We start from the raw sequence: 72,089 nt of genomic DNA, 5'->3' as shown, positions 1-72,089 counted from the left end.
TCGTTGGTTCCCTTTAAACTAGACCATAGGTTTTCTTGAGAGAGAGAAAAATAAAAAGTTACCTATTAAGGAAGGGGTCAATTTTAAAGAGTAATCTATTTTAATACTTTCTTTGATATGTTATAGCTCCTGTTCAGTTGTGTTTAATGGGTCCAAATCCCCAGTGTAGTAAATTTGATTGCTAAAACCAAGGAGTGTAAAGGCCCAGTCACACTAAACAACTTACCAGCGATCCCAACAACGATACAACCTGATAGGGATCGCTGGTAAGTTGCTAGGAGGTCGCTGGTGAGATGTCACACTAAGCGACGCTCCAGCGATCCCACCAGCAACCTGACCTGGCAGGGATCGCTGGAGCGTCGCTACACGGGTTGCTGGTGAGCTGTCACACAGGCAGATCTCACCAGCAACCAGCGCCGCGTGGAAGCGATGTTGCGCTTGGTAACTAAGGTAAATATCGGGTAACCAACCCGATATTTACCTTGGTTACCAGCGCACACCGCTTAGCGCTGGCTCCCTGCACACCTAGCCACAGTACACATCGGGTTAATTACCCGATGTGTACTCTACTACGTGTGTAGGCAGCAGGAGCCGGCTTCTGCGGACGCTGGTAACCACGGTAATCATCGGGTAACCAAGAAGCCCTTACCTTGGTTACCCGATATTTACCTTCGTTACCAGCGTCCGCCGCTCTCACCCGATGTGTACTGTGGCTACGTGTGCAGGGAGCAGGGAGCTGGCACTGACAGCTGAGAGCGGCGGACGCTGGTAAATATCGGGTAACCAAGGTAAGGGCTTCTTGGTTACCCGATGTTTACTGTGGTTACCAGCGTCCGCAGAAGCCGGCTCCTGCTGCCTGCACATTTAGTTGTTGCTCTGTCGCTGTCACACACAGCGATGTGTGCTTCACAGCGGGAGAGCAACAACTAAAAAAATGGCCCAGGACATTCAGCAACAACCAGCGACCTCACAGCAGGGGCCAGGTTGTTGTTGGATGTCACACACAGCAACATCGCTAGCAACATCGCTGCTACGTCACAAAAGTTGTTCCTTAGCAGCGATGTTGCTTAGTGTGACGTGGCCTCAAGTAGTCAGCTTATCATTGAGCGCAGAGGGAGCTGTGTACAGAATCAAATACTTTATAATGAGCCAAGTACAGCACTCTGATCACACTCACTCATAAGCAGACCACAGCTTATTTGAGCAATCAAGTTGGATGAAGGTCTCTGGGGCACATTGGCTAACAAATATTGCTATAAAAGCTTTGTTATTCTTTAAAAAAGGGCTGGAAACTACTAGGTCAACCCCTTCTCATTTCCTGATTGGCACCATAAAAAAAAAAAAAAAAAAAAATTTCAGTGCCCTCCCATGCCACCATTCCAACGGTGTCGGAGCTCACATGAGGTTGTGATGTTATGATGCGAGCCCCGAACCCAATCACTGCCAGTTTCTGTCTTCCTGCCTTTGGAAGCATGTTATTAACAGGAAGTGAGTGTTAGGCGCAGATCTTACTTCCTGTTGATTACCCATATGTCAGAAAGCAGGGAGAGAAGCCAGGGGATAAAATGGGAATGGGGCTTGCGTAGCATCACAACCTCATGTGAGTGCCGCAACCCCTGAAATAGTGCAGACATGGGAGGGAAATATAAGCTTATTGATTTTAATGTGCCCAAACAGACGCAAAGGGGGGGCTGTACAGCAATTTGACAGCTTCAATATTGTGAATTGTGTCAATTTACCAAAATTCCCCCCCAAAGAAGAAGTTATGCTCTTAATTTAGCAGATCTGTTATAAATGCATATATGTTTATACCCACAATCATTTCATGCAGCGACAATATGGAAATGACGTTCATGTAACTGCAGAGAAATGTTTTATTAACAAGTTATTGAATTGGAACATAATACTGGACAAGATGTACAAACAGTGTGATGTAGATACCTCATGTTAACAAACTGAAAGAAAAAAAGTGATCTAGTATCAAGGTTGTGAAACCGCACAAACAAAACATTTCCTGCATTAAAAGGCCGAGTAACAGCGTAACATAGTATGTTCCTGGACATCAAAGAAAACATGGTCATGAGTTTTTGGCAAATTAAGACCATTCTAGACAGAAGCAATTGTCTACCCAAATATGTCTCCCTGATTGGATAAACCTAATAAAGGTGTGAAAAACTACATTGTTTTACAGACAGACTTGTTTCAGATGCCTACAACCGTGTTACTGGCCTTTTAAAAAAGACCACTAAACCCCAATCACATGCTGCCTTATAAATGTGTAAAGCCCCACTTACTGCTGAAATGTAGCATTTTTATTTCCTTCCACAGAGATGCAATGTCTGAACTTGAACACCCCTTGAGGGCTTGTATATGGTTAAAGGTGAAAATTTGACAGTACGTAATGGGTATTTTACAAAGTCATGCAAATAGATGTCATACTATATCGTAATTGTCGAGCACTTAATCTGATAGAGCTCCAAATCTTTAGGACATAAATACAAAGTTAAATGGAAATAGTCAGCAGGTTTTTGCTACCTCATCTGAGATCAACATAATGTAGGCAAAAAGACTCTGAATCCAATGATGTATCACTTAAATTACTGGGTGCAGCTGTTCTGATACTATGAGAATATTTAGATATGTAGCACAGCTGAGAGAGCTGTCTCTTCCACACCCTTCTCTCTATAGAGACTGTACATTGATAGGTGTCAATCACAGAAGGAGGACTGCCCTGCGAGTGACACTGTAGTCCAGCAATGATAATCACTAGTTGGTAAAGCATCTAGTTTTAGTAAACAGCACAGACTGATGAGAGGTAGAACCCCTACATCATGCGGTTTTCAGAATACATAACAAAAGCCTGCTGACAGATTCCCTTTAAATGATAACAGCATATACCTAGTTAACTGATAAATTCTGTTTGCCTGTAATTTTCAACAGGGGGCACTAAAGGGCTTACAACATACTGACATGATCGAGCTGAATGCATTATCTCTTTGCATTCTCTTACCAGTGGTGTCTAAGGGAAACTACGCAGGATTTCACCCCCAAAACGGTTTACATGTAGATATAGCTCTTGTAAAGACAAGCCCAGCCATACATTTAGATGGCCAGTGTGTTCTTCCATTAATCAAGAAATTGCTATTTGGATCAATATGCCAATGAGGCTGAAGTGGAAGTTCTACCCAAACCTGTTTCCAGTGCCGGAAATCAGATAGTGAAACGCAAGGCAGCTCGGGCCGGGGATTAAATGTTGGCGGGAGCAGAGGTTTGGGAAGCACTTCCACAGGCACAAAGCACTTCACACTCATTTGCATATTGATATAAATGGCAGTTTCTCGCGAATGAAAGAAAGAACTAGCTAGCTAAAAGAGTGGATGAACTTGTCTTTGTAAGAGCTACATGCGCATATAAACAGCCCAGGTGGTGAAATACTGCTGAAAAGGGAATATCACTTAACTCGTACATATAAAACCGTAACTAAATTTTGTTTTATGATTTTGTCCATCATGAACTTTGCAAGTCACTTAGTTTGGTCATGAACTCTAGTTCCGCCTTTTGCAAGGAGAAAAGATTTCCCAATTTATTTTTTCCCCCCAGGAATGAAAAGAAAAGAAAAACAAAACCTTGTGTTCTCCATCCCCCATTTTCTTGCAGTCTATCTGCATTGATACAAGAACATTCTAATTTGCAGTACACAGTGAAAGGGTCAGCACTAGGGATGAGCGAACCCGAAAGGTACTATTCAGTGTTCGTACCAGACACCGGGTGCCCAGGGCTCAATCTTAAGCTTTGTGTCCAAGTTTAGGTGCTGTTTTTATGCTAAAAAAGTTTGAACGGATGGGGAACTCACTTTTCTTTATTCCCTTTCCACAATTGTTTGCAGGCAAGTGTCCTGCTCTTACCCCTATTTTGCATCTTTTTGCAGCCACCTAGTCCTTACAATGACCATTTTATAGCACCAAAATTCAGGTCCCAATTGATTCATATGCGGCTCAGAGTCAAGTCCTGATCCTGAACTAAACTTTGGTGACAGGTTCCCTTTTAGTTTTTTGCCCTATAAGCTGCGGCCACCACCAATGAGCTCTTATATACACAATGTTAGAATGCTGTATATAAGAGCCAAGACCGCTGTGTAGAACATAAACACTTTATAATACTCCCCTAAACCAGTCGCTGCGGTGGATGTGGGTCAAATGGGCGTCTTCGTCCTCCGGTGCCGGCGCCTCCTCTTTTGGCCATCTTTGTCCTCCATCTTCTGAAGCCGCAGTGCATGACGCGTCCGACGTCATACACACTCGCCAGTAATCAGGTCCTGAATAGGCGCACTTTGACCTAACCCTGAGCAGGGGGCAGATCAAAGTATTATAGTGTGTATGCGCGGGACCGGCGAATGTGTATGACGTAGACGAGTCATGCACACAGGCTTCAGAAGGAAAACAAAGATGGCCGAAAGAGAAGGCGCCGGCACCGGAGGACGAAGACGCCCATTTGAGCCACATCCACTGCAGCGACTGGTTTAGGTGAGTATTATAAAATGTTTTTTTAATGTTCTACACAGGGGCCTGGGCTTTTATATACAACATGTTAGAATGCTGTATACAAGAGCCCGGTGGTGGTGGCCACAGATTATAGGCCGAAAAAGTGGTGACAGGTTCCTATTAAACTAAAAAGTCTGGCAGAACCCAGCAAACGCAAACAACCACAGGTCCACTCATCCCTAGTCAGCACCTGCGTCTCATGAATGTTGGGGAGAAGCTGATGCCAGAGATCAGCACAATACTCAGAGAAGAAAACAGGCACTGACCATCATCTGATATGATGGTCAGCTGATGGCAGATAAAGAGTGGGCAAAAGTAGGGGTTAGGATAAAAATACAAACTGCAGGTAAGTGATTATCCCCTATTAAACAGATAAGATCTGCAAAGTTTCTTAATGTTTCATTCTGGACAAAATGATAAAACATACAAACAAGTCTGTGCGCACTGGGCGGTTTTGCACATTTTTCGGGTGCGTTTGTGGGCTCCAAACTGCATGACTTTTCAATTTTGCTGTCCGCACACAACTTTTTTTTTTTTGCAGTTTTTGAGCTGGAAAAGAAAAATAATGGACATGTCAATTCTTTCCTGCATTTTACTGCGTTTTGCACCCATCCAATGTATTGGAAAAACACAGCGATCAAAAACGCAGCAAAAACTGCACCAAAATGCGGTAAAAAGCATGTTTTTGCCATTGCGTTTTTTACAGCCAAAAAGCAGCGTTTGAGAGGTGCAAAAAACGTCCTAGTGCGCACATAGCCTAAGAGTTTAGCTTCTCTTTAAACACTATGCAGATATATTAAGCGGATGCTAAGAACTTAATTCACGTCAGACATTCACAGTCAGTATGAATTGAATAGTACACCTGACCAATTGTCCAAGGCTCCCTTACACAGGCTGTTAGCAGAGCCCATTAATATCAGTGGGTCCAGCCAACATTTTAAGTACCTCTCCCCCTGTCTAAGGGGGGGGGGGGAGGGGGACATAAAAGTGCTCAGCTCACAGGAGTGCGCACAGACTCAAGACACCAATCTACAGGTAATTAAGGTGGCTGAAAAATATTAACCATGTTAAACATTTACATACTCTATTAGGGAATAAAACCTGGTCTATGACCCAGCTCATCTCTACTAGAAACAAAGAGGTAATGAACATGGCTGTTATTATATAGCAAGAGGCATGTATGAGACTTGAATTCAGCTCAGGAGATCCCTGCCAGTCCAAAAATTATGGTTACTACATGGAACATAAGAGACAGGTGAAGCCGGCCTTAGGCCAAATGCAGATTTCTGTGAAAGTTGGTGTGTAGACAGCGATGAACGGATTTGCTGCAAGTCTCCCAAGCCAAACTTCATGCTTAAGCGGCTGTTGAGCTCTGGTCGGGAAACCCACGGTCAACCCGTATATCACGGTGCGCTCATGGACATCAGAATTTGTTGGGGGACTTTTTTTTGTATGGTGCTGCAAATTTTGCAATCAAAGAGTTTGAGAAATTACATAAAGCTAAGGGTATGATCACATGGAAGATTTCACATGGGTTACAATGCATATTATAGATCATGAGAATTAATTTTACTAGATTCAGGACACGCACATAAAAAAAAAAAAAAAATATTGCAAAAGATCCAGGAGCTAATCAATTCAATTGAGTAGAGCTAAACCTTGTGCAGAAGTTCCAAAGACTCATTACATGGCAGAAATTCCACTATCTAGGTTACTGCTGTAGTATCTTGTAGTAAAATACTTACTGTAGATTTGCAATATGCAAACTTGATGCGTCAGGGAGATCTAACCTCTTAGTTGAGCTTCTCTGGAAAAGCCAAAATCCTAACTACGTCTATACAGACAATAAGGCCAGCGTCACACTTGCGCGAGTCTCGTATTGCATCACCCGCTCCTCACAGGAACGGGTCGGTTATATGCATCCCTATGCAGCTGAGACGCTCCTGTCCGGAGAGTGTGTGGCTGTGATGGGTGATGCAATGCGAGACTCGGACGAGATCCATGCAAGGCACTCGCAAGTGTGACACCAGCCTAAGGCAGATCTATAGACTACAGCTCTGGACTTGACATCGCAACTTGTTGCAAGATGAGGTCGTTTCTTATTAACCTAGGACCACTTCCTAGAATTGTTTCTTTACATAGAATGCCTCCCAACTACAGCAAAAATTTCCAGGTTTGTTTTTTTTAATAAAATTCTGCTTTTGCTGTGTAAGTCTGCAGATATGAAAACAATCTGATCACTTCTGCTGGATAGCATGTGAAATGTCCCAAATGGATCGTTCATGTTTTGGGACTTATTACCTACCACTGTCTGGATAAATGTCCCGGTATGGCAGTGTTCCACAACTCCAGTCCTCAAGAGCCACCAACAGAACATGTTTTTTAGGATTTCCTTGCTATTGCCCAGGAGAAAACATGACCCGTTGATAGCTCCAGAGGACTGGAGGTGGGGAACCGTGCCCTACGGGAAGGCAAAGGGCTATGCAAAGCAACCTCTTAAAAATGTAAGCATACGTATAAATCAGAAATGCTGACTGGGGATCTTGCACGGAGCTGAATACATTTAACAAACACTTTTCTTTTTACTCATATATACCAGTTACCAAAATCTGAAACATCTTCCAATGTGTTCTTGTATAGATGAGCCAGTTCACCGACTAATACATGTTCCATTAGGGAACAGGATTTCTGATTTTATATAAAATGCAAATCTGCATTTAGCTTTACCTTATAGTTTCCAATGTGTTAGACGACAAATACAGTTATGTTAAGGAAAAAAACATTTTATTTTAAACTAAAAAAGTCCCGAGCAAAAATCAGAAGTGACTCCTAAACCTGCAAACACTGCATATAAATTCACTGATTAAAATGTCTTTACAGGAATTCTCCACAGGATGGAACATGGGTTTTTAAGTTTAATAACTCCGTCAAATAAGTGACCCAAATTTAATCTCTACTGTCCACCCATTGAAAGGGTCACCATACACAGATTGGCGTCAGCTAAACCAGTCAATACCAGCAGGATTGGCTGGCAATCTTTGGGGCTCTACTGTTCCGACATTATGTAGCCAAAGAAGACAAGGAATGTCGGAATTCCGACCGACAATCCTTATGTTCTCTGGGAGATAAGAGTCCCAGGAGATCAGAGGACAACGGCACAATCCATTCGATATCCAAAACGTGCTTTATTTAATCCAAGAAGTGCATTAAAAAGAGGGGAGAGAGCCAGGTGCAGGCCCCCAGGGGACGATGGCTGTTTTGCACCTCCTCGTGCTTCCACAGAGCTACTGTAGCACTAGGAAGCATTGGGAGGTGCGAAACTGCCATCTTCCCCTAGGGGCCTGCACCCAACTTTCTCCCCGCTTTTTAATGCACTTCTTGTCTTAAATAAAGCAAGTTTTGGATATCGAATGGATTGTGCCGTTGTATTCTGATCTCCTGGGACTCATATTGGAATTCTTTTCCCTCTTCAACGTGCACCCATGACCACTGTGCTATTGGATAAAGCCCCGAGCATTAGCTACTCCTTCGCTACACCATTTCAAGGTATAACACGGTGGTGCAGAACCGCATCGGTTTTTGTATTCTCTGGGAGATAAGCTGTCGCTAGATGAGTCCGTCAGTAGCTCTCATGGAGAACACAAGCTCAGTTGAACTGAGGTCTTCGGTATATATAGGAGTCGTCTGATGATAGCGGTTGGCTGAAAAATTCTTCAGCCTACTGCTACATAATGTAGATTGGGAACGTAGGGCTGCGTGCCCACGATAAGGGTTCATAGCGTTTTGGATGCGTGTTTTCACTGCGTTGTACTGTACAAGCACAGTGGATTGGATTTCGAGAAATCGCATGACCACTGTGCTTGTTTTTCACGCAACGAAAATTGACCTGCCATGTGGCTTCCCAAGCCACAGCATGTCAATCCTTTGCTGTGGAGACGCAAGTATTCTCCGCAGGGAGAACAGAATCCGGAACTGCCTGAGCCCAGATCATGGGCATGAGCAGCTGCAGTCTCCTGTGGAGACTCGCGGCCCCGCAGGTCAGGACCCACCACATCCAAAACTTAGCAGGTCCTGATCATGTGCATATTCCCCAAGAAGCAGGTAAGATGACTGAAGGGGAGTGGTGTGCACTCCATAAAGGTCAATTCACACATTTTGAGTAAAAGCACTACCCGTGTTTTTTTACTGCTTGCACTCGTACCTATAATAGCGATTGAGGCCGCTCACACGTCTGAGTTTTCGTAGACCATGAGGGCTGCACTAAATCACAAAGACATCTGATATTCACGAGTTTGGATATTGATCCGGATGCCATCCAAGTGATGGCTGTTTTTCACAGAACGCTACATAAAAAGAAAAGCTAGAGAATAATTGATGAAATGTGGACCAAACTCTGATGTAAGAGCTGACACATGGACCAAACTGAAGGATTTTCTCATGAGAAAACCACAGACGTCTGAATGAGCCCTTAGAGTTAAAACCAGTTGCTTCTCGAGTTGTGTACTAGAGCTCTCCAAAAAGTAAAAAGACATTTCCCTAAGCCACAAACCAATGGGTGACACCACGGAGATACGAAACCAAGAACAATTCCATCAGAGATTTTACTAAGATTTGGGTAGAATTTCCCCTTTGGGACTACTTAAAGGGATTGTTCAGGCATACTTTCAGGCTGGCTTAAAGAGTGGGCACAGAGACCCAGGTGCAAAGTGGAAAAAGCAGCAATAGGCTAGGGCTACAAGGTGATTTGTCACGTCACTGAAGTCACTGACACCCATTGCAACACTGGATGTAATGATTTCCTATGGAGTGATGTTCTGGTCTGCAACTGCAAGTCGCAAAAGTTTCTGAATGTGTTAAATTTTCTGACAGACTGTATAAATTATTTTTTTCTTTTCGCATCACATGTCACTGTGCAGATCTAAGCTAAATCTGAACATGGTCCCTGTGCGATACACATTGTGATTGTTGATTTGGTGACTGTACGACACCAGTATTCTTCCAGGATGAAAGAGTATGCCTGCACAACCCCTTTAAATGGCATGTGTCATCAGAAAATGAACTATTTTTAAAATCAGATTACGCAAGGTTTGTTTTTTTTAATTTTCCACATCACAATTTAAATTACAGTTTTCACACTGACCACTAAACCCAATATTAAAGTAATCTTTCCCATTCTTCTAAGGTGGCTTTTCAACAGTCTCATTATCCTCACAGACAGAATTACAGTGAAAAGTGACCCCCTCTATATACAGCATGTCACACAAAATCCACCATTCACAATAGGTGATGGCACAGTACACCTCTTCCCCTCCATTCAGAATCCCCATTACCTGGATCAGAGCATGATCGGTAAATACTTGTATACAGATCCATAGGGTCACGGCTAGTCTATTGCTGTTTATATGCATGCGACTGCTGAAAAGAACTAAAATTAAAAAAAAATACTAAAAATAGGAGTAATAAAAAAAATCGGCCTAAGTTGCCAGTGTGAGAATTGCAAGATTTCATTTAATATAGACCAATAAAATATATATATTCTAAATATAGTTCTAAAATAAAATATAAAAATTCTATTAAGAAATAAAAAAAAAAAAAAAAAAAAAAAAAATAGGTCATTTTCCAAGGAAACATTCCCTTTAAAATGTTGCTGGCTTCATGGTCAAATTGTTGATGCAGTGCTTCACAGTACAATAATAGGTCCATTGTTACGGATTTCAACAGAAAACCAATGGGGTAGGTTCACACAAAGCATTGATGTTACAAGACCAAAAATACTAAAGCAGTTTTTACAACCTTGTGTGATATTTCACATCTGACAGCACGACTTAGGTTTCCATATAGGCAATACTTAAAACAAAAAAAAAACAAAAAAGGACAAAATGTCTATAAAGTCACATGTATAGAAAGCTTCCATGTGACTTTACTGCGGTTTTGTGCTATTTTGAACATGTTCTGCCATTATGGTAATGGTCGGGCTTCTGTGTGAATACACCCCAACCTGTGACAAAAGGCCTAAATACCCAACATCAACAAGCCGCACATCAAGACCGACAACCATTAGGCCAGGATTACACATTGCATTTCTGAATTTGGTTTTTTTTTTTGTTTTGTTTTTTTAAATATTGGTAATGCATGATTCCAAAGAGAAGGCCAAAGCTTCGGATAAAAGGAAAACTCCCCTCAATTTAATAAAAATGAAAAAATAAAATAAAAATTGTAAAAATGAAAAAAAAAAAAAAAAAAAAAAAGTGATTATATGCAATGTGGGAACCCAGTCTTCATGTAATATTTAACATCATATCACAGTTTCAGACAATAAATTATACAGACCACTTGGCAGACCAAGAAAAAAAAAAATTATATGACAACTATTTTCTGTATGTTGCCCATTATAGACATTAGTAACTATATGCAGTTGTTTACAGATCTTGCCACAAGGATAACGTCTCACTTCAAAAAGAAAATCTAACTAAAGATATGGACACCTTCAAGAACAATTGTAATTATTTTTGCATAACAAGTATTCTAAAGCTAAAATATTTTTCCAAGTAAATTTTATTAAAAATTTTGCACTATTTAGCTTTTTAGTGCTCTTTGTTTCCAGGCATATTGCTAGCTGCAAACTGAGTATCTGTAAGGCTAAGAACACACAACCGGCTTTTCTGCAGTTTGTCGGATCCGGCGCGCTCCCGTACAGTCTATTCCTAAAGTGGCTGCGCGACAAGCTCCGGTCACGTGCTGTCATGTGACCGGAGCATGTGACCAGGAAAATGCCGCGCAGCCACTTTACTGTAGACTGTATGGGAGTGCGCCGTATCCGACAAACGACAGAAAAGCCGGATGTGTGTTCTTAGCCTAAGAGAGACCGCTCTGATAAGGAGTTTGTCAGGGTAAGGCCAGACATGGCATTCATGTCTCAGCCTAAAAAAACTGACCCATGACCGTGCTGTTGTGGTTATCAAAATGGCCTATTAAAGTATGTGCGCACGCAGCGTTCTTGAGAATTTTTCAGGTGTGTTTTTGGTCTAAAAACTCATGACTTTGCTTCCCCAGCAAAGTCTATGACTTTTCATTTTTGCTATCCACACAGTGCAGTTTTGTGTTAGGAGCGTTTTTGTAGTGACCACAAAGATGCAACATGTCAGTTATTTCTGCGTTTTTGCCAGCGTTTTTCACCCATGCAATGCAAAAAACGTAACAAAAACACAGGAAAAAAAAACGCAAAAACAAATGTGTTTTTGTGTTTTTTTGCAGCCAAAAACGTACAAAAACACTGCATCTTTGTGGTCACAAAAAAAAAGGCAATGTGCGCACATAGCCTTAAATTGTTTGATATTCTAGGTTGAAATAACTCTTAGGCCGTAGTCACACGCGCGGGTATCGCATCACCTGCCATAGTCGCACACTCTCTGGACAGGAGCGGAGAGTGTCAGGCCGCGCGGAGTGATGTGATGCGAGACTCACGCGAGGCACTAACAAGTGTGACTCTGGCCTTACTATCAAAACGGTGCTGTCACAACAATTAGACAAGTGGTTTTGGGAGTGGAAAAAAAGCTGCTCCCACTGAAAAATGAAATAATTGTTTAGGAATACAGAAGAAAAGCAGCACACTTAAATCGTGAAAGTTTTCTTATTTTATTAATCCAGGTATATGAAAAAACAGCAGCCACAATGTTCGTGTAAACAAGTGGAGAGGGTACAGCCAGGAGCACTGAGCCGGACGACAGCAGTTTTGCGCCGATCAGGACCTGTAGAAGCACCAATTGTCGCGAAACGGCCATGGTCCAGCTCAGTGCTCCTGTCTGTACCCTCTTCCCCCGTTTCCATGAACACTGTGGCTGCTGTTTATTCATATACCTGGATTAAAGGGAACCTGTCATCAGAAATTTAGCTTGAAACCTAAGTTTCCCCCTCTGCAGCTCGTGGGCTGCATTCTAGGAAGGTTCCTGTACTTCTTGTGCCCCCTTTTAAACCAAAATTAAATACTTTATAAACTTGTACCTTTTGCTATATAAATTTTGTAAATCGTCCATGGGGGCGGGCTCTCTGGTGACCGTTGCTGTTCCTCCAGCACATCGACGCCGTCCCCCCACGCTCCATTTCATCCATCAGGACGCCGCCCACTGCGCCCACGCCAGGACACCTGGTGACGTGTGTCACAAGCACGAGATTATGGGCGGCGCTGTGATTGCATCGCAAGTGCCCACCCATAATCTCGTGGACGCGCTTTCCCCCACTGCCTCCAGCGTTCTGCGCAAGCGCTCGCCGGCCAAATGACCCGACGTCACCTCCTTCCCATCTTACCCTGCAGCAGGGCAAGATGGGAAAGAGGCGACGTCGGGTCATCTGGCCAGCAAGCGCTTGCGCAGAACGCTGGAGGAAGAGGGGAAAGTGCGGTCACGAGGTTATGGGCGGCACTTGCTGATGACACTCACAGCGCCGCCCATAACCTCGTGCCTGCGCAAAACGTCACCAGCGGTCACACGTGCACAGTCCCGGTACAGTCGCACAGCGCATGCGCAGGACCACGGGCGCCCAGGGGCGGCGTCCTAAGATATGAAATTCAGCGTTGGGGGGGGGCGGCGTAAATCTGCTGGAGGAACAGCAACGGTCACCAGAGAGCCCGCCCCCATGGACAATTTACAAAATTTACATAGCAAAAGGTACAAGTTTATAAAGTATTTAATTTGGTTTAAAAGGGGCCACAAAAAGTACAGGAACCTGCTAGAATGCAGCCCACGAGCTGCAGAGGGGGAAACTTTTAGGTTTAAAGCAAAATTTCTGATGACAGGTTCCCTTTAAAAAAAGAAAACTTTCACGATTTAAGCGTACCACTGTTCTTCTGTATTCCTGGACCACCGCTTTAGCCATTCCTGGGTTTGACAAGCTAGGCATCTCCAGTCTAATCCAGCAAGTCCTGCAGAGCAGTCAGGATCGCAGTGAGTGAAACCCATGGCAGCCGGGTGGTGCCGCATGTGTTGTGCTACTTTCTTGTCAAACATTAAATAATTGTTTATTAGGCAAATGAAAAAAAACAAAAAACAAAACAATGGCACAGTGAATGCCAAGTCTGGACTTACCTACAATGCCAAGCTATTTTTGGAGCGCCTCCAAGTTGATTTAGGACCACATTTAAGTTCAGCTGAACTTCAATGTGGTCCTAAACCAACAGAAAAGATCAGAAACAAACACATAAATGTTGTAAACTCCCAATCACTTATTCAGTAGGCAGCAACGTACGAGGAAACAAAGCCAAATTTAAAAATGTACACAAATTTTTAGCCCAAAATACATGGATTTTTAGAAAAACAAATAGTGTCCATATCCTTTAAATGAGGCAACCTAAACTGACGGTTTCTCTGGGTTTTTTGTTTTTTTTTTTTGCACCTGATAAAATATCCACATATGCAATAACCATAAAAATTCACAATATTGTGAAGGAGACCAAAATTAAACTGTATGGTTCTAAATGATGTAGCATTTTGTGCCTATTTCCAGCAATAAAATAAATTATTCCAAGCATGAATCAACTGATATGTACGATTTTCAAATTTTCTACAAAAAAAAAAAAAAAAAAGATTTTTTTTTTTTATTTGACAGTTCACTTTCTGCGTGTTGACCACGGCAGCGACAATTAGTTAAATTACCTATAGACCAGGGGTGATATCAGGTGGACTTTTTGCAACTAAAAATTAACCCCTGTAACCACTGGAGGGGTTTGCAACATGATAAAAAAACAAAAAAAAAATAAACATTGTGAATTCTAAACATATATATTTATAGCACCATTCGATTCTATATAACGTTTGTTTTGTTGCAGAGGCACTCTCACAACTATTGCCTGCATAGAAGCCCAACATGGTGTGCTCTGCATGAGTGATATAGGTAAAGCGGACGAGCATGGAGGACATTGCTTGAAGAGAAAGCGACAGTGAGCAACTGAGGAGTGGCACTTCCGCTGTGGGCATAGACTGCATCAGACCTCCCGGTAGCATCCAATGCATTGCAAACCACTCACTTAATGCTAAGGGTCAACACCTTTATTGCTAAAGTCCTGCTTCCAGTAATGTCCTTCATACAGAAAAGGGCACTCAAAATTAAAAAAAAAAAAAAAAAAAAAAAAAAAAAAAAATCAAAGATTTATAGAGGCATACAGTTAAAAAATATATATGTAATCAGACCCCTGTCAGAGTCGTGGAGGTTTTCAACGCGATGTTCATGTGCAATCAGCTGATATTCCACCCAACACAAGTAGGGTAAAAGCGGAGAACCAAAAAGGACAGGAATTCGCAACACACGAGGAGATTATGCAGCCGGAGTCCAGGACAGCCTCACGCAGCTTGCTCCCCCTTTCATACATTGACATCAAACAGGGAACAGATTTTACTCTTTATATATAGATATAGATATCTTTTCAATATATTAAATGCCTAAATAGATTAAATTTTCTTTTGCGTTTTACTATTTTTTTTTTATTTTTATATATATTTTTCATCTTTTGTTCTTCAAAATTTTTAAAGCATCTTTTCTAGTCTTCAATAGATGGGACACAAACTGCAATGATCAAAAAGAAACCTGCTTGTCCGTTTTTTTTTTCTCTTTTTTTGTTTTCTTTTTTTTTTTTTTCAGAATTGAAAAAGTGCATCTGTCTCCAGTTTCCAAAAAAATAGTGAAAAATTAAGACAGCTTGCGTTTGTTTTTTTTGTCTGTGTTTTTCATTTGTAAGTCACAGAAGAAAACAAAGAAGAAATGAAACAAAAACAAAATATATAAAGTGTTATTCTCAAACATAAAAATGTGTTCATAGTTTTAGCCGAGATAAGTGTAATATGCAGAAGCCATTTGAAAAGCAAAATTAAAAAAAAAAAAAAAAAAAAAAAAATTAAAATAAAAAAGGAAGAGGAATTAGACTGGGAGTGACCCCCCCAAAAAATGATACCATGTGCTCTCTCTTCATTGGCAAATAAGTACACAAGCGTGTGTTTCTCTTCTTCAATATGACTGCCACTTAATATGAGTGTCTACAAAGCTTCTGTACTTTTCAGCACTTTAGTCTTTTGTGATGATGACGACTAAAAGGAGAGAAAACAGAAAAAGAAAACGGAGTAAAAAATAAAAAAAATGTACCAGAAATTTTACTTTTTTTCCTGGGAAAGGAGGCTACGGGTCCTGACGGGATCAAAACGGTTTTAATAATATTCTCCTTTTAAATTTGTTTAAATAACTATATATTTATAGACATTTATATAGATAGACTTTTCTATACATAGTTATCTAAACAAAATATATATATACGTATATATATTTATAGAATTATATATCCAAAGATTTGATTCTGTTATGTTCTCGTTTTCCCCTCTGTTTCTTGCACAATTTTTTTTCTTGTTTTTTTTTTCTTTTTTCTTAAAGGAGCATGACAGCCAGGTAATGTCTCTCATGCACTGATGAAATGACTTAGGAAAAGAAAAGCCAGCAGTCCCCTGGCAGTAATCTCAGAGATCGGGGCGGTCCATGGCTTCATTATAAGTGATTATCCTACTGGGATCTGGAAGAAAAAAAATAAATAAAAGTTATAATTGTGCTACAGTGACTTTTTAATGGCAATACTTTGCTTATCTTCATCAGTCATACTTTTGCAATGTGGCCCATTCACTATGATTATGTAGCGGAGAAAACATGTGTCTTTGAAATAAAATTATTTTCTATGCTCACCTGTCTCCAGCGCTGCTGTCTTTGGCACAGCAGTCACTTGCTTCAGGGCCTGTTCATTGCATATTCACTGCACTGCGGACCCAGAAGCAGCAGCCAGAAACACCGGCATCATGGACAGCAGTGCCAGTGAGAGGTGAGTAAGGGTACTTTCACACTTACATTCAGCGGAGTCCGTCACTATGGAGAATAGCGCAGTCCGTTAATGCACTGCGCTATTCTCCATAGACTTGTATGGATGACGCACTGTAACGCAAGTGTCAGCGTTGCATCTGCTGGACGGCGCAGCGTCGTTATTTTGATGTTGCGTCGGGCGGAAGAAACGCAACATGTAAAGTTTTTTTGAGCAGCGCAATCCGTAGGATTTCACTGCGCATGCTCTTTTTTTTTTTTTTTTAAATCAGAAACTTTATTTTGCCTCTCGGTGGCCGAACGTTCAGCTGAGCGCCCGGCCGCCGGCATGTGAGAGCGTTCAGCTGAGCGCCCGGCCGCCGGCATGTGAGAGCGTTCAGCTGAGCGCCCGGCCGCCGGCATGTGAGAGCGTTCAGCTGAGCGCCCGGCCGCCGGCATGTGAGAGCGTTCAGCTGAGCGCCCGGCCGCCGGCATGTGAGAGCGCTCAGCTGAGCGCCCGGCCGCCGGCATGTGAGAGCGCTCAGCTGAGCGCCCGGCCGCCGGCATGTGAGAGCGATCAGCTGATCGTTCACAATAGTCTGCTGCCGGTAAAACTGTAAAGGAGAAAAAAAAAAAAAAAAGCTTCCGTTTTGTACGATCCGTAGCATCCATTGTGCCACTATATGCAACGCATCCGTTGCATCCGTCACACAACGCAATGCTACGGAAGCCGTCAAACGTAAGTGTGAAAGTAGCCTAAAAAGTTCCTGATCTCCGTGTGCTATCACGGATAGCACACTTGTCCAAAATCACGGTACACGGAGGGCCATACGCACCTTCAACATATCCGTGAAAAATGTGTTTTCCACGGATGTGTGAAAGAGGCCTATGACTTTAGGCACAAAACAGTGTCACATGTTCACATGTTGAATAGAAAAAATGCAGACTTATGACTGCAAATGACGTTCAGGGTTCATACTTAACACCTGGAGTCCAGGGCTCGAACGGGAACACTGATTTTTTACGGAAGTCAGTGTCCGAATGTGGTTCACATGCTAATACATTTTGTTGAAAGCGCAGCCAAATCAACAAGCTTTTCGGCATAGTGAAGTTGCCGGTACGCTTCAGTGAATTTAGACGTGGGGTACCCCTTTTTTTTTTTTTTTATAACCAGTGCAGGTCAGCAGACAGCTAGCTGCAGCCCTCACCTGTCTGCTTTATCGGCTAGTTATCAAAAATAGGGGGACCACATGCCGGTCTTTTTAATTATTTAAATTTTAAAAAAATAAAACATAGTAGAAATGTTGCCATTTTGGCTGGGGCTTTTTAGACTTAAGGCCGCTTTACACGCAACGACATCGCTAATGAGAGGTCGTTGGGGTCACGGAAATCGTGACGCACATCCAGCCTCGTTAGCGACGTCGTTGCGTGTAAAACGCAGGAACGACCGTTAACTATCAAAATTACTTACCTTATCGTTGACGCGTCGTTCCATTCCCGATTATCGTTGCTGTTGCAGGACGCAGGTTGTTAGTCGTTCCTGCGGCAGCACAAATCGCTATGTGTGACACCGCAGGAATGAGGAACAACCTCGTACCTGCGGCCGCCAGCAATGCGGAAGGAAGGAGGTGGGCGGGATGTTCGTCCCCTCATCTCCGCCCCTCCGCTTCTATTGGGCGGCCGCTTAGTGACACCGCACGAACCGCCTCCTCAGAAAGGAGGTGGTGCGCCAGCCACAGCGACGTCGCTATGCAGGCAAGTATGTGTGACGGGTGTTAGTGATGTTGTGCGCCACGGGCAGCGATTTGCCCGTGATGCACAACCGACGGGGGCGGGTACGCTCGCTAGCGATATCGCAGTGTGTAAAGTGCCCTTAACTCCCTATTTCAGGATATCCACTTATTTATTAGTCACAATAGTAAGACCCAGAACGGATCTTTTGTATCTAATGGGTATTTGCAGAGGTCATTTTGAAGGGAATGGGAGCAGGTATGCTGTGACATCAACTATTGTGTTGAGGCGTTACCTCTCATTGTAATAATGCCTCTGATAAGCAGCCTGCTGAAAACTTTCTGAAAAAAAAGGAAGTCTAAAAAAGCCCCAGTGGCCAGTGTGAAAATTGCAAGATTACCCCTTATGTGATTTTAAAAGTACATGTAACAAAAAGTTAATTTTTAAAAGAGGCCAGTTATAGATGGTAGCTCCCCTTTAACCCCTTCATGACCATGGACGGATCTATCCGTCATGGAGCGTGTTCCGTTAAGCCCCGCCCCTGCAGGCGGCGATTGGCACACATATCAGCTGTTTTCAACAGCTGACATGTGTTCCTGCATGTGACGAGTGGAATCGCATTCCACCCGTAACATTAACCCCTTACATCTCGCTGCCAAAGTCTGGCAGCGAGATGTATATACGCGCGGTGAAGATTTTCACTTACCGCAGCCCACACTGGAAGTCACGTGAGTGATCACGTGACTTTCGGTGGTTGCTAAGGTAGCACAGGGTCATGTGATGACGCCTGCAGCTATGACGTTTCACTTTCGTTTTCACTCGGTCCGGAGGCCAGGGAAGCAGGAAGTGACTGTATATCTGCTGTTTACAGCTGTATAGCTGTGATCAGCAGATCGATCAGAGCGATCGGATTGCTGATTGCTATAGCCCCCTAGGGGGACTAGTAAGATTATAAAAAGAAAAAAAAAAACACAACCCTAAAAGTTCAAATCACCCCCCTTTCGCCCCATTGAAAATTAAAGGGTTAAAAAAATAATAAATACACATATGTGGTATCGCCGAGTTCAGAAATGCCCGATCTATCAAAATATAAAATCAATTATTCTGATTGATAAACGGCGTAGCGGCAAAAAAATTCCAAACGACAAAATTCCTTTTTTTGGTCGCCGCAAGTTTTACGCAAAATGGAATATCAGGCGATCAAAACATAGCATCTGCGCAAAAATGGTACCATTAGAAACGTCAGCTCGAGACGCAAAAAATAAGACGTCACTGAGCCATAGATCCCAAAAAATGAGAACTCTACGGGTTTCGGAAAAAGGCGCAAAACGTGCGCCACTTTTATTGGACAAGCTTGTGAATTTTTTTTAACCCCTTAGATACAAGTAAACCTATACATATTTGGTGTCTACAAACTCGCACCGACCTCAGGCATCATACCCACACATCAGTTTTACCATATAGTGAACACCGTGAATAAAACATCCCAAAAACTATTGTGCCATCACACTTTTTTTTTGAAGTTTTTCCACAATATTTTTGCTGTTTTGTAGTACACTATATGGTAAAACTTATGGTTTCATTTAAAAGTACATCTGGTCCGGCAAAAAACAAGCCCTCATGATTGACGGAAAAATAAAAGTTACGGCTCTCGGAAGAAGGGGAGCAAAAAACAAAAACGGAAAGTGCCCCGGGGCTGAAGGGGTTAAAGGGAATCTGTCAGCAGGTTTTTGTTCCTCATCTGAGAGCAGCATGATGTAGGCAAAAGAGATTTTGAATCTGAAATTATCACTTAGATTACTGGGTGCAGTCGTTCTGACACAATGTGCATTTTTAGTTTAGGTATGTAGCAGAGCCAAAAAAAAAACCTGGCCCCGCCTACACCGGGCTCTCTATAGAGATTGTACATTCAGGTGGCAGAGGAAGGGGCATGCTGGGCAACATGGCACAAGCCACCTAACAACAGCAATGATAAGGGTCTGGCTGCTAACACAAACACCGCAAATAAAAGATCAGACTGACAACACAGGCTTGCCTGAACTTTGTCTTAACCCTTACAGCATGCTGGCTTCAGGTCACTTAGCAAAAAGTTGCTGACATACCTTTCAAAAGGGAATCTATCAGTAAGATCAACCTCCCCAAACAGGATATAGGGGCATGCAGGTAATTAAAATGTAAGTGTCTATCCATAACTTGATATCTTATTTAATATCAAAATTCTCAAGTGATTTATGCTTTAATTTGTATATAAATGAGGCGTTGTGTGCTCTGGCCGAGATAGAGAACTTAAGGTGCATCTGCCTCCGGAGCTTGCTCTCCACCCAGCAACAACCTCTTTAGTTTGAATAATAGCTCACTGTGTGACGTCAGACAATAAGAGTACCCAGATGTCAATCAAGCAAGAGAGAGCTGATGCTGGGAGGGGAAACAAACTTAGAAAGCTTTGGCTTGTTAAGTGCTCAGGGCGTGGCAGAGCACTTACCACCATATTGGCATATGAAAACAAAATGCTAATTACTGGAAAATGCAGCAACAGATAGAAGATATAAAGGTGTTGATGGATTTAGATTTTAAAGACCTGCATGTCCACATGATTGATTTAGATTTTAAAGACCTACATGTGGACATGCAGGTCTTTAAAATCTAAATCCATCAACACCTTTATATCTTCTATCTGTTGCTGCATTTTCCAGTAATTAGCATTTTGTTTCAGGTAAAGTGGTTGAGCTTACTGACAGATTCCGTATAACCACTACGGGATGCTATGAAGTGGAGATGAACAGCAGCGGTCGCTGTGTGAACTAAAATAATGGCTTTCATAAACAGCCAAGAGCTATGAATAGACCTGGGTCACGTTAATGATTCCAAGAACATAAAAGACACAGATAAAGGCACTTGTTTAGTCAAGGTAAGTAAACGTGGGCCGTGTACCTTTAGGTTTCAACTTACCTTGTTTTTGCAAGTTCAAAATAGATTCCATTTCTGTTAAAGAAAAAAAAAGATAAAAGAGTGTGAGGAAATCTGGAGGTGCACAATGATCTGGAATCTGAAAAGCCACAATATTCTCATATTCACGGGGCTGATCTAGGTTTGAGAGAATCAGCATCCTAGTAACAGGTTCACAAAATGGAATAAAACTTTGAACCAAAAAAAAAAACAAAACAAAACCCCAACCCCCCCTCCACACACACACACACAAATCTGTGTACATTTAAAAGAAATAAAAAAAGATTATGATTAAACCACAGTATTGAACACAATCAAGATCAGCCTTTCAAACATTAGATTTAGATATTCCCGATGCAAAAACGCACCACAATGACCAGACCGGCCAAATATCTCCCAAACCGAAGTCAACAGCATCACCCCTTGAAGGCACATACAAGGCTGTAGAGTTTGGGTCAGGAAAGTCTCATCAGGACATTGCAATCCTACTATGAAAGTCAGGATGTGTGAGACTGCCCTTATATTGCTGGGTTCAGTGAAGGTTGATCTATCAATCATTAATATATCGCCACCTGATTGATAGCTAGTTTGGGATCTCATTGGTGTTCTCATCAATTTATCATAGGCTGCCATGAAACCTGAACAGCATATAGGACAAACGCAAATCAGAAATTCTAAAGGATGCCGGCAATAAAAAGACGAGAGATCTCAAAATAGCCGGAGAACCAATATGGCTGCTGCCGCCTTGTGAAAATATGGCAATTTTGATAGTTTCTCACTGATTGTGAACCCATGGGCTGATCAATTCAATCAGATATTTAGCAGTATTCTAGTAATATGAAAATCAGTATGCAATGTGGCAAGTGATGGGAAAGCAATCTTTGGATTCCCTTCTAAATCATTTATGGCTTAACCACAAAGTTATACTATAAAGGACAAGTTAGGGGGTCCCACCTTTAGGGGGTCCCACCTCTAAGCAACTACTGGGGAGACAGACCAGTTACTAAATGGAGGTCGGCCGCTCTTCAGAAAAATAACTCCATTTACATCATCAGTGAACGTAAATCTTCCACTTGTTCATGGGTTTTTAAAGTTAGAAATAATTTAACATTATGGAAACAATTTTTATTGGGAAAATAAATTACTATTTCTGCCACTTAAAACCCTAAAAAACACTAAGTTATTTCTTCAAAATGCATCTACCAAATAGATTTTCATTGGGAAAGCTGTGGCCATTCACTACAAAAGGGAAAATATAGTATTGCATGGAGTCCAGATGAATGGCCGACTATGTGATACAATATGATGTCCAAAATCCCCATTCTTTATGGCTTGATGGCCCTTATCCTTATGATAGATCTCAGATATCTGATCAGTGGGGACGCAACACCGCCGATCAGCTGTTCCTGGGCCAGCCGGATGTGTAAATAAATAGGGGCTGCGGCCAGGTACTGCACAACCATCTCTTAGGCTATGTGTCCACGGTAGAATGTACCTGCGGATTTTTCTGCATGAAAATCCGCGAGTTTCGCGGCAAATCCGCACCTTATTTTTGCCGCGGATTTGCCGCGGATTTTGATGCGGATTTTTTTTCCCCATTCTATACCCAAAATCCGCACCAAAATCCACAACCATAATTGACATGCAGATTTTTCCGGATCAAAATCCGCGGCAAATCCGCCGCGGAAAAATCCGCAGCATGGACACAGCATTTCCAAAATGCCATTGAAATGGCTTGGAAGTGCCGCTGCTGCAGATTTTCGGAAAATCCGCGGCAAAATCCGCGGTAAATCCGCAGCGTGGGCACATAGCCTTATGTATCCCAAAAAAAGGGTGGATGTGCAATAGCCAGCCATGGCCATTTAGTTGACGGCGCTGTGCAGTTCTGTAACGGAGCATGCCCAACCACCAGAACAGGCGATTGACGGGGTTGCAACTCCACCTGTGATGCTTACAATCTATCCTAGCAATAAACCATTAATGTAGACGTTTGAGACAACCTCTCTTTAAAACACCCTACAGATTAGTAGGAGTCTGAAGACCCGATCACTAAGAGACTGCTCAGAAGTGTACAGCTCCAAAGAAAGTCTATGGGTCCTTACACTGCTCTGTACATGATCATAGCGCACTTAGGAGCAATCTTTTGGTAATCAGTGGGGGTCGCAGCTCTTGAGACAGTAGGGCCTTTACCATCCCAAAAAATAGGGAGGGGGGGAAAAAAAAAAATGCTTGAAAGTTGTTTGACGAAGTCTGGAATCTCACAAGCAGTTTCTATTAATGCGAAGAAATAAAAAAAAAAAAAAAAATATCAGCCTTTCCTTTATACTTCACATTTTGGAGCAACTCCTTTTAGTTCAAAAGCTGCCGCAAGAATCCTACGTCAGATTTTGTCCTGAAGGTGAAATCGCAGACCATCTGAATGTATGGTGTAGTCACATCACTCATCCGACAGCAGGCATCAAAGAAATGAAGGATGGGGTTTGACTGATTTCTATATACTATAACTAGAGATTAACAAATCCAAATGGTAAAGAGAATTACCATGACCATTTTACAGCACACAATTTCAGGTCCCCATTGACCCCATGAGGTTGGAGGTTAAAGGTCAAGTTCAGGTCCCTAAATAAACGTTTAATTACAGTATGGCCAAAACAGACCTTCCACGGGTCCGCTCATCTATAACCATGACCCTTCTTTCGGATAAGAATCACACACGTTACCGGAATTAACTGAGAGGGTAATTACCTTCAAAACACATAGATATATAGCAGAATGTGAGTCAGGAGGGACCTCTCTACATTATATGGGGAATAGGGGCATTTTATGCAGAAAAATGGGCCCCATCTGCTTTTCTACTGAAACTTATTGAGGTTATATAAGGAGCCAAACAAGACATCAGTCTACATATGATTTCATATATATGAATCCAAGAACTGCATTACAATATCAATACAGGCACAGACACCTTTAGGACTTTAGGATCTTTTCTTCTGCATAGGCTGGTCACAAGACTTCAAGGATTTCCCAGTACTAGCAGAGCGCGAGCGCGCACACACACACACACACACACACACTTTATTGTTTCATAAGACGCACCTCAAATTTAGAGATAAAGTAAAGAAAAAAAAAAAGGGGGGGGGGGTGTCCGTCATACTCTAGTAGTGTCTTACCGGAAGGTGGGTGTGGGGGCGATGCTGTAGGGGCTGTGCTGGCTGTGTGGAGCAGGGCAGTGCGGTGGATGTCACAGATGCTGTGTCGGCGGTGTGGGCTTCAAAGAAATGGCCGAGTCGGCGTGTGCACAGATTGAGCTCTCAGCTCAATGACAAGCCAAGATTCTCATCTGCGCATGCACCACTTCTCAGCACCATTTTCCTTAAGTCCAATGCTTGGAGATCAATGGGCCGGAAGCGGTGCGCGTACAGATGAGATCTTGAGCCAAGAACTCCATCTACACACGCACCGACTCCAAGCGCCATCATTTGAAGCCCGCACCGCCAACAGAGCATCTCACCCACCACACTGCTCCATACAGCCCCCACTGCAGCAAGCACAGCAGCCATTCTCCACCTCCCAGTAAGCTACATTCACATTATAATACGATAATCATAATATGATATTTTGTGACCACCTTAGAGTCTGCCTTCTGCTGAATAACAAACGCATTATTCCTCACAAATTACATAGCTCTACATGATCTTTACCTTTAGTGTGATAGTTTATAGCAGCCCTCAGGTCAAAAGAACCCCAGCTATCTTTGCAATCAAGATCTCCGTGGTACCTCTTATCTTTGGCGGAGGTCTGTAAAGTGTTTTTCAGAAAGGTCTGAGGAATTTCTTCGCTTTCACAGACCCTGGCTTGAAACACTATTAAACCCTGACTAGCAGCTTCCGGCTTTAACAGTTCCCCTATATGTAGGGTTTCTAAGGATAAAGCACCCCCATCTCCCCCAGAAACATGAGCTGCTTTTAGTGTGGTACCATCTGGAACTTGAGGGCTAGTCCGTTTCTCCAGCTCGTAGGCCTTGGGAAAAACCGGGCGCTCATTTCCTGAGGGAACAGTTTCTGCACCCTGTGAGTCAGGAGGGGTTGGTTGTTCCCAAACCATCTGCCCAGTGTCTGGCTTGTCCTCTCCAGCCTCAGGGCCGGCACTTGGTTCATTTATAAAAGACAAGCCCCACTGATTCTGAAAAATGTCTCCCAAGTTTTGCTGACTGGACTGTCCAGACTGGTCTCCCTGCAAAGCATCCGGCAGGGCATGTTGCATATTTGAAGGATAAGTAAAAAGGCCAGATTTCTTTTGTTCAGAGGGGTTTGTAGAGGCAGAAGAGAGTTCGGTGGGCAAAGGCTCTGCTCCCCCAGGCAGTGTGTGTGAAACAGTACTAGCAGCAGTAGCCATAAAACCCCCATCAGCTCCTACTAAAAGGGGTCCATTGGCAAAATTAATTGTAGATACAGACTTCATGGCGGACATGGGAACCTGGGACACACAATTTGATGATGTTATTTCCCCACCTGAAGAGAAGGAGAGGGATGAGGGAGAAGTTGTGTTGTTCTGGGCTGCTTTGAGGTTCTCTTTAACTTTACTTGCATAACTAATTTTGGGAACTATTTTAGCACTACTGTTATCAACAGGGAAAACAGGAGGGGGTTTAAACAATGTCCAAGAGTCCTCCTTAGTGGAGCTAACGGGAGATGCTTTCCCCTTAGGTCGGTCATCAAACTTCTTCCCTACAACGGGTTTGGCATCAGAGTTTTTCCTTGGAATATCTCCGGGATTTAATTTACTCCGACCGATGCCTGTAGCGGAAGGTTCACTTTTCCAAGTGGCTTTCCCGTTATCGCCCCGAGATGCAGTTTTCAGATCTGCAAACAAATCTGGCTTTAAATTTTCAGAATCCAGTTTTGTTTCAGAGTCTGACATTTTGCCACTCAAAAAGCCGGAGTTCTCAACAGGCTTAGCGCTCGCGAACTTGGCTTTCCTTTTGTTTGCTGTGGCATATCCACTCTCGGAACCGCTGCCATCGTTCTCAGCGCCTTTGCTTACATAGCCGTTAGTAATAAAACCAGCGCTGTTACACAGCAAACCATTGTGAATCTCCCCCTTATCTGTGCATTTGATATCTCTAGGTTTGCTTTCATAAGATCTCTCATTTTTTTTGTCCATACTGTTCTTATGAAGCAAAGTTTTAGGTTTATTGTTCGCCTTTCCAAAGTTAATAGTCTTGGCTAGGTGCTTGGAATTGGTGCCGACTTCTGCAGGGGCTTGCTGGCTACCGTTGGAAATTCTGGAGGCAGTCTGGTTTGCAGATTTGTCAGAACCCAGGGTCTTGCGGTCTCCTGTAGTACCATTTAGCTCTCCATGTACTAAAAGAAGAAAAAAGAAAAAAAAACATTGTATGAAACAGAAATTACAACATCCAGAGTTTTTCAAGGTATCTCACGTTGGTAAACCTAAGGAAAATTGCCTGCCATGTTAAAGCATGACTCCAGTGGGGGGAGGTTTATTTCACTGCTGGAGTGGTGCTTTAAATCTAAGTCCCCTGCCCCTAGTGTTATACCCACCCTCCGCTATCTTCATCTGTTCTCAGTGACGCTCCTGTTGGTCTCTGGTCATTTAGGACCTGCCGGCAGCTCCAATGTTTCTTGGAGCTAATCGGTGGTCACAACTCAATACAAGTCTATGAGAGCCTTTCTGGCTCTCAAGACTTGGGAGCTGGTGAGGTGACTGACTTCTAGCCTGTCAGAAGCTATGGGCACAAGATAGCGCTGAAGGACCGGAGCGGTGCTGAAAAAAGATGAATACGCTGGAGGGTAGAGTATGAGACCTAAAGCAGGGGACAGATTTAAAGCACCACTCCAGCACTGAAAAAAAGAAAAACTGCTGGAGTGATGCTTTAAGAATAGCTTATCAGTAGTATATGCCAAGACCTAGAATCTGAAGGATAAGACCCCGGTAATCAATTCAATGATGAAGGCACGTTTCACTACCAACAGTGCAGAGAAAGGAAACAAAAAAAACCCAAAACACTGAACTGTTCCTTCATTGCATTGACCCTCCTTGCCCACACATTGGATAAAAGTCAAGCAGACCTGCCAATTTCTGCAGGATGGCCTGTCTAATGTACATAGGAGTCTCACAACTAAGTACAGAGTGCTTACGCCAGGGAACATGCCTAATCCTTTTGGCGAAGGCTCTGGCAGTGGCTCATTCTCCTCCATGCATCAAAAAGAAAATACAACTCCTTGCTGAGCGTGCATGCTTACGACTTCTTAAAGGTAAACACGCACAGTATGAATCACACCTTGCCAGGTATGTTATATTCTGGTGCTTCAGACAAATCATACATGAACAAGGAATCGAAGAGAAAGACTTGCCAGAGACTGGTCTCCAGCAGCTTCTCACAGAGCTCCTCTACAGAGGTAGGTGTGTGCAATGAGAGATCAGTCAGTCGTGGGTAGAGGGGGAAAGACGCAGGGAACATGCCTTGGACAAGTCATTTGAGATTCATGGTCCCCGGCTGCCTTTCTCTGAAACATTGCAGCGTTTCTAAGGTAGGGCTAAAGCATATCGGGTTTTCACATACGAGTGCGATCTGTGCACAATCGGATGTGCGGTCTATTTTTCACAGACTGTTTGATAAGGAGGCGCTTGAGACAACTCCACATATTTTTCAACTGAAAATCATTGATTTAGCTAGCCCCTGATGCAATATACCTCTATTACCCTATGGTATGCAAGGAATCACAGTGAAGGTCATATGAGACTCCCTCCATTTTTCTAGTTACCGGCATTTAGCCGAGTGTCTTCATACACTTGATATTGCATGAGAATAGTCCAGCGTGACGAAGGCCGGAGGCCGAAACGTCAATTGTTTTTGGACCAAAAGACATACATAAAAAGACACTGGAAACTTGATCAATAAAAAGAAATTTGCATACTAAATCACCGCATTTTGCCTTTTCTTGGGAGTTGTAGTGTGCCGGGGTTGTCTTTCCTCTATTTATATTTTTACCCTAGAGCACCTACTTATCAGTGACGCAGAGCTTCTCCCCCACTGTTGCTGTCTATCTGCAACTTAACCATTCTAAAACTGAACTTCTTCTATTCCCTCCGTCTTCTAAACCTGGACATCTCCCTCTCTGTGTGCAGCACCATGAATACGCCTAGGCCACAGGATCGGTCTGGGGGGGGTTGTACTTCACAACAATCTCTCCTTCGCCTCCTATCTACAATCTCTTGCCCGCGCTTGTCGATTGCACCTCAAGAAGATCTCTAGAAGCTGCCCCTTTCTGACCATGGAAACTACAAAAACCCTCACAGTGGCCCTGATCCACTCCCGCCTTAACTACTGTAACTCTCTATTAATTGGTCTCCCCTTAACTAGACTCTCTCCTTTACCATCCATCCTTAATGCTGCAGCCAGGGTCACCTATCTAGCTAATCATTACTCGGATGCTTCTGCTCTGTGCCAGTCATTGCACTGGCTGCCCATATATCACAGGATCCAATTCAAATTGCTTGTTCTCACCTAAAGAGCCCTTCACAGTGCGGCAACCCCCTACATCTCCACCCTCATCTCGGTCTATCACCCTACCCATTCTCTACGCTCTGCAAACGACGTTCAACAAACATCCACACCAATCCGAACCTCCCACTCCAAAATCCAAGACTTCTCCCGAGCTGCACCAATCCTGTGGAATGCTCTACCCCAAGAAGCTAGGAAGAATCAGAACTTACTCAGCTTCAGATGTGCCCTAAAAATACCTCGTTTTAGGGTGGCCTATCATACTTCCTATCCAAACTAAATTCACATAGTCCCTGCACAACGTCTCAGCACATAACTCCCTGTCAAACTCCACCACATCCAAAAGCTTCTCAAAGTTTTGGCTGACTGGTTCTGGCAGCCTTTATCTATCCCCCCATTTCTTTGAGATGGCTGGCTTGTCACTGTAAATAAGCACTTGTACCCTGTCCCCCCCCCCTCATTGTAGATTGTAAGCTCTCACGAGCTGGGTTGTCTTTTTTTTTCTTTTTTCTAATTATTGTATTTGCTATAACTGTTACTTGTTTGGATATGAACTTCCTGAATAGTAGAGAGCTGTGGAATATGTTGGCGCTATAGAAGAAGGGAATTTTGTTTACTTACCGTAAATTCCTTTTCTTCTAGCTCCAATTGGGAGACCCAGACAGTGGGTGTATAGCTACTGCCTCTGGAGGCCGCACAAAGAACTACACTTAAAAGTGTAAGGCCCCTCCCCTTCTGGCTATACACCCTCCCGTAGGAGTACAGATTCCTCAGTTTTAGTACCAAAGCAAGAAGGAGGAAAGCCAATAACAGTTTCAAAAACAAATTCAATCCGATAACTAGATCGGAGAACTTAAGAAACAACGTGAACAACATGTGCACCCGAAAAAACGAAACCCTAAAAACAGATAGGGCGGGTGCTGGGTCTCCCAATTGGAGCTAGAAGAAAAGGAATTTACGGTAAGTAAACAAAATTCCCTTCTTTTTCGCTCCTAATTGGGAGACCCAGACAGTGGGACGTCCAAAAGCAGTCCCTGGGTGGGTAAAAAGATACCACATGAACGGGCTGTCATACAGCCTCTTCCTACAGGTGGGCCACCGCCGCCTGAAGGACCTGTCTACCTAGGCTGGCGTCTGCCGAAGCGTAGGTATGCACTTGATAGTGTTTGGTAAACGTGTGCAGACTCGACCAGGTAGCCGCCTGGCACACTTGCTGAGCCGTAGCCTGATGCCTCAACGCCCAGGACGCACCAACGGCTCTGGTAGAATGGGCCTTCAGTCCAGATGGAATCTGAAGCCCAGCAGAACGGTATGTGTGAAGAATTGGTTCCTTGATCCACCGCGCCAGGGTGGATTTGGAAGCTTGCGATCCCTTATGCTGACCAGCGACTAGGACAAAGAGCGCATCCGAACGGCGTAGAGGCGCCGTGCGAGAAATGTAAATCCTGAGTGCTCTCACCAGGTCCAACAGATGTAAACCCTTTTCAAATTGGTGAACTGGATGCGGACACAAAGATGGCAAAGTGATATCCTGATTGAGATGAAAGGAAGAAACCACCTTGGGAGAAAACTCTGGAATTGGACGCAGTACTACCTTGTCTTGGTGAAATACCAGGAAGGGAGATTTGCAAGATAACGCCGCCAGCTCGGACACTCTTCGAAGAGACGTGACCGCTACAAGAAAAACTACCTTTTGTGAAAGCCGAGAAAGGGGAACCTCTTTCAAAGGCTCGAAAGGCGGCTTTTGAAGAGCAAGGAGAACCTTGTTCAGATCCCAGGGTTCCAATGGCCGTCTGTAAGGAGGAACGATATGACAAACTCCTTGGAGAAACGTGCGTACTTTAGAAAGCTGTGCCAAGCGCTTCTGAAAGAATACGGATAACGCGGAGACTTGACCCTTAAGCGAGCTAAGGGACAAACCTTTTTCCAACCCAGACTGCAGGAAGGAAAGAAAAATTGGCAATGCAAATGGCCAGGGAGAAAACCCTTGAGCCAAGCACCACGCTAAGAATATCTTCCACGTCCTGTGATAGATCTTAGCTGAGGATGGTTTTCTAGCCTGTCTCATTGTGGCAACAACTCCCTGAGATAAACCTGAGGCCGCTAGGATCCAGGACTCAATGGCCACACAGTCAGGTTCAGGGCCGCAGAATTCAGATGGAAAAACGGCCCTTGAGACAGCAGATCTGGACGGTCTGGTAGTGCCCACGGTTGGCCTACCGTGAGATGCCACAGATCCGGGTACCACGACCTTCTTGGCCAATTTGGAGCGACGAGTATGGCTCGCTGGCAGTCGGACTTGATTTTCCGGAGAACTCTGGGTAACAATGCTAGAGGTGGGAACACATAGGGGAGTCGGAATTGCGACCAATCCTGAACCAAGGCGTCTGCCGCCAGCGCTCGGTGATCGTGAGACCGTGCCATGAAAACTGGGACCTTGTTGTTGTGCCGTGACGCCATCAGATCGACGTCCGGCGACCCCCAGCGGCAACAGATCTGTTGAAACACGTCCGGGTGAAGGGACCATTCTCCTGCGTCCATGCCCTGGCGACTGAGAAAGTCTGCTTCCCAGTTTTCCACGCCTGGGATGTGAACTGCAGATATGGTGGACGCTCTGCTTTCCACCCACGTCAAAATCCGCTGGACTTCTTGAAAAGCTTGGCGACTGCGTGTTCCCCCTTGGTGGTTGATGTACGCCACCGCCGTGGAATTGTCCGACTGAATCCGAATCTGCTTGCCTTCCAGCCATTGTTGGAAGGCTCGCAGGGCAAGGTAGATTGCTCTGATTTCCAGAACATTGATCTGCAAGGTGGACTCTTCCTGAGTCCACGTCCCCTGAGCCCTGTGGTGGAGAAACACCGCTCCCCACCCTGATAGGCTCGCATCTGTCGTGACCACTGCCCAGGACGGGGGAAGGAACGACTTTCCCTGTGACAATGAGTTGGGGAGAAGCCACCAACGTAGAGAATCCTTGGCAGTCTGAGAGAGGGAGACAGTCCTGTCGAGGGACGTCGATTTCCCATCCCATTGGCGCAGAATGTCCCATTGGAGAGGGCGCAGATGAAACTGCGCGAACGGGACTGCCTCCATTGCTGCTACCATCTTTCCTAGGAAATGCATGAGGCGCCTCAGTGAGTGCGACTGGCTCTGAAGGAGAGATTGCACTCCAGTCCGTAGCGAGCACTGCTTGTCCAGTGGAAGCCTCACTATCGCTGATAGAGTATGAAACTCCATGCCAAGATAAGTCAGAGATTGGGTCGGGGTTAGATGAGACTTTGGAAAGTTGATAATCCACCCGAAAGTCTGGAGAGTGTCTAGCGCCACCTTCAGACTGTGTTGGCATGCTTCTTGAGAGGATGCCTTTATAAGCAGGTCGTCTAGGTACGGGATGACCGAGTGACCCTGCGAGTGCAGAACAGCTACTACTGCTGCCATGACTTTGGTGAAGACCCGGGGGGCTGTTGCCAGACCGAAGGGTAACGCTACGAACTGTAGGTGCTCGTCGTGTATGACGAAACGTAGGAAACGCTGATGCTCTGGTGCAATCGGCACGTGGAGATACGCATCTTTGATGTCTATTGATGCTAGAAAATCTCCCTGAGACATTGAGGCTATGACGGAGCGTAGGGATTCCATCCGGAACCTCCTGACTTTTACGTGTCTGTTGAGCAACTTCAGATCCAGGACGGGACGATACGATCCGTCCTTTTTTGGGACCACAAACAGATTGGAGTAAAAACCGTGACCCTGTTCCTGAAGAGGGACGGAGGTCACCACTCCTTCCGCCTTTAGAGCGGCCACCGCCTGCAACAGAGCATCGGCTCGGTCTGGTGGCGGAGAAGTTCTGAAGAAACGAGTTGGCGGACGAGAACCGAACTCTATCCTGTACCCGTGAGATAGAATATCTCTCACCCAACGGTCTTTGACATTTGCTAGCCAAATGTCGCCAAAGTGGGACAGCCTCCCACCGACCGCGGGTGTGGGCATCGGAGACCGCAAGTCAGGAGGACGTCGTTTTGGCAACGGTTCCTCCGGCTGGTCTTTTTGGGCGTGACTGAGACCTCCAAGAATTTGAACGTCTCTGGTCCTTTTGAGTCTTTTTTGACGAGGCGAATTGGGACCTGCCCTGTCCTCGAAAGGACCGATAACCAGACTGACCCCTCCTCTGTTGGGGCTTGTTTTGTCTGTGTTGCGGTAAGGAAGAGTCCTTACCCTTGGAGTGTTTGATGATTTCATCCAAACGCTCTCCAAACAATCGGTCACGAGAAAAAGGCAAATTGGTTAAGCACTTCTTGGAATGAGAATCTGCTTTCCAATGTCTCAACCACAGAGCCCTACGCAAAACTACTGAGTTGGCTGACGCCACTGCCGTGCGGCTTGTAGCGTCAAGAACAGCATTAATCGCGTACGACGCGAATGCCGCCATTTGCGAGGTCAATGGTGCTACCTGCGGGGCAAATGCACGTGTGACTGAGTCGACTCGCGCAAGCCCGGCCGTGATAGCTTGGAGTGCCCATACGGCCGCAAAAGAAGGCGCTAATGACGCTCCAATCGCTTCATAGATGGATTTCAGCCAGAGCTCCATCTGCCTGTCAGTGGCATCTTTAAGTGCCGCTCCATCTTCAACAGCAACCAAGGATCTGGCTGCAAGCCTGGAAATTGGAGGATCCACTTTTGGACACTGGGTCCAACCCTTGACCACTTCAGAGGGAAAAGGGTAGCGTGTATCTTTAAGTCGTTTAGGAAAACGCCTTTCAGGATAAGCGTGGGGTTTCTGGATTGCGTCTCTGAAGTCAGCGTGGTCCAGAAAAGTGCTTAATGTACGCTTAGGGTATCTGAAATGGATTCTCTCGTGCTGCGAAGCTGACTCCTCTACAGGAGGAGCTGGTGGGGAAATATTCAACATCTTATTGATGTTAAATATAAGATCATTAACTATTGCGTCACCATCAGGTGTATCTAGATTGAGAGCGGTCCCAGGATCAGAATCCTGATCAGTTAAGTCCGCCTCATCACCCATAGATTCATCCCGCTGGGATCCAGACCATTGAGATGAATGTGAAGGCCCGTCATAACGAGCCCGCTTAGGCTGCCCGGGGCCATCGTCCGAGTCAGAGTCTTCACCCTGAGGTGTAGATGCCCGTCCCGGAGCTAGGAGCTGAGGGGGACCAGGGGGCAATACATGCACAGTGTCCGTGGTCTGAAGTACAGGCCTAGCTCGCAATGTGTCAAGAATTTGTGACATAGTGAGAGACATTCTGTCAGCAAAAGCTGCAAACTCAGTTCCTGTCACCTGGACAGCATTCACAGGTGGTACACCCTGGGACACGTCCAGCAGAGGTCCCGACTGTGCAAGCGTCGCAGGGGCCGAGCACTGCACACAATGGGGGTCCGTGGAGCCTGCCGGTAGAAAAGTCCCACATGCGGTGCAGGAAGCATACAATGTCTGTGCCTTGGCACCCTTGCGTTTTACGGGCGACATGCTGCTGGCTCTCTGCATGTGAGAGAGTCTATAGCCAAAGGGCGACCAGCGCTATGTAATACCAAGTATTTGTGGCAACAAAATACTAAGAATACTACGAGCACAAGAGGGGGTGAGCCCTGAGGGCTGCTTACCGCCCGCTGAACAGCGGGTAAGAGGCTGCAGAATGCCTTGTCTGGGTCTCCCCGGCTCCCCTCTGCAGCTCAGCGTGTCAGCAAGAATGGCTGCCGGCTTCTGTGGAGAGGGGCGGTCCGTGGGAGTTCCCAAACAAAAGTGCGGGAACAGTGTCCCCTCTGTGCTGACTGTGAGGGCTGGAGTATGTAAAAACGACTCCAGCCCTCAGCGCTGATGCACTGGTCAGCGTCCCGCCCCTCTCCTGACTGGCAGGTCTGTGGGCGGGAACGAACGAAAGCAGGCCGCAAAAGCCGGGGACTCGAGTTATCAGCGCGGCCGCCGTAAAAGCGCGGGCCGCGCTGAAGTCCCCGGCGCACCGCAAGTGCCAGCCGCGCCGCTGTTCGAGCGGCCGGCGCGACCGAGTTCTGGACGTGGGCAGCGTCCCGCCCCTCTCCTGACTGGCAGGTGTGGGGGCGGGAACGAAAGGAAGCAGGCCGCAAAAGCCGGGGACTGTAGTTATCAGCGCGGCCGCCGTAAAAGCGCAGGCCGCGCTGAAGTCCCCGGCGCACTACAAGTGCCAGCCGCGCCGCAGTCCCAGCGGCCGGCGCGGCCTATTCCCATAAATGTGCCTGCTTCAGCAAAGCTGAATGAGGCCATGGCACAGGCGCCGCAGCGCTGATGTCCCCCGGCGCACTACAACACCCAGCATGCTGCGGTGTGAGCGCCAGATACACGGGGACACAGAGTACCTTGAGGAAGCAGGGCCATGTCCCTGATGTACTCCGCTCCATCCAGCATCTTCTCCAGGGGCTGTAGATGGAGCACGGTCTCTGTGCCTGGAGACCGGTAAATCCCACTTCACCCAGAGCCCTGTAAAAAGGGATGGGGAAGGAATCAGCATGTGGGCTCCTGCCGCCGTACCCGCAATGGGTACCTCAACCTTACAAACACCTCCGACATAAGTGGGGTGAGAAGGGAGCATGCTGGGGACACTATATGTGTCCTCTTTTCTTCCATCCGACATAGTCAGCAGCTGCTGCTGACTAAAAACAATGGAGCAATGCGTGCGTGTCTGACCTCCTTGCGCACAAAGCTAAAACTGAGGAATCTGTACTCCTACGGGAGGGTGTATAGCCAGAAGGGGAGGGGCCTTACACTTTTAAGTGTAGTTCTTTGTGCGGCCTCCAGAGGCAGTAGCTATACACCCACTGTCTGGGTCTCCCAATTAGGAGCGAAAAAGAAATAAAGATTTAATATTATGGTAAAAACTGATTAAAAATACTGGGTGTTTTTGCATATGAGATGAGCCCTAAAACACACAAGGCTGCGACAATGCAGCCAGTGTCTAATGCATGAATTAGACAACACGGGTTATCAAACCATACGCCATAGCATACAGTAGACTGAAAACCCTTTTAAAAAGACTTTGAACCTTGAAACAAATGTATAAATTAATGAGATCTCCAAATAGTTTACAGTCGGGTTATTCACACTGCGTTATAACCTCCATTCTGTGGTCCCGTTAGGGCCTCAGTCCGAACCCCCCCGCAAAACTGGTTTCGGACGAATGCGCCGATGGGGCTATAGACTGTAATAGAGCAGACTGAGTCACCATGAACTCTGTCTTGTACCATTTTCAGGCATATAATGCTTTCTGCAGGCGGATACCCAGAAGCAATCTATGTCTGGGTGTCCGCCAGAGAAGCGTATAGGCCTGAAAACTGTGCAAGAGAGCACCATTACAGTCAATGACCCCGTCAGCGCATGCGTCCGAAACCAATTTTGCAGGGGGGAGTTCGGACAGAGGCCCCGATGGGACCAGTGAACATAGGTGATAACCCAGTGTGAAAAGGCCCTTAGTTATATTTAAAGAAAGCCGGGTCAAACCCAATACAGTGGTATTGCCGTTGCCAAGAGTTCACCTGTACTTTCTAAAGCCACGCACAGCCGGTCACAAACCCAGGGGAGCATTATTAAAGGGAAATGACCAGCAGCAGAAAAAAGGTAATGAAAAGAGATCCCCTTAGGTACACTACATTTTTTTGTAATATGTTTTTTAACGCTAAAACGGATCCAGTACAAATGCGTTTTCATTTCAATGCATCTGCAATGGAATCGCGTGAACATGCGGTTGCATGCGGTACAGTTAGGCTTCAGTGACTTGCAGTATTTTAACTTTTTTCAAAAACGCTACTTGTAGAGTTTTTGACCTGCGTCCAATACTGCATGTCACCGGATCATGAATATACCGGACGCAACCGCATGTGATTGGTGGTATGCTGTAGACAGGATCCTGTTTGTCCTACTGAGCATGCCCAGAAACCAGCCTGGCGTGATCACAGAGTCTCTCTCTCTCTCTCTCCCCCCTCCCTTCAACAGCGGTGCGTGCATTTGCAGGCTGTCAGGTCGAGTTCCACTGACTCCTGATCACATGACTCCAATGCCCGCCCATAAACTGCAAGTGAAAGGATCCTGTAAAATAACACTTGCGTTTGCATGCATTCAACAGGAGCCAGTCATATGCTGTTTGCCTTTTTTTTTTATGTCCGTCAAAACCATGTAAGGCTATGTGCGCACGTAGCCTTTGTCCCTGCAGAAATTTCTGCAGCGATTTGAACAGCACACGTGCGCTTCAAATCGCTGCAGAAAGAGTCCGTAATGAAAAGGAAAAAAAGCCGATTTCATGCGCTCTGAGTGCAGCCCCTCCCATAGACAGAGCGGGACCTGCATGCAGAGCGCACGGAATAAGTGACATGTCACTTCTTAGAACGCGCACTTCGGGCAGCAGCCGAAGCGCTGCGCTCTAATACGCCATGTGTGCACGGCTCCTGCATAATCTTTATAGATTATGCTGGGGACGCAGGACGCATGCAGTTACGCTGAGGTGCAGATCGCAGCGTAACTGCATGCAAATACGCAACGTGCGCACATAGCCTAAAAAAAAACAAAAAAAAAAAGCGTAGAGTGTAAGTAACCTTAAATAAGCAGTACAATTTTCCCTTTTGTACACCATCATTTGTTTTTATTTTTCCGTTAACAAAAGCCTCGTGAGGGATTGATTGTTATGGAACCAAAGTTTTGAATGACTACACATTAAAATAATTTCTTAGATGGGGAAAAAGACTAATTCAAGATAGGAATAAAGGAAATTTTTTTTTTACTTTAAGTAGTCTCCATAGCAGTATGTGTAAAATATAAAATCATATACACACACACAAATTAAACCTATACGTTTTATATTATATTTATACATTTTAAAAAAAAAAAAAATGCATACACACACACATATACATATACATACATATATATATATATATATATTCATATACACACACACCCAATTACATACATATATTAGCAAGTAATAATTGTGTGTAAAATATATAGATTTTGCACACCCCATTATACACAGACACACAAATTATTTCACACATTTTCCACACATACACATTATAGACAAGTTATACATATTACACAGTGTGTGTGAGATAGAGATATATATATATATATATATATATATATATATATATATATATATATATATTGCTCTCAGTGAGAAACAAAATGTGTAGTTGTGATACCTTATAATGGCTAACTAAAATAAAATATACATACATATAGCACACACACACACACACACAAACACACACACACACACACACACACACACACACACACAGAGCCGCTCCCTGAGCCCGCAGTCGGTGAGGAGGCCGTGCTCTGGCCGGTCGCCGTCACTACCTTGTCCAGGCTGCCGTCGGTCACCTTGTGCAGGGTCCCGAGTCCGGGCTGCAGTGGGGCGGGCGGGAGACAGGAGGGCGGCGGTTCTCGCAGCGTCAGCGCAATATCCAGACTCGTCCTCAGCACAGGACCGGGAGCCGCTGCCCTGTGGCTTCCAACATCCGCGGCGCCGCTTTCGTTCCCCCGCATCTCAGGCCCCGGCCGGCGGCCGCACTGTCCCGGCTTCTGCTCGCACTCACCATTCAGCAGCACCGTGCCGGAGCCGGGAAGTCTCGCTTCGTAAGAACTTACAGATCACGCGAGACTTCCGAATCAGTACTGCGCATGCTTAGATTGCGGCAATCACCGCGAGAGAAGTCCGGCGAGAGTCTGCGTCACATCGCAAAAAAAGAACGCATGCGTGAAAACACCCTTCCGTCCTCCTAGTCCACCAATCAGAACCGGAGACGTGACACCGCCCGGCGCAGTTGGCCCGTGAGGCGTTCTCTAGTCTAAATACACGAAACAGTAGAAGAGGAGACAACACTGCCAGTAATGGCGGCGGCGGCTGCCAGCACAGGCCGCACACAGGAGGGCGAGCCAGCCTCACACCATGCACTGTATGAGCCAGTCCTGTGCAGCACACTAAGGGGGAAATTAGCAACAACTCTGCCTTTGTGTAACAGCAACCAGTTAGGAGAAGGTAGAGGAAGGGCAACTAAAGGCATGATTCAAGCATTGCCATAAGCAGCAGCCTCAGTACATCTGCGCAGAATCTGAGGTATTTTTAAATGTTAACTGATTACATCCCAGAAACACTTCTGCTCCCAACACAGAAGAGGGATGTGGCATCAAGGGACCTGGCGGTGCGGAGTTACATATGTAAGTGCTATGGCTGTATAGGCGCTTGTCCCATAATACTAGTAACCATATGTGTAGAGATCCGCTGTGCCAGGGATGAGAAATCACTGTAGAAGCCATATGCAAATCAGGCTGAGGTGCACTGGGGGCGTGTCCAAAAGCAGCACAAGTGCATGGACACGCCTCCAGAGCACTTACAGTCTGATTTGCATGCGGCTTGTACACTAGACTTCTCATCACTGGATCCCTACACATGATGAGATTTTTATTGTGGGGCAAGCGCCTATTCAGCCATAGCACTGCTTACATATGTAACCCAACAGGTTCCTTTTACCCTCCTCCACCCCTCAGCCAGTTTTCACCTTCATGACCGGGCCATGTTTTTCAATTCTGATCAGTGTCACTTCATGATGTAAAAACTGTGGAACGCTTTTTTGTGACATATTATACTTCATGATCGTGGTAAATTTAGGCCAAAATGTTATGCCTTTGTGGAAATAACGGAAATGTGGTGAAAACTGTTGCAATCCCTTAAAAAGGGATCGTGTCTCCAGGTTCTCCCCTTATGAGCTACGGCCACCACCCCCTAGGGAGCTCTTCTATACATAATTCTAGAATACTGTATATAAGAGCCCAGGCCACACTGTATAACATAAAAAAACACCTTTAGGCTGTGTGCGCACTTTGCGTTCAGTTACCTGCAGTTGTAAACGCATCCTCTGGCAGAAATGGTCTGTCAAATTTGGTTTTGACCACAAAAACGCCAAAAATACGCTTGCGTTTTTACCGTGTTTTACATGCTTTTCATTGCTTAAAGTCAGATGCGTTTTGAATACAAATACACTACTAAATAAAGTTTAAACATTCAAACACTGAAAAAAAAGGAAAAATAACAAATCATGATTAAAATCATACACAAAATAGCTAAAATGATAACTGTTCTAATATTAATGTATAAAATAACGTTAAATTATGGATTTTCATTAATTGTCGCACTGTGTGTGTAAAGGGACATATCATGCCCTTAATATAATGTCAAAAAAGCATGTTTTCTGCATCAAAAAAAGCATGTAAAACGCTAGGATTTTGATTTAGGATGCGTTTTGAAACTTCTCATTGACTCATGTTAGCAAAACGCAAAATCAATTGACATGTTGCTTCTTTAAATGCAGAGATTTTGACAAATTTTCTGCAACTAAGAACGCAGCGTTTATAAAAGCATGGTGCGCACAAGAAATCCCAATTTCCCATAGACTTTGCTTGAAAACCAAAACGCATGCATTTTGGCATTAAAACACTGTAGTTCGAAACGCTGCTGAAACGCATGAAAAAACGCAACGTGCGCACACAGCCTTATAATAATACTCACCTAGGGGCGGTCGGGTTCGATAGGTGTCGCTGCTCTCGGGTCTAACGCCTCCTCTCCTCTATTCTGTGCACTCGCCGTCCTCCTTCCCAATTCCGTGTGAATGACTCGTCCTACATCATCCACATAGAGGCCGCCATTTTGCTCCTGCACACTTCTCTGCCTGGCTGAGGGTAGATCAAAGTATTGTAATGCACATGCGCGGGTCTTTGACCTTTCCTCGCGCCTGCGTATGACAGGACTCTGAGCTGCCCTTAGCAGGGATGATCAAAGTGCGCAGGAGTGCAATGGCGTCCTCTGAGTGGATGACGTAGGACACATTTTTATGATCCATTAATGTTCTAGGAACCTGATTATTGGCCAGTCTAGACAGTCCACAAAAGCCTGAGCAAGGAGGTCGCTAGTCAAGTGATGGTTTTTCTCCATGCCCAAGAGTGGTCATTGGCAGCACACAGCACCATCTAAAGAGGACGATTGCATTAGTGATCATTCTGACCCAATTGCTGTTTTGTCGGCCGGTGTAAAGCGGTCAATAAACGAGTGCCCGTGGACTTTTATATGGCAGTCAGCCTGGATCGGCCTGTCTGAATAAGCTATTAAACGGGATTCATCATTTGCATTTTTCAGCATTAAAACCCTCTGTAGCCGGCTGAACAGATGTGCGGCTACACACCGAGGAAATTATGCTTTAAGGCCTTGTGCGCACTAGATGGAATTTCCCGCAGATTTGCTGCATGTTTCACTGCAGAAAATGTTCATAACATCTCTGCAGTCATTCACCAGCAAATCCTATGGGAAAAAAAAAATGCTGTGCGCACTAGGCGGATTTTGACAGCTGCATGTTTTGCTGCGGGATTCCCGCAGCAAAAACAATTGCATGTCACTTCTTTTCCGCAGGTAGCTGTGAGACTGGCTACCGGAGGGAATCTCCAGTAATGCCAGGCCTGGATTCAGTTACCTGCACTGAACTCCGGAGCTGTCACCTGAGCTCCGGAGTGCAGCCTAGACTAAACTGCGAGCGCCGAGTGATTGATTCCCCGGCTATTGCCGTTTAGTTCAGGCCGGGCTGATCTCCGGATTTCAGGTGACAGCTGTAGAGAGGCCGGTCTGCACTCCGGAACGGTCACCGGGGCTCTGGAGATCAGCCCGGCCTGAAATAAACGGCATTCGCCGGGGAATCAATCACTCGGCGCTCGCAGTTTAGTCAAGGCTGCACTCCGGAGCTCAGGTGACAGCTCCGGAGTTCAGTGCAGGTAACCGCGGCCAGGCCTGGCATTACTGGAGATTCCTCCAGTAGCCAGTCCGACGCTGGCTGCGGCATTTCCGCACAAAATACGCAGCAAAATGCAACAAACCGCATGCGGATTTGGATGCGGATTTCGGTGCGGTATATTCCCGCAGGTGCGGAAATCTTACTGAGCTTCCGTAATTTTCTTAAGAAAATTCCTTTTTCAAGTGCGCACAGGGCCTAATAACAGTGTAATGGCTCTCCAAGTCACCGATGTGGTGCAGGGGAACAATCCCATCCCCGATCAGGATACTGTGAGCACAGGTGTGTGCGCAGAACAAGCTGTCACTCAAACTGTGCCAGGGCACAGGAGTGCACATACTGGTGGTTTTTAGATCACTTCTTCCCAGACAGCCCCTATGTAAAAGCTGCTCTGCAAGGATCAAGAAGTCAGACGGGTATAGAAAAATGGTTTCCCACTTGCAAAAACAATAAAACATATTTTGCATTTTACAGGTCCAAGAAAAATAAGTTGCAGCCTAGGTGTGCAGAATGGAGTCTCTATGTTAAAGTGACAGTACATTTTAAAATAAATAGGGATAGGAATAAAACAGCCTGAAAGAAGGCAAGTTTAGCCAAGGCTGCTTTCACACATCCGGTTTTTGCTGAGCTGCACAATACGGCGCTTTGCAGAAAAAACGCAACTTTTTTTTGCCGCTGTTGCGTTTTTTTCCCGCATACACTTGCCGAATGGAACGTTGCCTGGCATGTTTTTTTGTGCGGCGAAAAAAACGCATCGCGCCGAATCCGGCGCGGTTTACAATGCAAGCCAATGGACGCCGTATGCGGCAAAAACCGCATCCGGCCGCCGGATGAGGGTTTTTTTTTGCACTGCGCATGCTCAGTATCAAGCCGCATTCATCAAAAAACGGACGGGTCGCATGGAAAAACTTATGCAACGGATCCGGGTTTTTTTGCCGCATCCGTTGCATAGGTTTTTGAGCCCGATTGAGCCGCACTGCAAAAACCCGATGTGTGAAAGCAGCCTAAAAGGGCTGATTCTTAATTTGACTATTCTACATTGCAGTCATAATTGTGTGGAAAGGGTTCTGGAGCCTCCTGACCAAAAGCAGAACGTCCATCCTTAGGGCTTGTTCACATGACCGTATTTTTTGTCAGAGCGCTGTCCATTAAAAAACAACAGCACTAGGACCTATGGTTATTCTATTGAGTAGTACATATGAGCATTATTTTTTTCTTTGTCTTTTTTCACTGACTAAATCTGCGAAGAAAAATAAAAAACGCTCTAGTTTGATGCATGCGTCTAGTGAGACTCACCCAAATTCAAATAAAAAATAAAAATGAAAAACACGGATTCCCTCCCTTCCTTGGAGAAGTTGTTTGAGGAAATAGGATCTACCGTATGGAACGAGTAATGACCCAATCCCACGGGGAGGCTGCAGCCACTGCCACCAAATGGATCCACTGGGAGGCCTTTGTGTCGGGACCAAAGTTTCTCGCCATGCATGAAACCCTTGATTGGGTCACCTCTGAAGAGGAAACATTCTGCCAGTCTTCCTAATATCTGCTTTTGGCACTGCTGGGCTCGCTGAGGCCTCAGAGGTCCTTTCTTATTCCTTGCTACCCTGATCCATCTATCCAAGTTCTTTCCCATCTCTGCCTTTTTTTTCCCCCTTTCCTCTCTTTTTGTGGTCACTCGGGTGCATTTTTAACTGCATGTTCATACCTTAAATATGATCTTTCTTTTGTAACCAATTGTGACTATTGTTAAGCCTTTTACTGTTATTGATTTTACACAAAAGATGCCATAAAACATTGGATTAGAAAAAAAATGGATTGCATACTAAGCCACAGTATAGTATCCATTTTTTTATGGATACATTTTAATTCTGTAACATAGGAAACTGTAAATGGTTATGCAAATTATTATTGGCTGCTGCAAGAGAAAAAAAATTAACTGCACAAGGATGGCAAGGGCAGCACGGTGGCTCAGTGGTTAGCACTGCAATCTTGCAGCGTTTGGGTCCTGGGTTCAATCCCACCAAGGACAACATCTGCAAGGAGTTTGTGTGGGTTTCTTCTCACACTCTAAAGACATAGTGATAGGGAATTTAGATTGTGAGCCCCAATGGGGGACAGTGTTGCTGATGTATGTAAAGTGATGCGGAATATGTTAGCGCCATATATAAAAAGATTAAATATAAAAAAAATAAATATCACGACAAGTTTTCTGGATCAAACCATTTTTATACAGTAATGTGAACCTACCAGGGTTTATCCTCAGGATAGGTCATCAATATAAGGTTTTGGGAGATTCATCACCTGCAGTGGAAGTGGCTGGATGTAAAACAGGGTACTTAGCCAGAAAAAGCACAGCTTTGTATACTGTAGTGGCCACTGTCAAATACTGCACCTAAGCACCTATTCCCTTCAATAGGAACTGAGCTAAAGTACCGGAGAAGGGTCATTACACCGTGTGTGGAGCTTTGATGTTTCTTCTATGGACACGGTCTACAGACCCTCATCACTGAAAACAGCTGTTTAATGGGGAGTCAGGTGGCAGACCCCCACTGATCTGATATGAGAGAAAGAGAGAAAGAAAGGGGAAGAAAGGGGAAGAAAGGGGAAGAAAGGGGAAGAAAGGGGAAGAAAGGGGAAGAAAGGGGAAGAAAGGGGAAGAAAGGGGAAGAAAGGGGAAGAAAGGGGAAGAAAGGGGAAGAAAGGGGAAGAAAGGGGAAGAAAGGGGAAGAAAGGGGAAGAAAGGGGAAGAAAGGGGAAGAAAGGGGAAGAAAGGGGAAGAAAGGGGAAGAAAGGGGAAGAAAGGGGAAGAAAGGGGAAGAAAGGGGAAGAAAGGGGAAGAAAGGGGAAGAAAGGGGAAGAAAGGGGAAGAAAGGGGAAGAAAGGGGAAGAAAGGGGAAGAAAGGGGAACCATAAAAACCAAGGTGCACAACAGACAGGTCAGGGATAAAGTTGTTGAGAAGAGTAAAGCAGGGTTAGGTTCTGAACATCTCAAGGAGCACTGTTCAATCCATCATACAGTGGGGAGAAAAGTTAGGCAAAATGAGTGAATACACCTGCAACAAAATGCAAAATGTATATCATCTCAACTTTGATATGGATAAAAACCTGGTTTGAGGAGAGGGGAAAGAAAACTGAATAAAATAAAAGGAATTGACGGTATACTTCCACCAGTCCTAGTTTGTGACACATTCTATTGTTTTATGCTCTTGTGGAAATACTACTTGCCAAGAGTATGTAGACCAATCCAGGCACCTGCAATCATCTGTAATTATCCTGTAGCAGAATATCGCTGTATTAATGTACAGGTTTTTTATGTATCGTGTGTGTGTGTGTGTATATGTGTATGTATATATATATATATATATATATATATACACACACATATACACACACACACACACGATACATAAAAAACCTGTACATTAATACAGCGATATTCTGCTACAGGATAATTACAGATGATTGCAGGTGCCTGGATTGGTCTACATACTCTTGGCAAGTAGTATTTCCACAAGAGCATAAAACAATAGAATGTGTCACAAACTAGGACTGGTGGAAGTATACCGTCAATTCCTTTTATTTTATTCAGTTTTCTTTCCCCTCTCCTCAAACCAGGTTTTTATCCATATCAAAGTTGAGATGATATACATTTTGCATTTTGTTGCAGGTGTATTCACTCATTTTGCCTAACTTTTCTCCCCACTGTATGATGGATTGAACAGTGCTCCTTGAGATGTTCAGAACCTAACCCTGCTTTACTTTGACTCCTGTTCCTAGAATTTCAGACTAATGGGATTTTACCACGAATTAACAAAAGATAAAAACGGATTCTGGCATTTCCGAAAAAGTACAAACATAATGTTGCATATAAAGCGCATAGTTATATAGAGCTCTATTAAGACAACCAGAGCAATCGGTGGGGCCCTACTCTATTTCTGTATGTCTCTAATCTTATACTATGAGGATTTACCAATATTTATTTAGGAGATTTTCATAATTTGAACATAAAGGGAACCGGTCAGGTGCAATATGCACCCAGGACCACGAGCAGTTCTGGGTGTATATTGATAATCCCTGCCTAACTGTCCCTGTATACACTAGCATAGATAAAGGGATCTTTAGAAAAAAGTATTTCTACAGATCTTTTATCTTATGCTAATGAGTGCAGGGACTAGTCCCAAGGGTGTTATATGCCCAAACTAGTCTGCCCTCTTAGCAGGTTAGGCTGCTTTCACACATCCGGTTTTTGCTGAGCGGCACAATACGGCGCTTTGCAGAAAAAACGCAACTTTTTTTTTTGCCTCCGGTTGCGTTTTTTCCGCATAGACTTGCATTAGCGACATTTTGTGTTGCATGGTTTTGCGTTGCGTCCGTTTTTTGCCGAATGTGGCATATTTCGCGGCGGCCGGATGGAACGTTGCCTGGCACGGTTTTTTGTGTGGCGAAAAAAAAACATCGCGACGGATCCGACGCGATTTAAAATGCAAGCCTATGGACGCCGGATGCGGTGTCCTGCGGCAAAAATCGCATCCGGCCGCCGGATGCGTTTTTTTGCACTGCGCATGCTTAGTATCAAGCCGCATCCGTCAAAAAAACGGACGGGCCGCATGGAAAATCTTATGCAACAGATCCGGTTTTTTTTCGCCGCATCAGTTGCATAGGTTTTTGAGCCGGATTGAGTCGCACTGCAAAAACCGGATGTGTGAAAGCAGCCTTAGCACGCCCACATGGGTGTACTAACGTGCTATTCAATGCAGCATCACCAGCCATGACGCACGTACCCGTGTTCGCTGTGACCGATCTTCTGAATGCTGGGCACTTCCCGTCTTGCGCAGTAGACCTTTCTGAAGCCGGGACGTGTACACCCAGCCCCATACTGTGCATGACCGGAAGTGCCTGGCATTCAGAAGCGCGAATACAAGTATACGCCTCACCGCTGGTGATGCTGCATTGAATAGCATGTTAGTACGCCACTGTGAGTGTGCTAACATGCTAAGAGGGCGGACAAGTCAGGGGATATGTGGAAAAAGAAGGAAATACAGAGCACTTTGGTCACTTACTATGTTGCCTATACAAAAAACACAATCAGCAACTCAGGAACGCACGTCCATAACCAAGGGATCACTTGGTGTCACATACCAAAAGATAAAAATGACAGCATTCCTCCGGGTGAAAAAAAATTTGTTTTTTATTCTATCAGATGAGCATGACAAAGACCACAGGTCGAAACGTTGCTGTTTTTCATCTGATGGCATAAAAACCAACTTATTTTTTTCACCCAAAGGAATGCTGTCATCTTTCTCTTTTAGTCAGGGGATATAACGCCCTTACTACTACCCCCCACCCTCATTAGCATAAAGATAAAAGATCTTTAGAAATACTTTTTTCAAAAAGATCACCTTTATCTATGCTACTAGATACAGAGTCTGTTAGGCAGGGATTAGCAATATGCACCCAGAACTGCTCGTGGTTCTGGGTGCATATTACACTACACAGGTTCCCTTTTATAAAGAACCTATCAGGTCCCCTAGGCACTCAGAACCAAGAGCAGTTCTGGGTGCATATCTAGAATCCCTGCCTAACTGTCCCAGCATATACTAGCATACATATATAGATCTTTAGAAAAAGTATTTCTAAAGATCCTGATATGCTAATGAGCGCAGGGACTAGTCGCAAGGGCGTTATCTCCCCCGACTAGTCCACCCTCTTAACACACCCCTGTGGGCGTGCTAACATGCTATTCAATGCCCAGCGTCATCGGCATGGACGCGCGTACCTGTCTGTTGTCACCACTTCCGACGCCAGGTTTAGGGCCAGTGCGCAGGATCAAGAGTTCCGGCACTTCCGCTCATGCACACTAGACCTCTCTGAAGCCAGGACACGTACACCTGGCTTCATATTGCGCATGACCGGAAGTGTCGGGACTTTTGATCATGCGCACTGACCCTAAACCCGGTGTCGGAAGTGGTGACAATGGACAGGTACGCGCGTCCATGCTGATGATGCAGGGCATTGAATAGCATTTTGGGTATGCCAAGAGGGCAGACTAGTTGGGGGAAATAATGCCCTTCAGACTAGTCCATGCGCTCATTTGCATCTCAAAGGATCGTTAGAAATACTTTTTCTAAAGATTTCTTTATGTATGCTACTAGATACAGGGACAGTTAGGCAGGGATTAGCAATATACACCCAGGACTGCTCGTGGTTCTGGCTGCATATTGCACCTGACAGGTTCCCTTTAATGGGACTTTTTCAGCACAGAATAACTATTCAAACCAAGTACAGGCACTCTGTGCACCACCTTTTCCACATTACACACACAAACTTAAATGATTTTTATTGGGATTTTCCAACACAAAGTAGCAAGTATTTGTGAAGTGTAAAGGAAATTATATATGGTTTTTGGAATATTTTAAAAATATGAATCTGAAAATTGGGACGTGCCTTGAATTAAGCCCCCTGTAGTCCGATACCCCTAAATATAATCCTAAATTACAAATTGCCTTCCAAAGTCTCCTAATTAGTAATTTGTGTCCACTAGTAATTTATTCTCAGGGCTCAAGCGCACGTTGCCGAATTTCATACACTTACGCTGCGTATTGCACTGCAGCGTAAATGCATGCGTCCTGCGTTCCCTGCACAATCTATGAATGAGACGTGCGCACGTTGCGTTTTAGAGCGCAGCGATTTGGATGCCAAAATTTTGTTCCAAATTGCTGCGTTCTAAGAAGCAACATGTCACTTCTTTCATGCGCTTTGGATGCAGCCCCCGCCCTGTCTATGGGAGAATCTGCATCCATAACACATGAAATCGGCTTTTTTTCTGCAGAAACACTGCATTCATTATGCAGTGTTTCTGCAGCGATTTGACGTGCACATATGCTGTCATATCCCTGCAGAAATTTCTGCAGGGACACGACGCAACGTGTGCACATAGCCTTAGTATAACTACAGCTGTTCTATGAAGCCTCAGATGTTTGAGAATATTTCGGATCAAACAGCATCATGAACACCAAGTAACACCAGACAGGTCAGGGATAAAGTTAGTGAGAAAAGTAAAGCAGGGTTAGGTTATAAATAATAATAAAAAAAAAAAATAGCCTTAACTCTGAATATCTCACGGAGCACTGTTTAATCCATCATACAAAAATGGGAGGGTTATTGTGCATCTCCATTCACCTAATCTGACATCTCAAGCAAGGAGCGCAACAAAGAGTAGCTGCCAGGAGGCCCATGGTCAGTGGAGAAGCTGCAGAGATCCGCAGCTCAGATGCCATAATCTGTCCAAAGAACAACTATTAGGGCTCAATCATATCTGATTTATCCATGTCCCAAGAAAGAAAAAATAAAAGTAATTATTTTCATCTGAGTCTCGTCCATTTTTCTCGTATGTGGCAAGAAAGAATAAAAAAAAAAAAAGAAAAAAAGTTTCTTCATTTTCTCCATTTTAACAGTAAATAAATTGGACCAACTCTTATGTCAGAGTGTAGTATAATTTTTTTTTCATGGACCTACTGATTGCTGATTTTGATTCAACCATCTGATCAAAAATCTGACATGTCTACGTGACTTTCGAAAAGGCTCCATAGATTACCATAGCTACGAGTACACTGATACATGAAAAATTGGACGTATGAATGAGCCCTTAGTCGTGTACTCCACATATTTGGCCTGTATGGAAAAATGGTAAGAACAAAAACATTTTTGAAATCAACCCATAAAAAGTCCCATTTGAAGTTTGCAAAAAGCCATTAGAGGACACAACTAACCAGACCATCTTCTTCCATATGCTAGCTGAGAACAAAGTTGAACTTTTTGGCTAAAATCAAAACGCTATGTGTGATGGAAAACTAACACCGCACTTCACCCTGAAAACACCATCCCTACTGTCAAGCATGGTGGTGGCATGTTCTGGGGAAGCTTGTCTTCAATAAAGAGAGGGAAGCTGGTCAAAGATGATCGGAAGATGGATGGAACTAAATACACAAATACTGGAATCTGGAATCCTGTTAAGATGCTGCAAAAGACTTGAGACTGGGGCAAAGTTTCACCTTCCAGCAAGACAACGACCCTAAACATACTGCCAGAGCTACAATGGATGGTTTAGATCAAAGCATATTCATGTGTGTGTGAATGGCTCAGTTACAGTCCAGACCTAAATCCCATTGAGAATCTGTTACAAAACTTAAATTGCTGTTCACAATGTGCAAAGCTGGTAGAGACATCCCCCAAAAAAGACTTGCAGCAGTAATTGCAGCAAAAGGTGATCCTACAAAATAGACTCAAGGGGCTGAATACAAATGCACATCACAATTTAAAGACATATTTTTAAATTATTTAGAAAAGAAAGTATCATTTCCTTTAGACTTCCCAAACAACTACTACTTTGTGTTGCTATAGCACATAAAATACATTTAAATTTGTGGGTGTAACATGAAAAATATGTGGCAAAGTTCCAACGGGTATGAATACTTTTTCAAGGCACTGTAAGTGGACCTTCCTCTATATCTCCACCATCATCTTTGATTGACAGCTCTGGCTTTACATTGCAAGAGAAGAGTGGAAGTAGATGGAAAATATGCAAATGGAAAGGTGTATTTAAAAGGAATCTGTCTGCAGGTTTTTGCTGCCTAATATAAGAGCAGCATAACATAGATAAAGAGACTGAATCCAGCAATGCATAACTTAGTTTTCGGGGTGCAGCAGTTCTGAAAACATTTTTAGATTTAGCAATGAAGGAGAGCTGAGAACCACCACACCAGGCTCTATAAAATATCTATGGACAGTGAGCAGTTAATCACATAAGGGGGCATGCCTGACTGATGCGGCAATGATAATCTCCTGAAGCTAAAACAAACATTGCAGGTAAACAACTGCATTGACCTTGATGAGAGGCATCACTGAAATTTGTGTGTCAACCACTACAGCAACCTGTTTTCAGATTACATAGCAAAAACCTGCAAAACCCTGCCGACAGACTTCCTTTAAATGTTTGGCCACGCCATGATGCACTGAGTGCCTGTACAGTCATAGTGTAGGGACAGACCTCTCTTAAAAGAATATACTATAAATCCCCCATAGAGGACCCCAATTTAGAAGAAGACCTGAATGTGTTGCCATCTATCTATCCATTCTCGGCGTGAATATAGCAGACTTGATCATCTGCTGAAACAAGTGTCAAACGCCTATTCCATAGATAGGTGGGGGCATAATTCACCTCAAACTATTTATATGTGAATTTTGATAAAAAAAAAAAAAAACAAACAGGTCCAGCAAAACCTTCACATGACCAATCCATTCCTCAGTTACAGAAAAATCAGCATTTGAATTAATCTGCGAGTTATGCGGGCATCACACGGTACGATCTATCGTGCGATCGCACCCGCCCCCGTCATTTGTGCGTCATGGGCAATTTGTTGTCCGTAGCGCACAAAGTCGTTAACCCCCGTCACACGCACTTACCTGCTGAGCGACGTCGCTGTGGGCGGCGAACATCCTCTTCCTGAAGGGAAAGGGACGTTCGGCGTCACAGCAACGTCACACAGCGGCCGCCCAATAGAAGCGGAGGGGCAGAGATGAGCGGGACATAAACATCCCGCCCACCTCTTTCCTTCCGCATTGCCGGCGGGACGCAGGTAAGCTGTGTCCGTCGTTCCCGGTGTGTCACACGTAGCGATGTGTGCTGCCCCGGGAACGATGAACAACCGGCGCACAGAAGAAGAAACGACTTTTTGAAAACGAGCGACGTGTCAACGAGCAACAATAAGTTGAGTATGTTTGCTCATTCACAGTCGCTCATAGCTGTCACACGCTACGATATATCAAACGATGTTGGATGTGCGTCACTAACGACGTGACCCCGCCGACATATCGCCCGATATATCGTACCGTGTGACACCCGCATTAGGCTGAAGAGTTATGGTAGATCTGAAGTCTGTCACTCCAGCTCTATTCCCCACCCAGCGCTGCCTCCTCCTGTTTGATTGACAGCCTCTATGCGGTGTAACTCCAGGCAATGGAGCCGTTGCTAAGAGAGGAAAAGAGCTGCAGTGACGGAGGCTTCAGACCTATAAATAGCTAATAAGTAGAGATGAGCGATGTTCGAGGTTCGACAATTTCATGTTTGAGTGATTTTGGGGGGTGTTCAAGCTCGAACTCGAGCTTTTTGCTAAAAGCTCGACAGTTCGAGTTACGTTCGAGAACGGTTGGATCAACAAAAAGCCTAGCTAGTTATTAGCTGGCTTTTCACTGTAATAGTGTGAGTCACTGTGAATCATGATATTACCAAATTTCAGCATATAGTGTGCGGGGGGGACAGGGTTTACATCTGTGCTGCTGCTGAGTGCTGAGAATGCCGAACGCCTTTTTTTTTCCCCCCTAACCGCGCGTGCAGTGGGGCGGGCCAGGATGCCACCTGCACTTTCCTCGCAGACCTTCAGTTTTCCAGGGACACCCTACTCCACACCGTATCCAAACACCAGCCAGATCTCGGTCCCTCAGAAGTGGACAAATAAAAGGCCATTTCCTCCGAGCCATGACAAAGCTAAGAGGTTGACTTTATCCCTCTGTAAGCTCTTGGCTACCGAAATGCTGCCTTTTCGCCTGGCAGACAGAGGATTTTCGAGACCTTATGTCAGTCACAGTGCCCCAGTACCAGATAACCAGTCGCCACTACTTCTCCAAGAAAGGTGTGCCTATGCTACACCAGCATGTCGCACAGAACATCACCGCTTCCTTGAGAAACGGTGTGTGACAGCGTGCATTTCACCACCAATACTTGGACCAGTAAGCATGGACAGGGACGTTACATGTTGCTGACTGGGCACTGGGTAACTATGGTGAGAGATGGACAAGGGTCTGCTGAACAAGTCTTGCCGTCCCCACGACTTGTGCGTCAATCCTCTGTGTGTAGAAGTTCCTCCACGGCTTCTGCCTCCTCAACCTCGTCTGGGTCCTCCACCTCCGCCCCAAGCCTGCCTGGTCAGGCCACCCGCGTTGTAACTGCGCACAAGGAATCCCGCACATCTCCTTACTATGCTGGCAGCAGAGCTCAACGCCATCAGGCGGTCTTTACCTTGAAATGTCTTGGAAATAAGAGTCACACAGCTGAGTAGTTGTGGTCAGCTCTTGCAAGCGAGTTTCGTAAATGGTTGTCTCTACTCAACCTGCAGCCAGGGAAGGCCGGGTGCGACAATACTGCAAACCTGGGTGCGGCCCTTCGTCGTGGCAAGGTGACACACGTGCCTTGTATGGCTCACGTGTTGAACCTTGTTGTCCAACAATTTTTAACCCACTATCCCGGCCTAGATGGGCTTCTGCACAGGGCACGATCACTCTCTGCTCACTTCCGCCGTTCAACCGCCGCAGCTGAGCGACTTGCATCGCTCCAGAAGTCTTTCGGCCTGCCAGTTCATCGCCTGAAATGCGATGTGCCGACACGCTGGAATTCGACTCTCCACATGTTGCAGCGACTGTGGCAGCACCGCCGAGCCCCCTGGTGCAATACGTTATGACGTATAGCTTGGGCCAACGAGATGCAGAGGTGGGGCCGATCAGGCTGCTGGAGTGGTCTCAGATCAAGGACCTATGCACCCTTCTGCACAGTTTCGACATGGCGACGAATATGTTTAGCGCTGAAAATGCCATTATCAGCATGACAATTCCAGTCATTTACATGCTGGAGCACACGCTAAACACTATTCGGAGTCAGGTGGTGGGACAAGAGGAAGGGGAGGAAGTACAGGAGGATTTATATGCGCAAGGGATACCAACATCTACAAGGTTCAAACGTTCAGCATCACCAAGGCGGCAGGCATGGGACAGTGGGGGAGAGGGATTAACAAGGGGGCATGTTAGCAAACAAACTGTTGAGGAAGGTGCAGGAGCCAAGGAAGAAATGGAGGACGAACTCTCGATGGACATGGAAGACTCAGCAGATGAGGGAGACCTTCGTCAAATTTCGGTTGAACGAGGTTGGGGGGGGGGGGGGGACATGTCAGAGGAAGAAAGAACGGTTATCACCTCGCCGCCACAAACACACCAAAGACTTGGTCCGCATGGCTGCGCAAGACACATGAGCGCCTTCTTGCTGCACTACCTACAACATGACCCTCGGATTGTCAAAATTAGAGGTGATGATGACTACTGGATTGCCACACTATTAGATCCCAGGTACAAGTCCAAATTTGGAGAAATAATTCCAGCCATAGAAAGGGACGCACGTATGCAGGAGTATCAGCAGAAGCTGTTAATCTTAGCTCGGCTTTTCCACCAAACAACAGTGGTGCACGGAGTGAATCTCCCAGTTGTAACTTTCCAAACATGGGACGGTCTCGTCATCTTCAACAGTCTACCCGTACCAGTAGCACCGTATCTGGTGCTGGTAACAGCAATTTTATGGAATCGTTTCATAATTGTTTTTTAGGCCATCCAATCCAAGGCCACAAGAGACAAGAAGTCTGACACATAGTCAACGGCTGGAGAGGATGATACAGGAGTATCTCCAAATGAACATCGATGCCATGACTTTGCAACTGGAGCCTTGCTCATTTTGGGCTTCAATCTTGAAAAATGGCCTGAGCTCGCCACTTACGCCTTGGAGATCTTGTCATGTCCAGCTGCAGCGTTGTCTCTGAACGTGTCTTCAGTGCTGCTGGGTGTGTGCTGACAGATAAGCGCACGCGTCTGTCCAGTGACAATGTGGACAGACTGACGTTCATCAAGATGAACAAGTCATGGATCCGCAAGAACTTTACTACCCCTGTGTCATCCTGGGGAGAGTAAGGCTATGTGCGCACGTTGCGTACTAGCCCTGCAGAAATTTCTGCAGCGATCTGAAGAGCACATGTGCGCTTTAGATCGCTGCAGAAATGTCCGTAGTGAGCGCCGATTCCATGCGCTCTGCCTGCAGCTCCTGCCATAGACGGAGCAGGAGCTGCCGGCAAAGCGCAGGAAAGAAGTGACATGTCACTTCTTTTTGCGCAGCGCTTCGGCAGTAGCCGAAGCGCTGCGCTCTGAGACGCCACGTGCGCACGGCCCCTGCACAATCTCCATAGACTGTGCAGGGGACGCAGGACGCATGCAGTTACGCTGCGCTGCAAAGCGCAGCGTAACTGCATGAATTTACGCAACGTGCGCACATAGCCTAAATGCTTGTGGATTTGGAATGTGCTTGATGCAAATCTACCTGTCAAGTTTGCAATTGGGGCACAAGTGATGCCACTGAAGGGGTGGGTGTCTGTCGGGCCCAACTTTTGGAAAAAAGGGAGACTCCGCTTGGAGTCGCCTTGCTGTGTTTTACATGATTTTAGAAGGGCATGACATGCCTATATCTATGTCTCCTCCTCTTTTTCCTTGTCCAGCTCTTTTGTTTTCGCATGAGTATATGTCCTTGTCACTTTCCCATGTGCTTGTGGTGTGTTGGGAGTTGTTTGTCACCTTTTGGACACCTTTGAAGGTGTTTTCTATGTGTTTTTATGCGATTGTGTTTGCCTGCCATTGTTTTCAATGGGGTTCGAGAGGTTCGTCGAACCGAACTTTAACGCGGCCTCCGTTCGACGAACCGAACTCGAGCCTTTAGAGGCTCGCTCATCTCTCTCGCAAAAGTGCGTCTTATAATCCGAAAAATACGGTAAATAAAAATATTGCAAGTAATGTAAAAAAGTTGGACTGGGCTATTATTATTTCCACCCTGGTCCCTCAAATCCAGGCATACAAAGTGCTCTGCACACTGAGGGTTAATTCATATTCCAAAACTGCAGCATGATACAACAGCAAAGTAGAAGAGATTTTTAGGATTATTCCTAAAAATCAAACTTATTGTATATACTTGAGTATAAGCAGAGTTTTTCAGCCCATTTGTTTATGCTGAATACGACCTCCTCGACTTATACTCGAGTGAGGGTGCCACAGAAAATTATTATCACCTGCCCTCCTCCGTTCCCACAGTGTCCTCTTACATGCTTCTTGTGGACCGCAGGCACAATAGACCCCTCTGTGATCGTGGCCGATGCAGGAGCCGACACGGTCATCAGCGCTTTACTTCATTTGAATGATTTGTGGCGCAACATAGCATTCAACTGAAGTAAATCGCTGACGATAACAGCGGCAGCCCCGTGTACCGGCCACGATCACCAAGGGGTCTATTGTGCCTGCGGTTCGCAAGAAATGTAGCGCCACTGAACCATCAGGAGCTACAGGGAACTGCATCCTGTCAGAGATGCAGGCCCTACCCCCAGGGACCCAGAAGACCAGTGTCGGTAACACCAAAACCTTCATATAATCCCTGTTTTCTCCCCCCCAAAACTGGTGACTGGCTAGGGTTGGGCCCAAATGGATGGTCACCTAGGGGTGGAACCGATCCAATCCACTATACTACAACCAGGGAGGAGGGGCCAGACAGTCAGTACGTGGAGGTGAAAGAAGACGGACGTAACGGTACTGATGGGATAGTGTAGCAGTGACCTGTCAGGCTCAGGCATGTGGTTGCCGAAGGAGTAGTCTCAGAACCATAGCACCGACGGGGTGCAGATACCTAGGTCAGGAAACCACTCCAGGCAGACCTGATAAAAATCTGCACGGTGAGGGGACCATCCAGGACCTCACAGACCATAAAGTCCGGGGCACAGTAACGAGAACAGAGATCTGACCTAACAGTGTTCAAGTTACCTGCCGTACGGACTAATACTGAAAGACAACCAGGAAGGGACCCCCAGACGCTCCAAGCCACGGGGACCCAGCAACCAGAGACAGGTGCAGGGGAAGTAAAGCCACCAGTTCCTCACACCGGCACTGGAACTAAGGGGACCAGTGGTGAGGACCAGCCTCCATCGTGTTGCAAGCAACATCTCTGTGAGTAAAGAACCAGTTACATTACAATCCCTTTGTGTGGCCTACCTTCTTTCTGTGCCCCCGTATTATTAACGGACAATCAACAACCATGATCTATTCCCTGGGGCCAGGCCCTACTTGCGGAGGGCCGCAACATCCACGCTGCCATTAACATCATGCCCAGCAGTGAGAGACTGTGCAGCAGCGGCTCCATCTATATAGCTGCAACCCGCAAGTGGCATTACAACAAAAACGTTATTAATCCCTGTAAATAACCCCCCTTTTTAAAAGCGACCCCCCCACCCTTCAGTGTCACGGAACTGGGAACGGCCATTACACCTGTGGCACTTTCCAGTGAAACCAGGCCTGGGACAGAGTACCCCATAGCCCTGGGGTGCGACAGAAGCAGGTAAGAGGACATCAAGGGAACGGAGGATAGGTGAGGATAATTTTGTGTTCGTGCATGTACAACAGCATAATAGGGGACATCTTCTTTGACAGCTGTGGTTTCATAGAACCATTGAAGGGTGGAGATGGAGGGAAAACAAGTAGGTGGGAAGGTGTATATAAATGATTGGCCCCGTCATGAAGCACCAAGCACCTGTACTTGATTTCAACAGTCATTCTGTGTTAACAGAGTCCCTTTAAGGCCGGGGTCAGGCGAGTGTATGAATCGGACGAGTGCTATGGGAGAAGATCTAATGTTACTCAATGATGCAAAGCAGATCTGCAAGGTTTTTTCTCATGCCAAAATCGGCATAAAAAAAAAAAAAAAAAAAAAAAAATAAAAAAAAAAAAAAAATCGCAGCAGCGTATATTGGACCACACACACCCATACAAGTCTATGGGTGTGTGAAACATCGGACTGCACTCTGATATCATCAGTCACAGTCCGATACATGCAGAGACAGAGCAGAGAGAAGATTGAGAAATTAATCTCTCCACCATCTCCTCCGCACCTGTGATCAGATTCTCGCATGTGATAGAATCAGATCACAGTAAAATGACACTCTGATCACGTTGCATCAGAGTTTGAGCCGAGGGTGATTAGCATATCACATCAGATCTAACATCGGATACCATAGGCTTATGTGACCCCAGCGTTAAGCGGACTTTACACGCTGCGACATCGCTAGCATTTGTTGGCGATGTCGAGCGCGATAGTACCCGCCCCTGTCGTACGGCCAATATGTGGTGATCGCTGCCGTAGCAAACATTATCGCTACGGCTGCGTCACACGCACATACCTTCCCTGCGACGTCGCTCTGGCCGGCGAACTGGCTCCTTTCTAAGGGGGCGGTTCGTTCAGCGTCACAGCGACATCACACGGCAGTCCTCGCTCCTGCAGTGTCACACACAGCGGTGTGTGCTGCCGCAGGAACGACAAACGACATCGCCAATAGGCAGAAAACGATTTTTTGTTTCAGGACGACCTCTCCGCGGCAAATGATTTTGACCGCTTTTGCGATCGTTTAAGATCGCTCATAAGTGTCACACACTGCGATCTCGTTAATGACGCCGGTTGTGCGTCACAAACACCATGACCCCGACGATAATTCATTAATGATATCGTAGCGTGTAAAGCCCGCTTTAGTCTGTGACTACACATCAGGTATTTGTAGCAAGATTTTGGTGCAGTGTATTTTTAATCCAAAACCTGTGGTGGAAGGCAAAGTACCGTATTTTTCGGACCATAAGACGCACTTTTTTTCCCCCAAATGTTGGGGGAAAGTGGGGGGTGCGTCTTATGGTCTGAATGTGGCTGCGGGGAATGTGGGTGCTGCGGTGGAGCGGGTCATCGGGGGCACGAGCAGGCTGTAGCAGCCTGCCGTGACCACGTGGACCCGCTCATTTAATATGCACGCCCATCCCCCGCCCATCATCCCTCAGCGCTGAAGCCGGCGCTGACAGGTGGGCGGGATGATGGGCGGGGGATAAACAGCCGGCTCACATGATCACCCCTGGCAACTACGGCCTGGAGTGATCATGTGCGGCTGTATTCACTGCACCCCGTGCATCATCATCAGCGCGGGGAGCAGTGAATCAGTGTACAGTACTCACCGTTCCCCTGCAGCATCGCTCGTCCTCCCGTCTGTGTCAGCGGCAGCGCAGCTGATTGGAGCCGTCCCCATTGCCCTGCTGGATGGCGATCATCTCCTGTGTTTGTGCCGGCGGCTGAGTGGAGCTAGCGGCGCGCACAGCGATGACGTCAACGCTGTGCGCACGTGTCCACACGCAGCCTCCGGGACACTGGCACAGACACAGGAGATGATCGCGATGCAGCAGGGTAATGGGGACGGCTCCAATCAGCGGCGCTGCCGCTGACACAGACGGGAGGACGAGCGATGCTGCAGGGAGTGAGGTAAAGTGAGGTGAGTATGAACGTTTATTTTTTTTTATGTGCCACAGGATGCGGCCATACACCAGGATGGGGGCATATTATGAGCCGGATGGGGGCATATTATGAGCCAGATGGGGGCATATTATGAGCCAGATGGGGGCATATTATGAGCCAGATGGGGGCATATTATGAGCCAGATGGGGGCATATTATGAGCCAGATGGGGGCATATTATGAGCCAGATGGGGGCATATTATGAGCCAGATGGGGGCATATTATGAGCCAGATGGGGGCATATTATGAGCCAGATGGGGGCATATTATGAGCCAGATGGGGGCATATTATGAGCCAGATGGGGGCATATTATGAGCCAGATGGGGGCATATTATGAGCCGGATGGGGGCATATTATGAGCCGGATGGGGGCATATTATGAGCCGGATGGGGGCATATTATGAGCCGGATGGGGGCATATTATGAGCCGGATGGGGGCATATTATGAGCCGGATGGGGGCATATTATGAGCCGGATGGGGGCATATTATGAGCCGGATGGGGGCATATTATGAGCCGGATGGGGGCATATTATGAGCCGGATGGGGGCATATTATGAGCCGGATGGGGGCATATTATGAGCCGGATGGGGGCATATTATGAGCCGGATGGGGGCATATTATGAGCCGGATGGGGGCATATTATGAGCCGGATGGGGGCATATTATGAGCCGGATGGGGGCATATTATGAGCCGGATGGGGGCATATTATGAGCCAGATGGGGGCATATTATGAGCCAGATGGGGGCATATTATGAGCCAGATGGGGGCATATTATGAACCAGATGGGGCCATATGCCATGATGGGTTATATAGCAGGATGCGGCCACATGCCAGTATATAGCAGGATGCGGCCATATGGCAGGATTACGGTATATAGCAGGATGAGGGACATATACTGTTTATACCAGGCAGGGAGGATCATTACCAGGATGCGGCACCTTAGTAGAGAATTTGGGGACATTACCCCCATAAAAGTGTCAGCAGCAGATCCTCGCCACATAACAGTGTGTCATGACCACATTTTTTGCTTAAAATTTTATTTTCCTATTTTCCTCCTCTAAAACCAGGGTGCGTCTTATAGTCCGGTGCGTCTTATAGTCCGAAAAATACGGTAATGGGGCTTCCATTCTGTGTCGTTAAGGATCCAGCTTTGCCATTGGTTCAAATTAATGCATTAAAACTTTAGTAGTGCTTGAAACAATTGGCCCAAGCCACTTTATCATTTGTGGTTTATACTGACAATATTTTTATGCCATTTATGTCAAAAATGGAGCATGCAATTCCTGAATTTTGTTAAATGCACCAATTTTTTTCCCTCCATCTTTTACTGGTTTTGTGACCTAATATTAAAATCAGAAAAAGTCACGTTTTGCAAAATAATGCAGAAAAATAACTGGCATCCATGAAATCTCTCCAGGGGGAGAACTGATGTAGAGTATGCCAAAACGTCTCAAAAAGAGACAAAAACCGGCTGCACTTTTCCTGCCAAGAGATGCAGAAATGGTGCAGAAATTTCAGCAGACAAATACTCAATGTGTGCACATACCCTAAAGGTCCAATCACACTAAGCAACTTACCAGCGATCCCAACAACGATAGGGATCGCTGGTAAGTTGCTAAAAGGTTGCTGGTGAGATGTCACACTGCGACGCTCCAGCGATCCCACCAGCAACCTGACCTGGCAGGGATCGCTGGAGCGTCGCTACACAAGTTGCTGGTGAGCTCACCAGCAACCAGTGACAAGCCCCCAGCGCCGCGTGGAAGATGCTGCGCTTGGTAACTAAGGTAAATATCGGGTAACCAACCCGATATTTACCTTGGTTACCACCGCACGGAGCTACACGTGCAGAGAGCAGGGAGCAGCGCACACTGAGCGCTGGCTCCCTGCTCTCCTAGTTACAGCACACATCGTGTTAATTAACCCGATGTGTGCTGCAGCTACATGTGCACAGAGCAGGGAGCAGCGCACAATGCTTAGCGCTGGCTCCTTGCTCTCCTAGTTACAGCACACATCGGGTTAATTAACCCGATGTGTGCTGCAGCTACATGTGCACAGAGCAGGAGCCGGCAGCACAGGCAGTGAGAGCGGTGGAGGCTGGTATCAAAGGTAAATATCGGGTAACCAAGGACAGGGCTTCTTGGTTACCCGATGTTTACATTGGTTACCAGCCTCCGCAGAAGCCGGCTCCTGCTGCCTGCACATTTAGTTGTTGCTGTCTCGCTGTCACACACAGCGATCTGTGCTTCACAGCGGGACAGCAACAACTAAAAAATGGCCCAGGACATTCAGCAACAACCAACGACCTCACAGCAGGGGCCAGGTTGTTGCTGGATGTCACACACAGCAACATCGCTAGCAACGTCACAAAAGTTGTTCGTTAGCAGCGATGTTGCTAGCGATGTTGCTTAGTGTGACGGGGCCTTAAGGGTCCAGCCAGACAGTGGATAGCCAGCGCAGACAAAGCCTCTCTATCTCCTCCTACATTATGGTCCCAATATATCAAGATCGGCGTTTTTCACAAAGGTCTTGATGAGGAAGAGTGCTGGAAAGGCCGGGGCCACACGGGGACTACTGCGATACTCGCATGACACTCGGCTCGCGCTGGCAGCACAGCAGGAGCCGAGTGTCATGCTAGTGTCCCTGCGACTGCGGTCCGACTGTGCGAGCGGACCTCAGCTGCGGGGGGTGGCCCGGGTCTCAGGAGGGGCAGGCCTGCTCTGCGGAGGGGAGGGATTTATCTCCCTCTCTCCTCCGTAGCCGGCTATTGTGATTCTCGCTCTGCACGCGCGGTACACTGGTGTACCACGAGTGCAGTGCGATTTTTCTCTCGCCCCATTCACTTGAATGGGTGCGAGAGAAATGAGTCTCGCATTACAATCGCAGCATGCTGCGATTGTTTTCTCGGCCCGATTAGGGCTGAAAAAATAATCGCTCATGTGTGCTGACACACAGGCTAGAATTGGTCCAAGTGGAATGCGATGTTTTATCGCACTCCACTCGCACCGATTTTCTCGCCGTGTGGCTTAGGCCATAGAGATGAGCGGACCCGTGGAAGTTCAGTCCAGCCAGTGCAGCCAGACTTTAGATAAAGTTCGGTTTGGTACGCAGACTTGACCTGAACTCTATTGGAAGTCACTGATTGAGCACTTCTGCTCTGTGCCCACATACAGCCAGCAATAAACAGATCACTGTTTCTGGGGAACAGACTTTTTGTACACACTACATCTAAGGGCACGCTCACAAGAGCGTCAAAAACGGACGAGTGCAATGCGAGAAAACCTCACTTTACCCTCTGACCAATGTTATCAATGAGGGAGAGCAGTTTGTCAGCTTTTCGCGCATCCAGATTCTGTAGCAGTAGCAACATGCTGCGATTTTCTGCGAGAGCCGTATCACTCACATCCATTCAAGTGAATGGGTGCGAGAGATACATCGGACGGCACTCGGATGTTATCCCAGTGCAGTGCAATATATGCGCAGGCTGACAATGGAGGAGATGGGGGGAGGGGGGATTAACCCCTCCCTCTCCTCCGCAGCGCCCGCCCTCAGATACACAGCTGTGACCAAATTGCAAGATTGGGTCACATTCGCATCACCCCCGGCTCACGCTCGCAGCAGAGACTGAGCCGAGGGTCATTAGCATATCACATCCGATGCTCTCGCATCGGATGCCCTACGTTCGTGTGAGTCCAGCCTAAGGCTATATGCGCACTAGACCGTTTTACACGCAGATTTGCGGCGGAAATTTCTTGAGAAAGATTAGAAATCTTTCTGCAGACATTTCCCAGCAAAACCTGTGTAAAAAAAAAAAATAAATAATAATAGCTGTGCGCACGCTGAAGATTTTTCTCAAGAAAATTTCTTGAGAAAATTTTCTCGAGAAACTTTCTTGAGCATGTCCATTATTACCTGCGGAATACCCCCGGAATTTCTATACTTGCATGTGTCAGGAACAACCTGCGGAAAATCCGCAGTGAAATCGCGGTAAAAATCGCGGCAAAAACGCATGCGTTTTTACCGCGGATTTGGTGCGTTTTTTTCCCACAGGTGCGGGAATCTTCAACTCCCAGAATGTCTCTCAAGAAAGTTTCTTGAGAAAAAGGACATTTCTAGTGCGCACATAGCTAATAATGCCGATTTTACCAATAGTGCAACTCATTTAAACACTGCAAGTGGTTCGGTCTGGGTTGAGCAGCGAGCATTCCAGAGCCCATTGATGCTCGCACTAGTGTTTTGCATATGTAAAGCACCCAAACTTGAATTTTATTTTGGTGAAGTCCATATTTCGTATGAACACCGAACTTTAATGTTCTGGTCAATTCATCTCTGTTGCTGGAGTCAGACACTCCAATTAATCACGTCTCTTAAAGGGGTGGTTCACTGCTCTGCAGTAGTGACCACATCTCTGTAAAACTGAGAGAGATGGCTTTTTCTAAATAACTTGTTCAGCCAAATCTGCCTCTAAAGCTGGTGTCACACATAACGACAACGACGTCGCTGCAACGTCACCATATTCTGTGACGTTGCAGCGACCTCAACAGCGACGTCGCTGTGTGTGACACATAACGATCAGACCCCTGCTGCGAAATCGTTGCTCGCTCCTGAATGCTCCAGGTCATTTTTTGATCGCTGCTATCCCGCTGCGCCATGCTGATAAGCTGATAATCCTTGTGTTTGACACCGCAGCAGGGACGCTACGCTACGTCTGAAACCACACAACGACCGTCGACGTCGCTATGATCGCTGCTCCGTCGCTGCTTTTTATAACATGTTTGACAGCTTACTAACGATCATCTATGGTCGCTGCTACGTCACAGAATATGGTGACGTTGCAGCGACGTCGTTGTCGTTATGTGTGACCCCAGCTTAAGTGTTGCTATTGTGGTCCGCTCATCTCCATGAAGTGACCCCCGGGCTCTGTGACCTCTGGGATTCGGTGATGTCACATCAATTTCCAGTTGACCGGACATCACCGAGGCCGGCCCCAGTCTTCCTGAGTGACTGGGATATGAGGAACGTTTCACCGCACATCACAGCCCAGCATCGCTCCTTCTTGTGGCGCTTTGCAGCGAAGGGGAGAGCAGGGAGATGCTGGGCTGTGACGAGCAGTGAAACGTTGCTCACAACCCAGTCACTCAGGAAGACTGGGGCCGGGCTCGATGATGTCAGGTCAACTGGAAATTGATGTGACATCACCGGATCTCACAGGTCAGAGAGCCCCTGGGGTCACTTCTTGGGGATGAGAGGACCGCAATAGCGCCACCCATAGACAGAATTGGCTGATCAAGGTATTTAGAAAAAGCCTTCCCTATCAGTTTTACAGAGATGTAATCACTATTGCAGAGCAGTGAACCAACTCTTTAAATCAAGAATATTTGGCAAGTGTCGTATGTTAGCCACAAATCTTACCCCAGTTGTGGTGTAAGCAATACCACTGCCCATCTCGCCCCAGATCCATCCACTTCTGGAGGTAGACGAAAGGGAGAACGCCATATGTTGCAAAATTTTAGCACAGCCAAGCATTGAGCCAAGGTTTTGCAAAGCCTAAAATCGGGCCTCATGGATGACATTTTTATGCCTTTTCCATAAAACACACACACACCACAGAAATATATATATTACAAGATAAAAAAAAAGATTTTTTTGTTTTACAAATAGAGAAAATGTTTTTTTCAAACAAATGAAAAGAGGTATTTGCTTTAGCAATTACAATTGAGAATGTTTATGCTTCAACATTGCAGTATTTTATAAGTTCTTTTCCCAAAGACTGACATCAGGAAGCTTATTGACTGCATTAACCGTAAAACTTGTTTGCTGATGTAGACCTCGGCTCACCCCTCTCTCTCGTGCAGGGCTCACAAGGGTCTGCAGTAGATCAAGGATCCTCACAGCGTGCTCGGCCATAAGGCATTTTACACACAGGCAAATGCAGAAATCCTTTTTTTTACAGCTATAACTTATGCCCTACGCTGTAAAGCAATACATTATTAGAGGTGAGAATAGCATCTGTTTTGTATGAGAACTAGCTTTACATCAATACAAATAAAAGAGCAGTTTTCAACTTAATGCACCTTTGGGAACACAGTATAAGACCGGTGAAAGCGATGACAAACAGAACATGTCGGCATTCCATGAATAATAATAATGTAAAATAATGACTGATCAAATCTGCTATCATGGTGGGGAGGGGGGGGGGGAAATAAAACAAAACTATTGCCATGGGAATGAGGTTTATCCCTTGTTACGCAATCTTTTTATGGGGCGTTTTGGTGGGGGGTTTTCCCTTCCTACCGATGGGCCATCATCCGTTGTATCGTAGATTTATAGACGATTTTTTTTTTTTTTTGTTTTGTCTAAACAGGAACAATTGATGAGGCACAGTCTCTTGCAAATGAGGTAAATGCTAACTAACCTTTGGGGATTCGAGTTCACTTTCACATGGTTGGTCTGGCACAAATTGACTTTTTGGGTTTGACTTGTGAAAAATAAGGAGCGCTATTTTTACATCCATCCATTTCAAAAAGGTGGATGTAAACAGCCATTTCGAATACTCAAGTGCCCATATTCCAAAATGGGTCACAGTAAAAAAAAAACAATGTAAAAACAAACAGTCACACATTGTGTTCTGTATAGTGAAAAGCACTAAACTTTTTTTTTTTTTTTTACTGTGTACGTCGGTAAGCTTCTCTCCGCGTCTCCTCCTGATCTGTGGTGTCCTGCTCCGCGCTCCTCCCATCTATTTCCTGTCTCAGGGCAAGATGGGAAAGAGGTAACGTGGGGTCAGCAGGCCCGTGCTTGCGCCGAACAGTGGAGGCTGAGGGGAAACTGCGGTCACGCGATTATGGGCGGTTACTTGCTGAGGAAAATCACAGCACCACCCATAATCTAAAGCCAGCGCAACACGTCACCAGCGGTGACACTGGGCACAGTGCTCATTCACGAGAGAGGCACTGGGCATGCACGGGGACCTCTGGATCACTGGGCGGCATCCACAGCTAAGGAAATGAGCTATGGGGAACGGCCTAAAGCGGCAGGAGGCAGAATAACGGACACCAGGCAGCCCGCCCCCGTGTACCATTTACAGTTTTTCCTTTCAAAAAGGTACCACTCTATAAAGTATTTCTTTTGGTCTAAAAAGGGGGCACAATAATAACAGGAACCTTGCTGGAATGCAGCCCAGGAGCTGCAGAGGGGGAATTTTTTATGTTTAGTGCTAATTTTCTGCTGACAGGTTCCCTTTAACTGTCAATTACACAACGCAGGTAAAAATGCAAAAAAGAAGTGACATGCTGCTTTTTTTCTGCAACCAAAAAAGAAGCAATGTATGCACAGCCTTTTGGATTTCTCACTTTGGTGGGGAAGGTCATACATGTAGTTTAGGACCACAAACTGCACCCAAAACTGCACCAAAGAGGCAGCGTGCGCACAAGACCTTAGTGCTCTTTTTGGGTTTCCTAAATGTTTTTTCGACGTTTTTCACAAGCAATGGCTTTTAGGAGCATCTTATTTTTCTTATTGGCATTCCACAATAAAGAGACCACTAGAGAATTAATTTTCAAGCGAAACCACTCAAAGACTCCCGAGCGTCTATTGAACCGTCCCATTGACATATCAGAGCATAGAGCGCCTTCTGAGCGAAAAACACCTTAAGAATTTTCAGGTCACTTCTTTTAAACAGTTGGCGTTTTTTGGAAACACGAAGTGCATAAAAGATGCTAAAAACCTCTAAATATATGAACAGCAAGTAATTTTTACATAGAAATCAATATGTTAATTCTTTTGCTCGTTTGGTTAGCACTTTTTCAGGCAGGTTTTGGAGCGGACCCACATGAAAAGACGTTGTGTGGACAAACCCTTTTATGTGAAGCTCCTTGGGTCAAGAGACCTGTGGTCGGTCTGGATATTGCGGATCATACGTGGACTTTGAAACGCGAATGTCTGAATTCAGCCTGAGGGGTATCGAACAGATATCTGGGGCTAGAGCATTTATCACAAGGGCCTAGATGGAAATATCAAACAAATCAGAGGCTTTCCGTTTCTACAAAACATATTACTAGAAGCACATTCGAGAGTTGTACCTCACCACACGTCAATGATACTAGTTCATGCTACTTTTACAATCATGCCTATGAAGCAATATTTTCTTAGTGAAAGTGTAAATAATGAAACTTGTCCCTTTTCTTAATTCATACTGATTAAAATCTACCCAATTCTATAGAATCTCAAGCTCCGGTCTAGCACATGGCACGTTATCCATTTGCCGGCACATCTCTCGTAGAAAAACACAGTCCCATTATATAATGTAGACGCCAGGGCCCATGCATCCACATCTTCTAGAATATTCATCTGATACAACATGTTTCCACCCGTATAAAGAAAACAATGACAGCGACGTAAGGCTAATAGCACATGTCGTCATCACCCGTCACCGTCTACATGGACTCAACAGACCGGTCTACACACGACAGAAGCGTTTAGGCGAGTCCCCGGCTTTGGCTGCGGACACTAGGCCATATCAAGCAGCTGACTGGAGGGGGAGGAAAGGCACATAGCCGGCTTGGAGAATTCAGTTAACCCCCTGTAGCCAGCAGGCGGCCTGAGCGGCTTTACATGACTACATACATACCCTGAAGAAAGAAAAAAAACAAAAAAAAAAAAAAAAAAAAAAAGCAAAATATAAAACATGACAAGAATAACAGACAGTACAAGGAGTAGAGGGGGGGGGGGGGAGAAATACTATCACCAGTCTAATACTCCATTTGGGGGGGTTCTGTGCATTACGCCCTAACCTGGGTATAAACTACCTAGAAGCAACAATAGTAACAAAAAAAGCCCAAGTTGGATTTTGGGGCCCAGTGTCTATTAGATCACACCCTGGTATATTTACAAATATGTGGAATCATAGACACAATGTGGTCACAGGCAATTGTTTCTAGATTTAAAAACAAATAATTTTGTAACTGACACAATGTATCGTATAACAAAAATATGAGCATGTGGCACAACCCTTTGTTCTATGCTATGGCACAAACAATTTAGTGACTACTTCTACTAAATTAAAAAAAAAAATATATATATATATAAAATATAAATAAAATGAAAGTTGGGGCACACCAGCTGTAAGTTTTGCAACACAAATCACACTCCATAGAAGTGATTTCAATCATGCACAACTGTAACCAGACACAAATGCACACGCCAGCTCACATCCATTCAGTCCCATGCGTTATGTGGCTCAACTGGTAAAAGTGGGTTGAGTTTTAGCATGCCAGGGGGCAATCTGCAAAACCAAGTTCCAATGAAAATGACCAATTCAAATTGCAAGCCACAGCCCAATTCATTGTGTCCAGCTAACCCAGGGCATTGCCAAGTCATTGGCACACAGAAGCCTTGTCCACTGTAGCCTGCACCCCAGACAGTGTTGATGCCCCCTAGAATCCAATGGTTCCCACTGTGCAGCCCCCCATCCATCCCCCATAGTGAGTGCCCCAGGAGCAGACCTGTTTTCTTCGGGTGTGTTTCCTGCTGCTGTAGGGCGTGTTTATGGTCATGTTTTATCGGCTTTGGCTGGAATTTGGCGCTGCCCTCTGCTCCATGCTGGAGGCTGGCCGGGTAGTAGTAGCTGGACGATGGGTGCAGATGGTGATGGTGCTGCTGAGGGCCAGGCTGCTCCTCCATTGAACGTGTGTGCTCCCCCTGTGCCGCCTGCAGAGCACAGAGCCCCTCTCTGGATGTGGGTGCAGATGTGCCTCCTCCACTCAGGCCGGTTGGTTCAGGGACTTTCTAGAAACGATTGACTGTCTCTCTCCAGCAATCAGGCATCTCCAAGTGCCCGTGTTCTCCTCCTCCTCCCCCAGCCCTCTGTGCAGCCTCCCCCAGCTCCCCCTCCCTGCACAACTTTGCTTCTGCAACCTCACAGGGCTGGGCTTCCAACGTCAGCACTATGGCTCCCACTACTTGTGTGCAACAGCACTTTCTACACACAGCAGCCCCAGGGTAGGGGGAGCAGAGGACACTCACTCACTGGACTGACAGCCAACACCTAGGATCCCCACCACCAACACAGGGTCATTTCTAAGCTGATTTGTGCTGGATTCTCATAAAAAAAGACACCACCATGTTTGTTTGGTTTTAACTTGACTATGCACAACACGATACTCTCATATAATCTACATATTATCCTATGCACATCACAATATTGTCATCCTGTACTCAACACAACACATCACTACAGTATCATACAAAATATACACACAACACTGTACTATAACCTGCATAACACGATCATATATACATCAAAACAATATAAATACACAGAACACATATACAACATAACACTAATATACTCACAACAACCCTATCATATCTACAACATAACACTAATATATACAACACTATAATATACACATAGCACTATACTATAACCTACATAACACGATCACATATACATAACAATATAAAATACACAGAACACATATACAAGATAAAACGATAATATATTCACAATAACACTATTATATCTACAACATAACACTATAATATCTACAATAGCACTATACTATGCACAAAATAACGCTGTCATATAAACAACACTATCATATACTCATATACATGATAACACTATCATATATATATATACATCATAACACTATAATATAAATATAACAACATAACATTATCGTATACACTAAACAAAAATATAAACACAACACTTTTGTTTTTGCTCCCATTTTTAATGAGCTGAACTGTAGGGCTGGGTTCACACATAGCGACAGCGACATCGCTGTTACGTCACTATTTTCTGTGACGTAGCAGCGACCTTGTAAGTCGCTGTTATGATCACTGCTTAGCTGTCAAACACAGCGACGCAGCAGCGATCATAACGTCGCTACATGTGCAGAGAGCAGGGAGCCGCGCACACTGCTTAGCGCTGGCTCCTTGCTTTCCTAGCTACAGTACACATGGGGTTAATTACCTGATGTGTACTGCAGCTACATGTGCAGAGAGCAGGGAGCCGGCACTGGCAGCGTGAGAGCTGCGGAGGCTGGTAACGAAGGTAAATATCGGGTAACCACCTTGGTTACCCGATGTTTACCCTGGTTACAGCTTACCGCAGCTGCCAGATGCCGGCACCTGCTCCCTGCTCGCTTCATTTCGTCGCTCTCTCGCTGTCACACACAGCGATCTGTGCTTATCAGCGGGAAAGCGACAATAAAAAAACGAACCAGGGCTGTGTGTAACGAGCAGCGATCTCACAGCAGGGGCCAGATCCCTGCTCAGTGTCACACACAGCGAGATCGCTAATCAGGTCACTGCTGCATCACAAAAACAGTGACTCAGCAGCAATCTCGCTGTGTGTGAAGCACCCCTAAGATCTAAAGGCCACTTCACACATAATGAGATTGCTAACGACATCGTTCCTACGTCACAGTTCTTGTGACGAAACAAGGTCTTCACCAGCGATCTCGTTATGTTTGACACGTACCAACGATCCGCCCCCTGCTGTGAAATCGTTGGTTGCTGAATGTCCTGGGCCATTTTTAGCTCGTTGGAGTCCTGCTGGGCAGGATGGATCTGTATGTTTGACACCTACCAACGATCTCGTTAACGACCTAGAAGAGGACTTAAAGGGAACCTGTCACCTAGAATATGCGTTCTGACCTATCAGCAGACGCATGTGTGCCCTATTTACACCTCCCTACCCATCCCTGTGTTATAAAATTGTATAATATGAAAGTAATAAAAAACGTTTTATTACCTTCATATTTCCTATGTAAATAGCAGGGTATTTGGTCACAGGGGCGGCGCGTTGCCCCTGCATACTTTCCGTGGTATCACGCCCCTGTGGACGTGATACCATGGAGTCACATGAGCGACGTCATCGTCACTCATTCTATCCTGCGCACGTTTACACTTACTATTGTGGCAGGCTTCTCTTCCGGGTTCATATTATACAATTTTACAGCACAGGGATGGGTAGGGAGGTGTAATTAGGGCACACATGCGTCTGCTGATAGGTCGGAACGCATATTCTAGGTGACAGGTTCCTTTAAAGTGTGACACGTAGGCGTGTAGTTGTGTCACCTTTTCCACGCCCCCTCTGCACCGAATGGTTGGCGCTGAGAACAGTACTGCGTTCTGATTGGGAATCGCTTCATGTTTTGTTTCTTTTTCAGCCTTGCTTTGGGGATAGAACCTGCGACTACACCCGGATTCATTCGTACTTTGTTCCCGATTGGGAATCCGGTTGCAGATGCAGCTTCGATCCGAAAAGCAAGCAAGCAAGCAACCGGGAACAAAGTACGAATGAATCCGGGTGGAGTCGCAGGTTCTATCCTCAAAGCAAGGCTCAAAAAGGGACAAAGGATGAAGCGATACAAAGTTGCCTTCTAGGCCGGCCGCCTAATCAGAACGCAGTATTGGCCACCAATCGGAGTGGAGGGCTGTGGAAAAGGCGACGCATATGCACGCCTACGTGGCTCACAGCGTTAAACACTACGCCCCTCTTCAAGGTCGGAATCGTTACATAGCTGCTGTGTGACAGGGTCCCAACCACCAACGAGATCGTTATACAGGTCGCTGCATCGTTACTAAAGTCGTTAGGAAAATGACTGTGTGACATCTCACTAATGATCTCACCAACGATTTAACAATGATCCGGAAACTGTGACGTAGTAACGATCTCGTTAACGATCTCATTATGTGTGACTGGACCTTAAGACTTTTTCTATCTACAAACAATGTTTTTTTCTCTCAAATATTGATCATAAATTTGTCTAAATCTGTATTAAATAATGAATAATAATAATAATCTTTATTTCTATGACGCTAACATATTCCGCAGCGCTTTACAATTAATGAGGATCATATACAAACAAGTAACAGTTATAGAAAATACAATAATTAGAGGGGAAAAAAAGACAACTCTGTTCATGAGAGCTTACAATCTACAATGAGATGGGGGGGAAACAAGGTGCAAGTACGTATTTACAATGACAAGCCAGCCATCTCAAGGAAATAGGGGATAGATTATGGCTGCCTAGACCAGTTGGCCAGAACCTTGAGTATTAGTGAGCGCTTCTCCTTTACCGAGAAAAAATACGGCAGCATTTCTTGAAGTCCCTTCGGCTTGAAAAACTCAGCAGGTTTTCCTGGGTTTAAAAGACGTGTGTACATAGCCTTATACGTAACATAAAACTATCTTATAATACGCACAAAATTATTATCATGATCAAATGTGTTTTTGAAATTATTCCAGAAAATTATTGAAATTCCACATCTTTTGTTATACACGTTTATTTCCTTTGTGTGTATTGGAACAATGCAGAGGGAAAACATGGCAAATTGGACATAATTTCACACATAACCCCCAAAATAGGCCAGACAAAATTGTTGGCACCTTTCCAATATTGTGGGTGAATAACGTTGTTTGAAACATGTGATGCTCGTTCAAACTCACCTGTGACAAGTAACAGGTGTGGGCAATATGA

General features: G+C 45.5%; 1 protein-coding gene across 1 annotated transcript; it reads right to left on the bottom strand.

Moving 5' to 3' along the window:
* Positions 1-14,692: 14,692 nt before the first annotated feature.
* Positions 14,693-68,434, bottom strand: NUFIP2 (nuclear FMR1 interacting protein 2). Its single transcript, XM_075333179.1, has 4 exons — positions 68,100-68,434; positions 24,740-26,401; positions 21,042-21,074; positions 14,693-16,086 (listed from the first exon to the last, which is right to left on the bottom strand). Exons 1-4 carry the CDS (start codon positions 68,275-68,277, stop codon positions 16,034-16,036), a joined length of 1,926 nt encoding a protein of 641 aa, XP_075189294.1. The 5' UTR covers positions 68,278-68,434; the 3' UTR covers positions 14,693-16,033.
* Positions 68,435-72,089: the final 3,655 nt, after the last annotated feature.

This window comes from Anomaloglossus baeobatrachus, chromosome 2 (assembly GCF_048569485.1).
Source record: "Anomaloglossus baeobatrachus isolate aAnoBae1 chromosome 2, aAnoBae1.hap1, whole genome shotgun sequence".
Lineage (NCBI taxonomy): Eukaryota > Metazoa > Chordata > Amphibia > Anura > Aromobatidae > Anomaloglossus > Anomaloglossus baeobatrachus.
The sequence above is the reverse complement of the archived record's forward strand: the minus strand, read 5'-3'. Positions and strand labels throughout refer to the sequence as shown.

Coding starts and splice junctions, on each gene's coding strand:
- NUFIP2 (XM_075333179.1), bottom strand. CDS start 68,277: ATGGAGGAGCAGCCTGGCCCTCAGCAGCACCATCACCATCTGCACCCA. Junction 26,402..68,099: donor AACACACCCGAAGAAAACAG/GTCTGCTCCTGG, acceptor TTCTTCTTTTAG/TACATGGAGAGCTAAATGGT. Junction 21,075..24,739: donor TATAAACTATCACACTAAAG/GTAAAGATCATG, acceptor TTTCTTTAACAG/AAATGGAATCTATTTTGAAC.